Source organism: Prunus persica, chromosome G3 (assembly GCF_000346465.2).
Source record: "Prunus persica cultivar Lovell chromosome G3, Prunus_persica_NCBIv2, whole genome shotgun sequence".
NCBI lineage: Eukaryota > Viridiplantae > Streptophyta > Magnoliopsida > Rosales > Rosaceae > Prunus > Prunus persica.
In genome coordinates, this window is record NC_034011.1 from 21,573,266 (window position 1) to 21,641,765 (window position 68,500).

The following is a 68,500-nucleotide window of genomic DNA, read 5'->3' on the forward strand; positions in this document are numbered from 1 at the left end:
ATTTTGTGGTGTTTCATTTTTTAATTCTGAGAAAAATAAAGGACATTATTGGTTCATGTTCAGCCAGAAACGCGTTAAGACTTGACTATGGATGGGAAATACCTCGAGTTTTCATGCTTTCCAGGCAGGCAGCTCTATTTCTTCTGCGTCTCTGATTGATTGGCTGGTTAAAATTTAATTTTTTAAAAAACAGTAGTTTTGTATTAAAGCCAAGCTGACGACACATACGATATAACAATAAAGGCTCCAAAATCAAACTTATATAAAATCCAAGTTTCAGTAACATGGGCTCATTAAATTTGAGCCAAAAAGTTGGTATAGCTAGCTAGGCAGCCATGGACATGGAGAAGAAGGAAAAAGAACAAGCAGAGGTTGTACCAATGCTAGAGTGGTACTTTTGGTTGGCCAAGTGGCGGATACAACTTTTTGGGAGGCAATGGAACTTCTTCGATGTGGCCTCTGTGATTGTGGTTTCGGTTTTGCATTGCCTGGCTCTTTTAGCACCATTTTATTTCAATTGGGGTGCAGTTTGGGTGGCCATGGCACTCAATTCCATCTCAGGTGTTGGAATAACCTTATCTTACCATAGAAATCTTGCTCACAAAAGCTTTAAGCTCCCCAAATGGCTCGAGTACTTCTTTGCCTATTGCGCGGTTTTGGGACTTCAGGTTTGTGTCTATGTAGAATAAACTTTTAAAAGTTATACTAGCATCAGTTGCTTACACTGCATGAGTCGATTATGAGTCCTTGCTCGATGCATTGTGGCAACCACATGCATCAACGTAAAAAATGTTTTACAACTTTGTCTTTGATTTGTAGGGCAGTCCACTCGAATGGGTGAGCACACACAGAAATCACCATCAATTTACTGACACGTGGAGCGACCCTCATAGCCCCATTGCTAGGGGGTTATGGTTTAGTCATATTGGATGGGTCTTTGATTATCGTTCTCGTTTTGGAAGTGTACGTATACATACTCTCTCTCTCTCTCTCTCTCTCTCTCTCTCTCTCTCTCTCTCTATATATATATATATATATATATATCTCACACACGGCTAAAACTTTATTATAACGTCATCGCTGGTTTTTTTTCTTTATATCTTTCATCACGTAACTTAGCATGTGATGAGAGATACAAAAAGAAAGAGGTAAGGATCTTGTTACATGTAAGTTTTCTCATCCCTCACACACTTCCCTCGTGTAAATAGACATACCAATATTAAAATTTAGTTAAACTAATCATAAATCTCGAAATTTTGCAGTATGAAGGCCGACTAAATAATGTTGGAGATTTGAAAAAGCAACCCTATTACATATTTCTTCATTACACATACCCCTTTCACTCAGTGGCTCTTGGAGTTTTACTGTATGTCGTAGGAGGGCTACCGTTTTTAGTTTGGGGAATGGTAAGATTTGTCTTATTTACTAATACTGTCCTTTTGATCAAGTGAAGAAAGCACATAGAAATTAAATGCCTCCTTAATTAAGGAGCAAAATCTCTAATATCAATGGTCAAATAGAAAAATTTGCACGGTGTGGTGGCTTTGCCTTTTTGTTTTGTTAGTTTTTTTCAAGGACCTTTTTTATTAAGAGGGACGATAACGTGTTACATTCATACACACTATACATATGCTATGACTTGAATTCAAAACATTTCATGAGAGAGCAAATGCTCCAAACCACTATACTGTACTTTGCTCATTTTCATTTGTTGTCAATCATGGCGATCACTTTGATTAGTCTATGATGCTCTTTTCTTTTTGCAGGGTGTAAGAATGGTCTATATGTTCCACGTTACTTTCTCAATAAATTCGATTTGTCACACATGGGGAACGCAAGTATGGGACACTGGTGATTCATCCAGAAACAATTGGTATATTTTGTTGTAACCTTCTATATAGATATGTCTGTTGGATTTGGATGGAAGACAATAATCTCCAACATGGATTGGTATAATAGTAAATGTGTAATGAATTTTAATTTTGTTAATTAGGTTGTTTGGTTTGCTAGCACATGGAGAAGGTTGGCATAACAATCACCATGCATTTGACTACTCAGCTCGACAAGGTCTTGAATGGTGGCAAATTGATACGACTTGGTATTTGATACGATTTCTTCAAGCTCTTGGTTTGGCCACAGAGGTCAAACTTCCAACTGAGGCTCAGAAGAAACGAAAAGCTTTGTACAACAAAGTCATCAAGAACAAGGAGAAGCTTGGAACCGTAGGCAACAATGGAAAACTCCAAGCAGTGAAATAATGGAGACTCAACTTTTATGCTATCTACATTTTCGTTATTTGATTTGTAAGAAGACTTATGCACTATGAATTTGTGGAGAATGAGTTTTTGTGTATGAATCATTTTAATTGTGGTGTTTAATTTGTGTTTCTCATCAAAGTGTGTTATTTTTGTTTTTGGTAGACATAAACAATGTGGCCCATGTCATCATGGGCGGAGCCACACTAGGACCAGTGTGGTCCCGGCCCCCACTCAAGTTTTTATATATTTTAAAAGTAATATACTGTTATGTATTTCTATATATATATATTATTTCAAATACTTTACGTTTTGATATGTACCCACATGTTACTTTCATTTATTTTTATATTACTCTATTTACTTAAGTTTACAATGTAAATAAGGAAGTACCCCCTATTTGGATTCAAATAAAAATATTAGAAAATCAAATTTCCACCAAATCAAAATATGAAAAATCGATTTTAGTGCAAAATACGATTTATGCTAAAAATGATTGCTCATTAAGTCAATATATACTTTATACTAAAATCCCATAAAATCAAGTTTTCTTATTTGATGTGTAAGGAATAAAAGCCGCCAAAAATTATCTTGAGAAAATGATTATTTTGAAAAACCATTTTTCATAGTTAGTCAATATTTTTACATAAAATATTTTTTCATGTATGATATGAATGCATGAAGGGACTTAAGGTTTTTTTTAGTTTGTGAAATTTTGATTTTTTTTCTTTCTATTGGATTTCATGGGGGAAAAAGCTTTAAAGATACTTGCTAAATCGCTACTCTTTGTCTATCTCTTACAATTTTTCTTGCGTAAAATGTATTTGTCTATCCCTTTATCGAGGACAATTATAATTGCAACCAATAAACAATATAATTCTTGACATATGTGATATATATATATATATATATATATACTATATTTCGTATGTATTGTGAATTCAAACTTTTAATTCTTTATAATTTATAAGAGGCCTCCATACATATAAAATCCTAACTTCGCCACTGCATGTCATGGTGAAGGACCTATAACATTCTTGCAAGTTGTCTTTTGATCAAATGTTAATAGAGCAAAATTTATCAATGCGGTGCTACATAATGGCGTTCAACAGAGTGCAGACCGAATTGAAGTATCAATGAATGCAATATCAACCATGGCAGATGATTAATAATAAAAAATTGGGGACATATCTTAACATATATCTCATAAAATCCATTAAGTCAGTCAATATATAATATATACAGCTGACAAGAGCAAACTTGTTGGGATTTTGAACTTATTGAGATGGGCAATGGAGGAGCTGAAAAAATGAAGCAATAATCATGCATGGGCTATGCAGAGCCTCTGCATGCAGCCTGTAATATGATATCAATGTCATGATGAGGTTTCCACTCTTATTTTCTTTACTTACACTCATTTTTGTTTTTCAATATTTTTTTAATTAATATTGTTTTTTTTTAATTTTAAAATCTCTTTCCTATTATACTCTTATCCTACATTAAGATTTTGATAATTGAAATTAAGAAAAATTAACAAAAAACAAAAAACAAAAAACAAAAAACAAAAAAACAAAAAAATTTGGAAAATGAGTAGAAATGTGGTGTATTTGTATGTCAAATTCTTAGTTTTTTTTTTCAAGTATGTGAGTACTATTTATCTTTGATGTAGTTAATAGATAATAAATTTTTTTGCTAACATATAAATATGGTAGAAGAACCAAAGAATGCTACTAACAAAACTGTCATTAGGAGCTATGCAGAGAGCAAGGTATGTTTAATAGTCTCATATTTTTATTCTTTCATAATATTTATTGAATAGAATTGTAGGATAAGCGTAGAATAAGAAAGAGAAAGAACAAAAAAAAAAACAAAAGTGATTAAAAAGTATTAAAAAATAAAAAAGAATATAAATGGAGAAAAAATGAGTGGAAAAATAAACTCCCTAACATTATTGAAGACTTTACCATTCTTACATCAACATCATGCCGAGTTAAAATACAACTTCTTCACCAAAAACAAAGTGTAATAATATAAATGAGGTGAAAGTTATTAAATCCGACTAAAATACCCTTGCAACATTATTAAACTTAGCGAAACTTTGAATGAAGTTGCCAGTAGTGGGCAACGTGAAACACCAAACTTTGATCAATGGGCCAAGTAGATCAGCAATTAAGCCTATAAATTATAAAGCTGGTTTCAGACTCTGAAACCTATATAGAAGCAGAATTAATCACACATTACAATAATATCTGCTCTTTATTTTCTCCCAAAAACCAGAGATTTTAATGTGATGATGAGACAGCCCATGTGGGTAGGTAGAAAATGAGCTACCAAATGCACAGTTTTTCATCTCTGACTGAATGACTGCTCTCCCTCACCTCCTTACTTCTTAATGATGGCCGGATGATATTAAATATTGTTTGGTAAAAAGTCAGGCTGACATGGATACATGTAATTATGCACACAACAGTAATAATGGAGGCTTCAAATTGTATAAAACAAGCTTAGGTGAAATAAGTTTTCTCATTTTACAGTGGAGCCATAAGTTTCTATAGCTAGTTAATAGCCATGCAGAAGAAGCAGAAAGAGGAAGCAGAGGCAGCGGGGTACTATTGGTTGGTGAAGTGGAGGGTCCAACTTTTTGGGAGGCAATGGAACTTCATGGACATAGGCTCGGTGGTTGTCATTTTTGGGTTGCATTGCCTTGCTCTTTTAGCACCATTCCATTTCAATTTGAGTGCTGTTTGGTTGGCCATGGCTCTGTATGTTCTCACAGGTCTTGGTGTAACTCTGTCTTACCACAGAAACCTTTCTCACAAAAGTTTTAAGCTTCCCAAATGGCTTGAATACTTTTTTGCCTATTGCGGCACTCTGGCACTTCAGGTCTCTGTGAATTAAGTACATATGATTCTAATTAAGAAAACTTTTTGTAGAGGCTTTTCCTTGGAAAAATACCGCATGATTAGGTCGTGTTTCACGATGTTTATATTGTTAAACTATGAATCTGAACTATTTATAAACCTTACTTGACTTCGATAACAGGGAAGTCCACTTGAATGGGTGAGCACTCACAGATACCACCACCAATTTACCGACACATGGAACGATGCTCATAGCCCTATTAAGGGATTCTGGTTTAGTCATATTGGTTGGATCTTTGATTATGGTTCTAGGTTTGGAAGTGTAAGCTCTCTCTCTCTCTCTCTCTCTCTCTCTCTCTCTCAAACATTCTAATAGTAATTTTGTTGAAACTAATATATATGTACTTGTGAAATTTTGCAGACTGAAGGACGACTAAACAACGTTGGAGATTTAAGAAAGCAGCCCTACTATATATTTCTTCATTATACGTACCCTTTTCATTCGCTTGCACTAGGATTTCTACTATATGCCGTGGGAGGCCTGCCGTTTTTGGTTTGGGGCTTGGTAAAATTGCGCTTACTGTTTTCTTGTTGAACAAATGATCTTTTTCTTTTTGTTCTTACGATTAATCACTTGGTTTTTCATTCTTTCACAGGGTGTGAGGACAATACTTTATCTCCACGTTACTTTTGCAATAAATTCAATTTGCCACACATGGGGAAAGCAAGTTTGGGATACTGGTGATTTGTCCAGAAACAATTGGTATTTGCAGCTTCTTTGCACTCTAATATACGTATATTGGATGGAAAAGCAATTTCTAATTTCATTGGAATTAAGTAAATGTATATTGAATTCCAATTTTTCTGTTTTAGGTTGTTTGGATTGCTAGCACATGGAGAAGGTTGGCATAACAATCATCATGCTTTTGAGTACTCAGCTCGACAAGGCTTCGAATGGTGGCAAATCGATCTTACTTGGTATGTTATAAGAGTTCTTCAAGCTGTTGGTTTGGCAACAGACGTGAAACTCCCAACAGAGACTCAGAAGAAACGGAAGGCTTTGTACAACAAAAAATTCAGCAAGGACAGGCTTGAAACAATAGTCAGCGATGGAAAACTCTAATCTGAAAAATGAAATAATGGAGACTCTAATTTCAGCTATGAATATTTTTTCTATTGCTTTGTAAGATGCCTTTAGGTTTTTTATTTCTAATAAAAATATGCAAGAGGAACGTTTTGAGGGGTTGTTTTTATTTTTAGAGAATAAAAATGAGGCAAAAACACGTTCAGTGGCCCAAAAACAAAAAATATTGAGAATGTTTTCATAAAATGAAAACAAATTTATGTGTACTTGTAGAAAACAAAAAAAAATTGTTTTCATTCTCATGGGAAACGTTTTCATAAAATAACTCACATTATTATTTCAAATGGTACTACCATACACTTTTTCATTGTTTTTATTTTCTAAAAATATTTTCTAATTAATCTACCAAACGCATTTTCATGTGCTGAAAATGTAAATTCATTTTCTTGTTTTCATTCTCTAAAAATATTCTTGACATTGTTATTTGTTCACACAAGCAAGAAATGATACAGCTGGGCCTAGAGACACCAAGGAGGTTGTCAACTAATAAATTAAGAACCAGCTCATCAAACGGGGTGTGAAAAAAGTGGCAACCAATAGAGAGCCCAAGCCCAAGAGCAGCCAAGCAAGCTGGAAATTAGATGTGGTGTATCAAAACCTAGAAGGGACAATAAGGTGGCACAAGTTTTTTTTTGGGAAGATGTTGGCTAGATTCAAGTCTGGATCAAGACAGGGAAATGTCTTAGATGGTTTTTTTGCTTTGTGTAATTGGGAGGACAGTAGTACTTTTTTTTCTTGACTGAATTTTTAAATTTGAATACAGCAATGTTTTGACGATGTCATATTTTTGCCCTCCGGTCTTTCAAGTTTGTTTTGTTGTAGGGTTTCTCACAGTTGAATGAAGTTCTCCTTTGATTCAAAAAAAAAATGTATATTTAAAAATGACATCGTTCTTAAGTTAAAGTGTTTAGAGATAGGGAGGAGAGTGAGAGAGTGACAGCAGAGTAAGATGTTTCTCTCCATGAACACCGAGTTGTTATCGAATGAGAGAGTACGTCAGCATGTTACGTACGTCGTCTATAGCCATAAGCCATGTTGTGTCGTGGCCAAATCTTGGCTTTGTTTTCATGGCCAAGTATTATACTGCAAGTAAGTTCCGTTCTGGTTTTCTGAAAACAGTAATGAAGATTTGCTACTAGCTAGGTTACATTAACTTGCTTATTTGATTATGAATTCAACCTCTCAACTGAATGAAGTTGAGGTTCTATCCCAAAATCAATTGGCAATTGAGGGAGTATCTCAACTCCTTATAAGTCCTTGCTAGGTTTCTCAACTTTCCAAAATAAGAGACATTTCTTCACATTCTCACATCAACTACTGTGAATTCAAATCGGTCGATTTTGTACCTGGTTTGGTAGCTGCTGCCTCAACTTCTCTTATTTTGTGATCTTCTTCTTTTCTACACTGGTTACCATGGCAATTTTGGATTATAGAACAATCATAATCTAGGTGTGTATGAAATACACACTTATATGCATACATTAACGTTCATACAACATCAGCATATATAATGTTTGTTTTATTCACACAATCATAAGTTATAAAACATCCATATATATATATATATATATATATAAATTGACGAAAGTAAACTTAAGTAATCTTAAAAGCATGTAAACAGGCGCTGCATAGCGAAATAAGGTTCATAGCGTTTCCATCTCCAAACTTCAAAGCTTTCCATTGTTGATCACTTTTGTCTCAAGCTTTTCCTCGCTGATCTTGTAGTTGTTGCTTAAAGATTTTCGTTTCTTCTGAGTCTCAGTAGGGAGCTTTACGTCTGTTGCCAAACCAATAGCTTCAAGAAATCTTATGACATACCAAGTAACATCAACTTGCCACCATTCCAGGCCGTGCCGAGCTGATTGTTCAAAAGCATGGTGATTATTGTGCCAACCTTCTCCATGTGCCATCAATCCAATTAACCTAAAACACATTCAAATTCATTCATTATATTGACTGAGAGAACATCATATCTAAATTAATATAGAAGTCACTAGTCTATACATACCAGTTGTTTCTGGACAAATCACCAGTATCCCACACCACTTGTCCCCACGTGTGGCAAATTGAATTGATCCCAAATGTAGCGTGGAGAAAAACTACCGACCTCACACCCTACAAACATCAAATGTGTAAGCCTTTTGATAAATTAGTACGTGGAAGAAACCCATTATTTACAAGAATCATTATTTTACCAGTCCCCAAACCAAAAAGGGTAGTCCTCCCACAGCATACAGCACAACACCAAAACCAATTGCATGAAGGGGGTACGTATAGTGAAGAAATATGTAGAACGGTTCCCTTTTCAAATCTCCAACGTTCTTTAGTCTTGCATCATACTGCAAATTTTCAAAGTAGTATGTCAATATTTTATATGTTGTGTTAACCGGTTGTATACAACTGTGTGTTTTGATCATTTTAATCACATGATTAACAACATTAATATTGTGTACAACTGGTGAGAGATAAAGAATTTCATACACTTCCAAATCGAGAACGATAATCGAAGATCCAACCTATGTGACTATACCAAAATCCCCGAACGGGACTATGAGGGTCTTTCAATGTGTCTGTAAATTGGTGGTGAGATCGGTGTATGCTCACCCATTCAAGTGGACTTCTCTGCAAACAGATTCAACAGGAAGAATGAGTCTATATATATATATATATATATAAAGAAAGTTTTGTTATACTAAAATTACAAAGATAAATACACACCTGAAATGATAGAACAGCACAATAGGCAAACAAGTATTCAAGCCATTTGGGAAGCTTAAAACTCCGGTGAGAAAGCTGCCTATGGTAAGACAGATTCACACTAACACCTGTGACAAAGTAGAGAGCCACAGCCGCCCAAAATGCAGGCCAGTTGAAATGAAATGGAGCCAAAAGTGTAAGGCAATGCAGACCCAAAACCACAACCACTGAGCCTATGTCCACGACGTTCCACTCCCTCCCCAAAAACTCCACCCTCCACTGCGTCACCCAATCTCCCATTTGGAGACACAACCGATGCTGCTTCTGTTGCTTCTTCTTTGTGATGAGCAGCAACTTTTGGTTCCAGTACGGTTGTTATGACGAGATTGCATGGGAATGAATGAAGGTGTTTGCGTATTATATAGACTAGACGGTGCTCATAGTCTGATCTGAAGTTGGGTAGTTGGGCGTTGGTTTAGTACCTTTATCAAATCCTTTTTTTTCCCTTTCTATATCATGTCTTTGAATGCTAGAAAAATGAGATATTGCAAGGGATTTTGTCGCTTAATTGGTTAAAGGTATTCATATGGTTCGATTTTCCTTATTTTAATATCGCTTATATCAACCAAAAAAAAGTGAAAAATTAATAGGGAGATGGGACACAAAATCTTAATGGGCTACATACGTAAGAACGTACTAGTATTTTTTTTCTTTTTTTCTTTTTTTCTTTTTAATTTGATATGCAAAGGGGTGAGGGAAGTCTCGTGGGCCAGCCATCCCTAGCTTGGGCCCTATAACTCAGTTATAGCAAATTGCTTGCTTGCTGAATGAAAAGGACACTCAACTGCTGGAGGTTGAAAGCAAGCCATAAGGCCCGAGGGAAAACAAAGAAAAATTGGCCCCACATGAGAAAGAAAACAAGAACCAAAGGCAACTAAATTAATTAATGCCTACCCTTCACAGCCACAAGAAGCACCAAAAAAACTGACTTCCCAGATTTCCGAGTTACCAGTTCCCACAAGAACAAAACAATTTAAAATCTAAATCAACTAAGGCCGTCAATGCCTTTGACAAATGGTTTGTTCAAAACTCCCAACAAAATCATCCACTATTGTAGGCCAAATTTGACAAAAGTTTGATAAAAATAACAAGCTGCTGATGGAGATGACCCGCGTTATATCTTATGTTTGATTTTTCTCTTCTCTAATATAACTTGTATGAGAAAGAAAAAAAAAACACAATTAAACAAAAAGGAAAGGAAAACCGTTCAAAATTCAAGTGAGCCAATGAGTGAGAAAAATAATGAATCGTTGCATTATGCATGTATAGGTGGCCGGCCAAGTACCCGAACGTTATATTCGATCAAACCCTTTAAACCAACGCCCAACTAAGTCTAAAGCTCTGGTTTTTCTTCTTCAAGTGATCACAAAGTCAAAAGACGACTGTACATAGTTGTCATCCGCTATGCGAAGCCATTTTTATGGTGGCTCAGGCTGTTTAGTGTAAATATTATTTGATTATATATGGTAAATTTCCGATGTGGAACGTACATTCTTCAACAACGAGAGCTTAGCAGTAAATTGAGATGTAATACATTATATATATACACCTTCACATTTTAATCCTCTAACAATGAGCTAGCAGTAAAACAGAGCCCCAACCTTTTCTTTTTTGCCTAGTTTTTTCTAGTTTTGTTTCAAGCTCTCCTCATTGATCTTATTGCATAAAGCTCTTCGTTTTTTCTGAGTCTCAGTTGGAAGTTTGACATCCGTTGCCAAACCAACTGCTTGAAGAAATCTGATCAGATACCAAGTAATATCAATTTGCCACCATTCAAATCCGTGTTGAGCTGAGTACTCAAAAGCATGGTGGTTGTTGTGCCAACCCTCTCCGTGTGCCATCAATCCAATGAACCTAATTAAACAGTTGTTAAGTTCATTAATTGCAACAACTATTATCCACGTAAATAAAAATTATATATTTTAATTTCATTCATGCGATTAATATTGGAGAAGCTAAATACCAGTTGTTTTTCGACAAATCACCAGTATCCCATACTTGTTGTCCCCAGGTGTGGCAAATCGAATTTATTCCGAAAACAGCATGGAGAAGAAGTACTGTCCTCACACCCTAAATATTTTTTTTTATTTTTTAAAAAGGCCAATTAAATAAATGCAATAAAAATAAAAATAAAAATGGATTAACACTTGCAAATTAAGTTTACCATTCCCCAAACCAAAAAGGGCATGCCTCCTTTAGCATACAATAAAACTCCAAGAGCAACTGAGTGAAGAGGGTACGTATAATGAAGAAATCTATAGTATGCTTGGCTTTTTAAATCGGCAACGTTCTTTAATCTTGCTTCATACTGCAACATTTTAAAATTTTAATCAAGATCAACAAAACTAATTATTGATTTATTATAGTTTGAGAGAGGGAGAGAGCGAGAGAGGGTTTTATACACTTCCAAAACGAGTACGATAATCAAGGGCCCAACCAACGTGACTGAACCATAGTCCCCTTATTGGACTGTGGGGATCATTCCACGTGTCAGTATACTGGTGGTGGGCTCTATGTATGCTCACCCATTCAAGTGGACTTCTCTGCAAGCAAACCAATAAACATATATATGTATATTTGTCTGCTAAAACCATGAATTAAAAAACAATAATATAGAAATGTTAGATTTGAACAAATTAACACCTGAAATGAGAGAACCCCACAATAGGCAAACAAGTATTCAAGCCATTTTGGAAGCTTGAAACTCTTGTGTGAGAGGTTCCGGTGGAAAGATAGAGTCACACCAACGCCGGAGATATAATAAAGTGCCACGGCCGACCAAAACGCCGGCCAGGTGAAATAAAACGGCGCTAGAACAGCAAGGTAATGCAAATAGACGAGGCCAGCCAAGGTGGCTAAGTCCACAAAGTTCCATTGCCTCCCCAAAAACTCAACATGCCACTTCACCAACCAGCGATCCCAATCGATCATTATTCCCACACCAAATATTTCTTTTGCTTCTTCTTCTTCTTTTTCTTGTGCTTCAACTCGTAGCAAGTTTTGCTCCTCGTACGTAATGAGGATATATGCATGTATAAAGAGTGCTAAGAGAGTAGAGCTCGCAGATGACTGCACTCATTCTTTTCTTTATAATTACGTTAGATGTTGAACAACGGAAGAGTAGTCTTTGCCCCTAACAATATTACAAGAGCATTCACAAAAAGCATGAGTTTGAAAAGAAGTGGGAAACGGAAGTATTTGCCCTAGCTATAGCACCAACTAAAACGCAAGAGTATATTCATTCCAACTGCCGTATTTCACCTCATTACAAAAAATATAATAATAATAATAATAATAATAATAAATCATGTTAGAATGAGTCTTTTTTTTAATATATAAAATGTTAATTTTCAGAGAGACATGTCAGCAGCCCACTAATAGCAACATCGATATTATTTCCAACTTAACCACTTTTAAAGCTCAATAGGTATGGAGTTTTATCACAAAAAATCTCGATTCTATTAGTAATAGACAGTCCCGATCTCTTGGACCACAGGGTCCAAGAGATTTATGGTCACTCACCGTTGGATATAAATTCAACGGTTCACTCACTCTTGCACTCTTTTTAAGAAATTTTTTGAGCCGTTGGATGTTACATTCAACGGTGGGTGACCACAATCTCTTGGATCCAGGGCTATAGTAATAGAATCATTCATTATATTTTGTATTTTATTTAGTTAAGTTTTCGATATAGTAATATTTGGCTTATTTGCAGTCAGTCATTGTCTTGGAAGTACCAAGTTGTGGGAAATAATGTGTGTTTTTGGGCAAAATTAATAATGTTCTTTTCTGAATTATAAATTGTACCGTTCTTTTGTAGGTGAAGATAGTAATGTTTCGTTAATCACGTATAGCATAGGTTAGAGTGGAGTCCAAATCACCTTCGGCCTTAAGATGCGGGGAGCCATTTGTTTTCGTATTTGTTGATTGGGCCAGACTAACATAAATTCAACCACAAACCCCTAACAAAACAATTAACAAATCAAAGACCTCGTTGATGCAACTAGTAGACTAAGGCCCAACGCTCATTTTAAATATCGTGAGAAGATAAAATATCACCAAATAAATATGTACGTTGTCAAATGCTATACGTGATGAAAGTCAACATTTTAAAAAAAACAAAATCATAAAGTCAAGAACAACAAACGTACATGTCATAATAAATAAAAAACGGGAGGGGATGTTCCGAACCAAGCGACATTCAGATTCCAAATATTTATTTCAACCTTCCTCACTTATTATTATTATTTTTTCCAATACTGCATGAATTTACAAAAATGAAAATTCTGAAGAGGAAGAAGAACCTTTGCTGTAGTTTATATATATATATATATATATATATATATTTTAATGAAAGCTGCAGCAAAGACTGAGGCATGAATGCATATGCATGGCTAGATGGGCATAATTCATTCGACCATGAAACACATGGCCATAGATGACATCACATGACATGCTTGGCAAGTTGGCCAGAGAGATGACGTGACATGCCCTAATTTGCTAACAATTCTGAGTCTATATAATACGAAAGCTTTCTTTTTTCATTTCCATGCAATATTAATCTCATTTCCACATATGAAAAGAAATGGGAAGAAGTTAGGTGACGCAGTGGAGGGTAGAGTTTTTGGGGAGGGAATGGAACTTCGTGGACATAGGCTCAGTGGTTCTGGTTTTGGGTCTACATTGCCTTACACTTTTGGCTCCATTTCATTTCAACTGCCCCGCATTTTGGGCGGCTGTGGCTCTCTACTTTGTCACAGGTGTTAGTGTGAATCTGTCTTACAATAGGCAGCTTTCTCACCGGAGTTTTAAGCTTACAAAATGGCTTGAATACTTGTTTGCCTATTGTGCTGTTCTATCATTTCAGGTGTGTATTTATCTTTGTAATTTTAGTAGAACAAAAATTTCTTTATATATATAGACGCATTCTTCCTGTTGAATCTGTTTGCAGAGAAGTCCACTTGAATGGGTGAGCATACACCGATCTCACCACCAATTTACAGACACATTGAAAGACCCTCATAGTCCCGTTCGGGAATTTTGGTATAGTCACATAGGTTGGATCTTCGATTATCGTTCTCGATTTGGAAGTGTATGAAATTTTTTATCTTTCACCAGTTGTACACAATATTAATGTTCTTAATCATGTGATTAAAGTGATCAAAACACACAGTTGTATACAACCGGTTAACACAACATGGAAAATATTGACATACTACTTTGAAAATTTGCAGTGTGATGCACGACTAAAGAACGTTGGATATTTGAAAAGGGAACCGTTCTACATATTTCTTCACTATATGTATCCCCCCTTCGTCTAATTGGTTTGGCAACAGGCAGAAAGCTCCCTACTGAGACTCAGATGAAACGAAGAGTTTTAACCGTCAACAACATAATCAGTGAGGAAAAGGCTGAGGCAAAAGTGATCAACAATGGAAAGCTCGAATAAATTAAAAATATAATAGAAACTTAAATTTACTAAGCTATGAACATTTGAAGGGATGAAAATAAATAAATAAATATTGTCCTCTTATTGACGTAATTGTTGCTTCACTGCATATGGCTAGCACAGCTTAACATAACATTCCTTACCCACCACATGCTTGGTGAAATGCTTCACTCCACTAATGGCATGTTTGCTGATTTGTAATTAGATTACGAGGAATTGAATTGATGGTATGTTTACTAATCAGGAATTGGAATTCTCATCTGGAATTGAATTCCACCTATTGAGAATTCATGTGTTTACTTTACATTAAGGAATTGAAAAGTAAGTGGAGCCCACACAAAATTAGAAATTGAATTCAAGACCAAGCTCATATGGACTCAAGACAATTGGTCTTCTTCTTGGGAGTCCAGTAAGCCCAATCAATGCACTCAGAAAAAAGCCCAAACACATTGATATCAGAAGTGAGACCGCATGAGTCGTTCAAACTGCCCAAATCAAACCAATTCGAGCGATTCATATAATTAAAAAAAAGTGTAATCTTAAACCGCGAAATTAAACCAATCCGAGTCACATAGAAAGAATCTTAAACCGAGCTGAACTAAATAATAATTTATTTGATTTGGTTTGGTTTAGTTTGATTTAGGTATTTTTTGATCCGACATAACCCTAAATAATGTTGAGAGGAGGAAGAGGAGGAAGAGAGAAAGAGAATACAATGTACCGTAGCGGGTAGTGCGATGAAACGTGAAATTGGAGTAGGGTGGTCCCCTATATCACATGGGAGAACCAGAAGTTGCAAGAAAAATGGGGACACCTTTTGGGTAGTCGTGAAAGGCTTTCGTCGATTGGGCGTAAAATAAGAAAATTGTACCTACTTTTCAGTAAGATGCATCGTACAAATTTGTTGTCACTTGTCTCATAGCCAGCTACACACACAAAGCACCATCACCATATGTTTAGTTACTACTTACTCTACTCTTAATTTATTTTTACTTCTAATGTTTAGGGTGACGATGATGCCACTAATTTGAGTACTGCGCCGATATGCACATTGCCCCCCCCACTAATTTAATCTAATCTGATTTAAGCAAGGCATGTTCATAGTAACACCACGTGAAGGTGACACTCGAAAATGTGCAAGGATTTCAGAGAGTTGAGTTTGTGGCATTCCCTTCACTTATCCAACCAAAAATGTCCAATAAAACTCTCCTAGAAGACAAGGCTATACAGCGCATCCATGGATGACCCTCTCTTGGGTCTTGGCAGCAGCCCAATTGTTTTTCACGTGCCCAGTTGAGACGTAGAGTCTCCATCATCTTGTTTTGTCACCGTGCAAAACAATCATTGTCCCCTTCTCTTATCCAACCAACTCAAACTCATCAAATTATCTAAATACAATAAAAAATAACAGAGATTGATAATTAAGTATAAAGTTATTAACATAACAGTCAAAAGTTAAATAGTCTGAAACACAAAGTAAAGTAGCATACTAAACTACCCAACAATACATACAAAACGAAACCACCACAAAGAATTTCATTTTAAACTAATAAACCCTACTTCAGCAATTAGGCTAAAACCCCTTTGCCCCCAAAATTACTAAATAAAACCCTCCTCCTGCCTGCCTGCCTGCCTGCCTGCCTTCTTCAATATCCAGTGGGCAGCTCACATTTCCCATACTCTGCAACCAAAAACAGATATAAACAACATTATTATATTTTACCCCTAAACAGTATATCAATATAAAGCCAAATCAATGCCCTCGGTAACACCAATGTGTAAACAGTAAAAGGCAAACACAACCCCCAATAAATCATGATCACGTGACGTCATTTGACCTCGCGTGCCAACATCTCGTGGACCAAGAGTCAAATTTTCACACGGCAGCGCATTTTAGTATCATAACCATATTATTTCACTAACATGTACCACTGCGTAATGAGAAATTACTGTAAAGTACTTACTGGGTGGTTGAGAGACCACGTAGGCCGCCCCGCCAAAATAACACGTGCCGACCCCACGTGCCTTCTTTTGGTAATAACTGTTGAAAGCGTACGATGCGTGGGCCTCCAGTGTGTTAGGATCATAACACGCGGAGCCTGGCTGGATCTGATGGCAGTCTGCCCCGCCCTCACCGCAAGCGTAGTCTAGAGCCCTCTGCAGCTTCTCCTTTCCCGCCTCACCATTCGCCACGCACCACGTGTTCCCGGTCAAACTCTTCGACACGTCACCTCCCCCGTTGACCGGTGCGGTCATGTGTTGGTTTCCAGCGACAGGCGACCGGTGGTCGTGGTAGTTCTTCAACCCTTCAAAAGTAAACGGTATGTCGTAAACTTTGCGTTCGTTGGGGAAGAAGAGGCCGTAGTTTCTCTCCGATGTGGGCCCGTTTTTCCTGTCCTCGTTAAACAGAGCGAAGAGATAGACGGTCAAATCTGCCTTCGGCCTCAGGGGGGTCCCACCACCGGTCAAGATCCGGCGGACGAGGTTGCCGTTGTAAGCAGCTGCGTTCTCCAAGCTAGCACCTACCTCGTTCTCATCACCCTTGGAAGGCCAGCCGGTTTCGGATACGACCATGTTAATGTCGTCGTATTTTAAAGCCGACATGGCAGCAAAAACGGCGTCGATCTGAGCGTCGAAGAGGCTGAGGTAACGGAGACCGTTACCGGCGTCAACTACACCAGGGTTTTGACGGAAGAGAGCATAGTCTAGTGAGATGACGTCGGCGTTTGACTCGTAAGCGAAATAAGGGTAGGCGTTGACCATGAGGTAGGACCCGGTTTGACGGAGGAACTCGAGCATGGGCTTGAAAACGGTTTCAACGAGTTCGGGTCGGAACGACCCGGCTGATGCAGGATAGGAGTTTTGAAGGGCGCTCAGGGCAATGGGGGAGGAGACTTTGATGGCGGAGTGGATGTCGAAGTGGATGAGAGCCGTGTGGATGTTTTTCATGGCGGGGATGAGGAACTTAGTGGTGTTGTGGGTGTCGACGAAGACCTCGTTGCCGACCGCAATGGCTTCGATTTGAGTGTTGGGGTGGTAAGCGACGACGTTTCGCTGGACCCAGTTGGTGGCGAAGGACTGGGACTTGGCGACGGAGGAGAGGAGCTCGTTAGGGACGTCGACGGTGACCTTGATGTTGGATCCGGCAAGAGCTCGGAGCACGGCCGGGTCGGAGTCGAAGACCTTCACCCGCTCCAAGCCCTGGGACTTAAGAAGCTGCATCACCCTATACGCCGACGGAAGATTGTCGGCAATTCTGCCGTAGTTCACTCCTACAGAAGCTGCATCTGCAAAATGTAGCACAAAACGACAAAACATTAAAAAAGAAAAGAAAAACCCAAGCACTATTTCAAGATACTAGATAGTTTAATTTGTTCAGCATTTTAGTTACCTGCGTGAGATGATAAAACGGAGAGAAGGAGGAGAGATAGAGTGAGGAGGTGGCGGTCCATGCTCTGGTTTTTGGAGAAACAGAGCATTGCAGAGAGCTGCTGCTTCTTCTTCTTTCTTGCTTATGGTTTGTTTGCAGGTAATGGGGGAGTGAAGTGAGCGTGGGGAGTGAGGCAGAGGGAGAGGAGGGGGATGGTGCTTTTATGGGGTTAGAGGAATAACGTGGGGATCGAGATGGCGGGACCCACGTGCATGACAGGGACAGGAAAAAAAGACTCCCAACGGACCAGTCGACTATCTTCTTCTTTTCTCCACTAGGCCTTATGGGCCCGACCTCACGTTCCCCACAAAATCGACCGTTTTATTTTATGATTCACTTCACCTACAGAACATAACATGGATTAATAACACTGCGACGCTCCTAGGGTTCATCAAAATTGTGGTTTTATTTATTTATTTTAATTTTTATGGGTATTTGGGTTAATGAATATTCATTTTCTACTGTTGAGTGTTTGGCTTGGATTGCTTCCACCTGTCCAATCAAATGAGCTGGAAGAATGCAACGGATCTAATTAATTGTACAGTGATATTTGTGCATAGGATGCTATGGGGTCCATTGACTTTGGAGGTTTGGGGAATAATCATAAATTTAATTACACCATCATATTATATATATATAAATAAATAAATATCTGATGTTTTATTATTATTAATCATTTAACTGGTTTTCGAACGTTGGCCGCTACTACAAGCAATGGAAGTGCTTAGTCTTTAACGGGAAATCGACCAACCAAAAAAGTCTTCACGGGAAAGTCAAGTAACAATTGGAGATAATCATAGGGAGAGTTTCCTCATCACTTTTTTAAACACTTAACACATGTATTTACACATTATTATAAGAAAGTCAAGTAACAATCTAACATTTGAAGATAATGATATTCAAAATAATGCATGTTTAAGGGCTAATGGCATCATGAAAAATGTTTTTGAAGAGAAATCACTTAACTTTAGGCATTTGTTACGTCAAGTTTAGGACATTCGAGATCAGCAGTTACTCAAATGTTGAATCCAAACCTTTCCTTAAAATCTAGATCCTCCTGAGTCTTTTTTTCTTGTTAAAAAAAAAATATTTATAACAAAGATATTGGGGATTCACTCGAGCAACCAAACCCCTTGTAAAGCTCTATTTTTTATTATAAGCACATTGACATCTTTATATAAATAAAATAAAATAAAAATTCAGATGGTTTCTTGGAAAAGTACTTCCTAAAAAAGCACATAGATAGAAAGTGATAACATAATATCTTTAAGAAAAGAAATTCTTAAGAAGTCTTAGTATCTCTTCCTTGCTATCCATCAGGTCATAACACCACTACTGCACCCAAAAAGCCAACTTATGCATATATCTATAGAGAAGTTGCTTTCCCTCCCTTGGCTACATCCAAAAGCTTTTTTTGATCTTGTCCATGAGAGAGACATTACATGCATGTTAGCACATCTAACAAATTGTCATCAATCAATAAATAAAGCAAAAAAAAACAAATAGCCTTGGAATATAAATTTATAACATGAGGAGGACTTTCCTTTGTCTGTTTCTCGAAGCATTGATGAAAGAATACAACCCCTTGACGTTGACCCAAAAGCTTATCTTTGGGCCTAGAGGGACCTTGAGGCCCTATTTGTGTAATGGGCTTATTCTAATTTACCAACTTTTTTTAGTGGGTTTTTTTTGGGACGAAGCTTTCAGTGGGTTATATGACTTTTTGCACTTTAGCCCAGACCCATGATTTTACGAATGAGCGCCGTGGGGGTACAACCGAGAAAATAAAAAACAATAGGAGAGAGACAAGAGAACCCTAATTTCATTCGTTTTACAAAGACCATAGAGAGACCGAGAGAGACAGAGACAGAGACTCATAGCCAGAAGACGAAGATGTCGACTCCGCAGCAAGAAGAGGACAAGAAGCCCAACGATCAAGCTGCCCACATCAACCTCAAAGTGAAAGGCCAGGTCCTTATTTCTTATCTGAACTTCACCCATCTGTGTTCTTTGGTTGTTTTTTCTTTTTAATTTTTTTTAATTTTTTTTTTCCTTGTGTTGATTGTAATTTTGGCCTCTCATGAGTTCTTCAAGTTTTGAATTTTAAGAATTATTTGAAGTTAATATGTTGCATGTTCTTTTGGCCTTTTAGGGGTTTTTTTGGCAAAATGCCTGCTTATGTTTTTCTTTCCTTTTTTTATTCATAAAGACTATCAGTTTAATTTTAATATGATTCAGATTGTATGATTTCTGAGAAAGCTGACCGCGGGAAAGAAAATGCATAAGAGGGTTGTTGTTTTTCAATTCCGACAGCCTAGTTTTTGTTTGGCTTAAGGTATTTAGATTGATATAATGATTAGGCTGTGTTTGGTTGCGGTTTTATGCTTATATCCGTGGTCTATAATCTCTTGTAATTCCGGCTGTACTTCATTTACCCTTTTATTATTTTGTAATACTATTGTTTTTATTCTTGCCCATTATGATGATTTTGCTTCCTAAGTAATTGAATTGTGTGTGTTCTTATCTCCTTGAAGTATGTTTGTCATTGTTCTATATTGTCTTTTGTCATGATAATAAGATAGTGGGTGATTTGTTTGTTGAGTTGCATTTAGTTCCATTTATTTATGTCTCCATCCCATAACTTTACCGTCTCGTGTTCATTTAATTCCATTTTTGCAATAGAGTTTGAGATTTTCTTCTTGGTAATTCCAAAAGTATTGCATCATAATCTACGAATTTGTTTGTGAGTGTTATGCTCTGAAGATAGAGATTTTGTCGTGAAAACTTTGGTGAGCAGATGAATGATGATTTTGTATTTCATTTGCAGGATGGGAATGAAGTGTTTTTCAGGATCAAACGAAGCACTCAACTGAAGAAGCTTATGAACGCATATTGTGATCGCCAGTCTGTGGAGCTGAATTCAATTGCCTTCTTGTTTGATGGTCGCCGTCTACGAGCAGAGCAGACGCCTGATGAGGTCCCTCTCTCTTCTATCACATTTACATAATTTACATGTGTCTCCTCATACACACACGGCCATTCACTTGGAACCACACGTGTACACAGTCACTCATGTTTTCTGCAGGATGATGAATTGTTTGTATTGTTTCCTTGTTTCAGCTGGAAATGGAGGATGGTGATGAGATTGATGCAATGCTTCATCAAACTGGAGGAGCCGTACAGATTTGATACTATATGCTCTTATTGGAAGGAAGCTGTTGTTATGATGAAGACCACTGTGTTCTATGGATCTAGGGTTTCAAGCATTAGGTTTTTTGGTTTTGTACAAGAACTTTTGTAGTAGTATTTTGATTAAGTAAATTGATGTGGAACTTGGCATCTGAGTATGGTTTTCCTTTCAATTTCATAGTCTTGTGTGGCAAGGCTGTATTTTAATCCAATTAGAATTTGATGTATAATTTCTACTCATATAGTGTTTCCATTGTCATCCCTTTCGCTCTCCTGTTTTTTCATTCATCGTAAAAAATTTGACTGCTTAAACGATTACCAGAATTTAATGTAATCTTTTGTTACTATCAATGGATTGCAGTTGTTTAACATATGCATACAAATTGAAAGATTACTATGGACCTGAATCTAATCAGATTAATAAAAAATAAAAAAGAATGATGATTTGAATTTTATAGTCCAATTATGATGCAAATCAGATTCAGATAAGTATTTGTCATCTTTCTTTATTAACTGAAACGAACGGTCTGTTCTGAACTCGTCACTTACCAACTTTTTGAAAGAACAAAAAAAAAAAAAAAAAAAAAGTAGAAGAATTACGCTGAAGTTCCTTATGATACATTATGTACAAATGTAAAGATTGTCTGCCCCAACAATTAACAAGTGGAAACAAAACTGAAAAGAATGAAAGGAATAAAAAACGCAGCTCTTCCTGTGGTATTAACATGTCGCTGTCGCTACATCTCTTACATATTCTTCTTTGGCCAAATGCATCTCTTCTTAGATTGTTCAAGTCAAGGTTGTGTTTTTACACGGTGTCGCCAGCACTTCTCAAACAAAGTACTCTCTTGACTGTGTTCCTCAAAAAACTATCCAAACCCTACTCAAGGTTGATTTTCCTTCTTAATTCTGACTGCAAAGCCAAAACCAAAATATAATAGGTTTATGTTTAGGAGCATGCAGACTCAGGAATAAGAAAAGAAAAAGCGAAAACACGTGTTAACTTATGTTAATAGCAACCATGAAACACATATTGTGTGTGCAAAATGACTGTACATGTGCCTAGCAAGTGTATTTCTGTGCTGCAATCTTGTGCAGGGAAGTGAAATCCATAATCTAAAATTCACACATTAGACTGCTAACCAGATTCCGTGTCTCAACGGTCGGCTTGCTACGTCTTGAATCTTCACGCCGTGATCTCCGGGTTCGACCCAGTAATCTTTGGATAAACTCTTGTATATGATTATAAATGCTGTAACCATCGCATAAAATAACCATCAGCAAGGCAAAGGAATTTATTTGCATGCAGACTGAAAGAAATGGATTATTATTCGTCATGCTATAAGCAGGAAGCCAGCAATAGAAGTTCAAAACAATAAGTTTAAAAAGTACATGTATATATAATTAAAAAAAAGGTTAATAGTATCTTCCAAGGCCACCACTGACCACCATTTTTCCATTATAAGAGAAATCTCCCCTTATGATCTCCCAAGATTCTGCAGTTGCCCCAACACTACTGCACAAGTCAAAAACCCTTCAAATCTTACATATCTTCCAAAGCAAATGTCCAGCACAACCCCCACAATCAGGGAGGACAGCTACAATGAGGCTGTTCTAAGGTCTGACAAACCCAATTCTGAAAAAACTTTATTTATCCTTTTTCTTTTTCTTTTTAGTTGCTATTTTCAGATTTCCACTTTGGCCTAAATATCTAATTGAATATGTACATTATCAGAGTGGTATAGTGCAAGATATTACCATGAAACTTTGTAATGATGCCGAAATTAGCCATCAGCATATATTGTCCTAGCTATCAAATAAATTTTAACAATGGCTTAAGCAACCATGACAAACGTCTATGCATAAAAATAAAAATAAAAATAAAAAGCTAGAGAGCAGAAAAATGCAGATCACTAAACAAGATGTAAGTAGTGCTAAAGAAAAGAATAAGCATACCTAAGGCGATGCCTGTTACAAGCTATGAAGAATGCAACAAAACCATTTAAGATACTCCTGATCGCACGGAAAACCTGAAACCCAAAAAGAAAAGAATGGTGATCAATAAAACCATCTACCTGACATTGTCAAAAGGCATAACTGCAATTATATACTTTTATCTTCCAAACCTGAGAAAAGAGGTCATTCCAAAGTGAACGCCATATGGAAACTTCAACCGTTCTCACAGTTGCCTGAGAGGCTGAAGCAAACTGGAATATGCTGCTAGTAAACTGCCATATGTCTCGAAGCATGTCATATATACAGGCACAAATAAAAGCTAGGACATTGGCTACTGCAACGACCATGCGAACCGGAGCATAGACTATTTCCCATAGCATCCTCAACATAGGGTATACAATGGAAGTTCCTGCAACACAATGCAAACAAGACTACATGCAATTAATACAAGATTTTTTGTCAATTGTATGACGCCATTGATAATATAACTTAAGAAAAATGGGTGATCCAAAAAATTTGATGACCTACCAATGCTCCAGATGGCCGATAGGAGAAACCATATTGGAACTAGTAAAATCTGTACCAGGTTCCCCACTAGACTGCATGAAGATCCAACCAGAATCCAAATGATTGAACAGAGGCTTTCTATTACTTCAATAAGCACATTCCATACTGGAATGAGGAATCCAAAACACTCCAGAAGAGGTTCTGCCAATGGCTGAGCGAGAACTGAAATAAAGGATCGAGTGGTGCTTCTGATTGTCAGAAACCACTGAACAGCTTTCTGAGAGTTGTGTAGAAATAGCATTGTTCCCAAGTATTTGATCCTTGATATCATCGACCAGGTCTCTATCCAATCAAATAGAGGCCCACAAAGACGAGATGCAGTTACCTTGAGAACTGGAACATTTTTGTATAGGTCATAAAATCCTATTAGAACAGTGACAACTGAGATCAGCACATATAATGCTCTTGCAAGAGGGCACATCCACGGGCGATAGATATGGCAAAACCCTGGGTATGACTGAAGGAAGATAACCCAAGATGGAAGCCCAGCCTCAAGCAACGTCAGTAACCGAAGATCAGACATTATTATTTCTCTTAGTTTAAATGGGAGGTCGCGGTCATTGAACCTGAACAAAATAAGTACATCCCTGTACTGGGTAGCTTCAACAGCATCTACAGAGTCACTGGTATAGGTATCCACAGTTACTGGTATAGCATCTTCCCTGAACTGGGTAGCTTTAAAAGCATCATCACAGGTTGTCTTTACAGTCTCTGGTATAGCGTCTTCACAGTCGCTGGTAAAGGTCTCAGAGTTTAGCATTTCATCTTCACAGTCCCAGGTATAGACGTCAGAGTTTTGAATTTCATCTTCACAGTTACAGGAATAAGCCTCAGAGTTCTGCATTTCATCTTCACTGTAACAGGTATAGGTCTCAGAATCTTCAGAGTCACTGATATAGGTCTCAGGATTTTGCATTTCCTCAGAATAAGTATCTAGTTCAACTCCAGTGCTGATGGACGTGGTTATTTTCCGCCTCTTATAAGGCCCACTAGGTGGAGGTGGTGTATGTGCAACACTGGTCCCATTTTCACTGGTTTCCGGATGTACACTATAGTTGCTACTAAGGCAGTGGAGAGAGTTTTCCTCCATAGACAGATTATTATACGAGAGATTTTCTTCAACAACCGGCATAGTTTCTGGATATTCTTCGGCATCTGGATATTCTTTGGCATCAAAGAAGACCTCTCCTAGAAAAGTTTAAAAACAAAAGACCATTGCATACTCATTTTCATTGGTATTAGAGAAATACAGTAGTGTCAGCAGCCATCATGTAGCATAGTGGCACCTATGAAAATCTAACACTTTTTCCAGACAAAGAAATTCTCCAATTATATGTTTATCCAAATTTTCTAATAAACCAACAAAGGAGAATTTTTCAAAAGGAAATTCTCGTTCTGAGCTTCATGAATTTACCTTCTGAGTCCTGTGCAACAGAAACACCCTCGTGGAGACTACCTATGGCAGAATTCAGATACTCTTTCAACTGTAGCTGCTCAGAGATTGTTCCTGAGAACCATGAAGATATACAACTTGCAGCTTGAGCAATACTGTCAAATTCCCATCTTTGCATGAATTTAGCCTCTACAGCCAGCGATGTATCAGTCTGCACGTGACATCAAAACCATATAACACAACAACACTTACAAAGAACTGCAAACAACTATTGAAGGATATAGAAAGGGGGTGATACCTGAAGCTCATTGACGTAATTAATACCTCGAACATTGCTCCATGCAACTTCAAACACAATAAAACCATACAAGGTCCTATGCAACTCCTGGCTTAGAAGCAAAGAAGTCCTTAGTTTCTTTACAGGTAGCAATACCTTCTTCTGAGACTTAATCAACGAGAACCACCTAGCAAACTTCTTTGGTTTTGCAGTCTTGGGTAAGGAGCAAGCATCCTTTCCTTCTGTTCTCAACTTCCGTGCTTTAGAGTTGGCAAAAGGAGATAACCTTGACTGAAAATCAAACAAATATAAACTCTATTCCTCCGTAAAATTGAATTGGAAAAAAATAAAAAAAATAAAAATTCATAAGTTGGAACATTATGGGGGGTGTAGTGACTAGTGATTGACCTTGGTAACCATCAATTGCCACAAGTGTGCTGACCGTGAGCCTAGCCATGGCCGATTGTCAACCAAGATATAGAATTTCTTGCTTTCAGGGGCCAGGAAAAGGCTAAGATCCGAAAGGTAAGACTGCAAGTCTCTGCAATCAAATAGCACAAAACACATCACTTCATAATTTACACAAAAAAGAAAATAAGCAAAAACAGCAGCACATAATATGTTTCCAGAGGTGAAAAAGCACAAGGTTTTCTCTGCATTTAGCAATACTAAATCACTATCACAACAAAATACACATACATACACAAGAGCTGAAAATTAGAATCCAGCATCAACTTCACTTGTAAATTGACCTGGTTGCCAGTGTTAAGCAAATTAAAATTTATGACATAAAACTCAGAATCAAGGCTGCTAAACCACTTCTGGCACAGACTAAAACATGCTTGTTGCCTCAAAACGAGAATAAATTAAGCAAATTAATAACAAATATAATTAGAATTTAAGAAGTACAAATAAGAAATTTAAGATTGTTACCCAATTTGCAAACTGGTGAGGGGGAAAATACAGCGACCAGCGTCACATTTCCCCATCACAATCAAGCTTTGCGCCCAATTTGTCACCAATCACTGCTTCACAGAATTCACAAATGCAATTAATACAATACACAATCCAACATATGAATACATACTATGTGTATATCATGCATGCATATGTTGTATGTATGTATGCATTTACTAGAGAGAGAGAGAGACCTTGTTGATGAAGAAGAAGGAAATTCCATAGAAAGAAGAGAAAGCAATCACCGGCGAACTTCATAACAGAGACAAAGGCACGCCGAGAAAGAAAGAGAGACAGAGAGAATGGGGAGTCCACGTGGACGAATCAAGGGCGGGGATTGGAGGACGGCAGAGGAGGGAAGCGTTCACATTTCACAGCAACGCTTTCATCATCTTTTTTTTTTGGTCTTTTGTTTAATTAATTCTGAAAAATTCGGTATTTATGAATTGCTTTGCTTGGATTGGAAGGCGAGACGAGAGAGAGAGGTGTCGCGTCCGGAGGGAGACCCAGGGACACGTCTCTTGGGCATTTATGAGGAAGATTGAGGAAGGGGGAGGGGGGCAAAATGGTAAATTCGAATATCCGGATCTCATATGGTTCCTTCCCGCCACCACTAGATTGTCGTTTTGCGTTGCGTGGATGGATAATAAAGTCCGAAAATTCCATGCGGAAGGGGAAGACATGCCGGAAACCTCAACGAAACCGAAACCTGGGGAAATAACCGCGCCACTTGTGTGACCAATCTCCACAGGCTATCCCCTACGCTCGTCGGCACGCTCTTTACCGTATGATCCAATCGTCTACCGTTCTTTTTTTATATATTTTAATAATAAAAAAGGGGGTATTAATTACGAAATTGGGAGGCAATCGGTGGATAAAGTCAGGGTCACAGAGAAATAGGTGACCGGTGAATGATTAGGGATGGGAGGGGAGTAGAAGCGCGTAGAGTGGTCCTATATTTTGTCTAGAAAAAGAATCCACTAGACTAACCCAGAATATGCTTTAGGTTAGTTAATTACACTGACTCACTAATTATCAGAAAATACTAGATAAAGAAGCTTCTCACTTCCTACGATAAAAATTTCAACTAATTACTGTGAATTATATTCCGGTGTGGTACGAGCCCAAAACTTTTTTAGAATTTTATAAATGAAATTAGTTATAGTGATTACTATGCCTTGTTAGTTGATAATTGTATGGTGTGAAAGTTGTTTCTATATAAAACTTGAATTTTGTCCACTATTAAATTCACGTGATTTAATATCAAAAATTTTATAATCAATTTTGTCATTTGAAATTATTATCTGTATCCGTAGTTGATACGAATGCTAATCTCATAATTAATGAGATTTTTTGTTTGAGTCCACAACAAACAAGAATGAATTTTCAGGTTAAAAGAAACATATATATATACTAGCCTCTCTGCACGCGCTTCCGCGCATGCGAGAGGTTTTTAAAAAAAAAAAATTTTAATTTATTTTAGAATTAAAAAAGATAATGGATATTTGTGTTCCATAAAAATAGAATCCATTATTTGTGAATTTACCATATTATCCTTATTTAATTAATAATTTCAATTCTTAATGTTTACATTAACCAATGGCATTTTCTGGTATTTTAAATGTTTCACCATTCTCTGCCTTTTGCTTTATATATATAAATAAATATCTTTGGCTAATTAAAATCCTTTCACTTTTGTAATTTGTTAGACAATAATGTATTTTGGCTAGACATGCGGCGTCTGTTGTTAGCTACCCTATGGGTCGCCGCACCCAAACTCTACGCTCTCTCATGGTGCAAGGACCCACCACGATCAGGAATTACATGATTAACAGTGGGACCCGCGATGTCATTGGCCTCATCTGAGCCGAACAACCGATGATTTGGCGTGGGGCCCAGGGAGCTGTTGGAACGGAACCTTTTATTTAGCAAGGGGCTAAAACTAAAAGGCTGTCCATAAAAATAAGAGAAGAGGACAGTGGAGCAATGTATATACCACGATGTGCATCATGTTCATAATTTTGAGTTTACATCTGCCTCTCTGGAAAATAAAATACCCAAAAGGGCATGCATGATGCATGTTATTGGAGTTGGATGATAATTCATCTTTATTCTTGTAATTTGCAACCTCATCTGTCACTGTGGGGCCCAGTAAAATACGCTTTGAATTTTTCATCGTTATCAGGATATATAGGCTCGTAAGAAAATACTACATTTATGTATTTGCGTAAATGATTGACAGTCGTTGATTAAAAAAGTTGAACTAATTAATTGAGGGTCAATTTGTCTGGCTCCTCATGTTGCCAAAAAGATGTTATGTTACAATAGAAAAATGACATGAATCATTAATAACATTGAACAGCAATTGAAACATATCCCACAATTTTTAGGCATTATAGGGACTCTAAGCAAAGTTTGATGATGTTTTTAGAAATTTTGAATGGTATTATAAATGTAAATTTCCTTTCTATGGGCATGACAGGCTGTTTCGATTGTAATTTGTAGTAAACTTGGTTATTATTAGGATGTTAGGTAGTTCGTTCCTTAGCCGATAAGGTAACATAACATTGATTGATGGTTTGATGTTGAAATAAAGATGTTTTTATTATATATTTTAAAATTGATGTATTTTATTTTCATCTGGAGGTTGACTTTTGAGATCATAACTGCAGCTTGAATTGGTTTGGTGAATTCTTTGATTGTCTTACCTCCTCTCTCCTTGTTTGACAACGTATCGTGTGTATGAGAGAGACTTTTATGCAACTGAAACATCATTTTTTGCTATTCCCGATCAATAAAGTAATAACAAGCAGAATAACTTTTCTACATGTCATAGCATTATTGGCCAGAATAACAAAATAGTGTATCCCCGATACAAGAAAATGTTTCTGCATATGTACACCTTTTAAGGCTCATAGATTTGAAAGGTGCATGGAAATTTACAAGTGGTTTCCCAGAGAGAGCATATTGAGATGGGTGCATAAGCATATGACCTTTCATTTTCACATTGAAGCTCTATGCATACACACCACTATGCAGCTCCTCCTCTCCCTTCAATGCAACTCAAGGCCCACTTGAAAATAGTTGAAATCAAAAAGGAAAAATTGTTGCAATGATATTAGGTGTGGTAAGATAACAATCAATTATCAGACGACAAATGTTTATATTGTCAGATTCGGAAGTTATACAATAACGAATAAATTGGTCCAAAAAGTGAAAAAATTGACTACCATCAACATTTGACCCCAAAAAAACTAAGCAGAAGCTGCTGGTGTCTTCTTGAAGTCCTATAGTAAAAGGCCGAAAGCATAACAACATCTGGTCGTGATGGGAAAATCCCATCAAATCCACTTCCATCGAAGACTCGATAAAACCAAGCATGAGCTGCCTTATCTTTTTTTTGTTATAAGCATGAACTGCCTTATCATTCAAGCACACATTTCAAACTGATGTACCAAGCCCAGCAGTTATCCGACGTACAGGCCCAGAAAGATTAAAATGGGAGAAGTCAGATGGCATCACTTAAACATTTCGACATAATAGAATACATGTATACTGCACAAACTAATGAGTGTCTCAATGTGTATAATTGTATTGGATTTTTTTTGCATACTTCTACTATTACAATGACTATTTCACACAAAAACATACATTGAGTAACAACGCAACGAAATTCAGCAAATTGACTAAACACCACTCTTTTTAACTGAAGGAGGCCATGATAATCTCCTGTGGCTAGTTCCATCCCCCTCACTGTTTTCATCGTCTGCTTCTCGGTGCTCGACTTCTGGCCTCCTTGAGCTTCTGATAGCTAAGTCATCAAAGCTTGGTTCAGTTCTCCAAGGCGGTGGAGTTACACATTCGGAATCCCCTGGTACTCTTCGGGAGGAATCCTTGCCTGGTGTTATCGGTGAAGATGCGTCACTATGACCGACTCTGAGATGCTGAAGTGTTGAAAATGATTCCCTCATAGCAGACATTGCTTCAAAGAACCGAGTGCATGATGCTAAGGCAACAGGAATTGGGCGAAGCATTTCCTGCATCAGTTAAACAAAATGAGGATCATATCATGCAGTAGCAGCTTCCCATGCAATGTAACAAATTTCTTGAATCAACGAGACACTGGGAATTTTATTGGGATGAAATTATTTGACCTATACCATGCCATGAAACTAAAAGTTCTACAACATTAATGAGTTGGCAGGGCAATACTTCATGGGAGATCATATAATCTCATGAACCCGTTAATGAGATCTTTGATATTTGGCTTCTGTATCTTCATGGAAAGAAATTTTATAAGACGAATAATTCCTTTAATGCTATTATCAGCAAATTGCAAAAGTAACATACTCATGCAGTTGCCAACAATCAAATGTGGTCTAAACCAAACAACATCATGCAACTGGAAAACATAGAAGAACCAAATGTGCGACATGCATGGTCAGTTAATTTGGAAACAAATGAAAAGCTTTGGCATGCATACCCCCCAAACTGAAGGAGGTTCCTTAAATGTCTGACTCCACTGGAAATCTGCAACTGATGCTGTCAAGGCCCCATAATCACTAGCAGCCTTCATCAGTAATTCAGAGAATTGTTTCTGCACAGGCCCAAGCAAAAGATACCATAAGCATTAAGAAAACAGTCTTCACTTGATGAGATATCCAATCCTTAAGTTTGTCAAAACAGTTCTTTGATGAATCTACACTCTTACAATTCAACAATATGACTTGGATTTAGTTAAAAACACTCTTTAGACTTGTCAAAATAAGATGGCTCTGATATAATCTTAGCCTAGAATCTTTAATACAAGTCACCTAAACAAATTCTCAAATTTTGAATAAGAATAAAAATTAGACAGGGATTTTACACTGCTGAACACAAGGTCAACCGACCTGATATTCTGCTTCCACTGGAATGCAATCGAGTGAATATGGTTGTTGAAGACGGGCTATGATGCGATCCTGCCAGTGATTACAAAAAAAATTATAAATGAGGAGGTATTATTGAGAGACAGAGATACATGTGAATGAATTCATTTATTTATGCCATAACATACACATACGTAAGTGGTACCAAAGAGGAAACCCAGTGTGTAAATTTGTTCTTCTATGTCCACTAGAATTCAATTTTCAAAGAGCATGATAACCAATGCATCAGTTCACTATATTACTAGCCTTGACATATCTTCTAGAGCATAATCTTGAAAAGAAACACAGCAACTGTTTTTTCTCCTAACTGGTGTGTTATGTGCCAAAGGGACAGCGAGACTGTGGATCATCTGTTTTTGCTTTGTCCTGTTGCCTCTTCCTTGTGGGCAAACTTGTTTCAGGTGACAGGACTAACGTGGGGTAGCTTCGCATTGTGTAGTGCGGTGCTTGAAGGTAGATTGAACTTCTTTGGTGGCAAGAGGAAGGGTTCAGTGTTGGGAAATTGTGCCATGATGGCAATTTTTTGGGTAATTTGGGGGGGGAAAGGAATAGGATAATTTTTGAGGATGTGGTAGGGGATGAGGCAGAGCAGCTTTAGGATCGTATCCGATTCTGGGCATCGCTATGGGCATCTGTTTCAGCAGAATTTAGGGAGATTAACTTTCAGTTCATCCATCTAGATTGGAAAGCCGTAGTTTTGAAATGCAGAGTTTTTTTAGCCTTTCTGTTTTATGTGGCGGCCTTCTTGGCCACCTCTTGTTCCGTTGGTGCCTTGTTCTTTTCTGAAATAAAATTGTCTCTTTCCCAAAAAAAAAGAAAAAAAAGAAGAAGAAACGAAGCAACCGCTTCAAAAGAGATGTTATAGTCCATTTCATTATTCTCCAGGATGACTTTGTTAGGAACTATTACAGATATCGAAGAATGCACAACGTACGGAATATGCAAATGATACTTAATGTTAAATCATTGTATGGTTCGACAAAGACAATGGAAATCTAACATACAGAATAAGAGACTTCAGCATATCCATTTCAAGAACGCAACAACATACCACATACAATTTACCTTATTCTGAATCACATCTTTCAATATGGTTGTAATCCTCGCTAAAGTTTCACACTTCTTTTCCATTTCACTCGCATGTGTCAAATGTGCTACGTTTTTATCATCCTAAGGATAATATAATTACCAAGTCAGTTCAACATATAAGATAACGCAGTAAACTGAAAACAGGAAAGAAGAGACTACAATAGCTCACTTTTCTCCCTTGAAGTTCAACTTGCAGATCTGCTATTTTTCTTTGTACAGAGGTAAGTTCCCTCAGAACCTTTATCAAGTCATCACCCTTCTCACCAGTAGTAGTGGATAGGTTCTGAAGCTCTTCCTACATCAAAAATATGATTGAGCTTTTGTGAAATTCGGAGCATGAAGTGTCCACATTGTAATTGACCAAATGATCAGCTTTGCTCCGGCACAAACATTTGACAAAATAATTCATCCATACCCTCTACTGGCTCCAATAAGAGCTTTAGACAAATTCATTTCCACCTGCATATGCCCATACCAACACCACCCTACTAGGTTCTTTCATTGTATTTCAATAGGTGTCTAAAATTAAGCTTAAATATCAAAAGAAGTAGGAAAAGCTAAACTGGGTGGAGCTGATTATAAGCCAAAGTGAGCAAAAAAAAGAAATTGGACATGGAAGACATAGAGACAGAGAGAAAGGAGACTGAGGCTTTACCTGGGTAGGAGGAGCGGCAACAGAAAAGCCAAGATCCGAAGCAATGGATAGAGCATCGGACATGCCTCCGATGCGTCTCAGAGGCTTCTTCCCAACCCAAGTGCTGTCACTCCCCATCGACATTCCCACACACCCAACCACGCACTTCAAGCTACACCAGCAATTGCTCTGCCCTTCCAACCACCACTTTCTTCTTCTTGCTTTCAGAGACGGCAATGCGCTGAAAAAATTCAAACCTTTGCAAGGTGAGCTCTGGCCGGCCGAGTGGACCGAGCTGTAAGACCCGTTCTTAAGGCCCGAATTACGAGGCCTATTATATTGAGCCAAATTATGGCCCAAAACACAAACAAAGCCCATATTCGGAATTAGGGTTTTCAAAAGATCATTACTTTTCCTATATAAAGCCTCCTCTCATTGTATCTTCCATGAATTGGCGACTCCTAGCTCTATTGGTTAAACTTGTTGCAGCCGCTGGTCTCTATTCTCAATTTGGGGTTTCAGGGCTTTATGCTTATAGTGTTTTAGTGTTAGGGTTTTTGTAGTTGCAGCCTGATTGATACCAATGAGGAAGAATGCCCAAAGTGATAGGAAGTGCCGTATGACACTTTAAACAGCGGCGGCTACACGGAAAGAGCCGCTGCGTTCCCATCCGCCGATGATTGGTTCATTGGTCGGGAACAGGTGGCTCCGGTGTACCGCCGTGTGTGTGATTTGGAACGGGATTCTGAGGGTCGAAATTATTTTTCTTGAAATTATTAATTTCCAATTTTTTCTTCTTTTCCCGATAATTTGAAGGTTCGATGCCACGTCGCCGGTAGCTGAAATAGCCTTGACCGACGATGCTACATTGAACCAACAGCGATCCCTTTCGCATTCTGATAGGAACCTGTGGATCCTAATACACTCTGGTCCACGGAGCCGATTTACTGCGATTACATTTTATTTTTAATTTTGTTGGTCTTTTATTTTTGTTTATTGAGTAATTGAAGCCAATGAGGATTTATGTTTTAGTTGGAATTACCGACTGAATATTCTTTGATGAAAAACGACTGGCTTTCTGAGGCTTCAGAAAATTTAATTTTACTATTTTCATTTTTCAAAACGAAAATGTTGCTTTGATTTTTTACAAAAAGAAATTTTGTTGATTTTGGGGTGATTTATTTTGCCATTTTCACAAGGTTTGTACAGAAATGGCTTTTTTGGCTAAAAACTTACCACGCACATCCAAGAATTGATATAATCATTTAATACGTTCTTATAAAAAATTAATCTTTTAAAATGTAAAATTGGATTAACTACATTTTACTCTCCGAAATTAGAATCGTTATCAAAATGGACCTTGAGGTTTTAATTTTATTAATGTAAAATTTAATGTTTAATATGGCCAAATTATGCCCTACGTCAATGAATTAGTTAAATTGATTGGCATCGTGAAATATAATGGCAAGGTGAATTCAAAATTTACCTTTCACCAGTAAGTGCAAACTAGTTGTGATGATGGCAGATCAGAAGTTTTAGCTTCCTCAAATAACAGTTATAAATTAATGTCCAAAAAAATTGTATATTGATTAACAGTTCCGATTTCTTGGACCACAGGAATCTAAGAGATTTGTGGTCACTCATCGTTGGATATAAACTCAATCTTGTACTCATTTTAAGAAATTTTTTTGAACTATTGGATTATTATTTAACGGTCGGTGACCATAATTTCTTAGATTCCTGTGGTTCAAGAGATCAGGACTGTATTGATTAATAACCAAATAACAGTAATATATCAATATTCCTCTGAATCATACTAATTTTGCATTGTTGTGCTGTGAAAATAATCGATGTCAGATTTGCTGTGAGAGAAAGTAGTTTGGCGTTTGGTAAACTTTTTGTTAAAAGTGTTGTTAGTACTAATTCCCACATAATTAGAAAATGATTACTGCATTATCATTAAACCCAGCGCCTCTTTGAAACTGATTCCTGTATAATTAGAAAATGAAAGCACTTCATTAGCGGCTTTCCTTTATAGCCTTCTCTCATAACAATTTTTAATAAGTAATTTTCTTATAGCTTACCAAACAGACTGTGCTTCTCAAAATTTTTAAATAATCACTTATCACCCCAAACAAACAATGTCAAACTAACACTAAATCAATTTCACTTGGGACAAAAAGCAAATGTAAAATCATTTGATGATCAAGCTATGGTGTCTCTAAAATGCCACTGCAAAACTATTTCCAAACCCCATAGGTGCTTATAGTTTTTTTTTAATATACTAAATTCACGCACACTACATCGAATATTAGGATTTAAACCCAACTTGAGGGAACAATTGCTCCAAACGACATAATACTTCCTTGGCTAATTTTCAAAACTTTGGTTAGAGAAAGAAAGAAATTATATTCCTTCATTATTTTGGGCTACAAGAAAGAAGACATGGAAATGCTCTACAATCTCCTATTCTGGACCTAATGACAGAGGCCCACTAAAAAATAGTGAAGCAGAAGAAAAATTAGCATTTGCTAAGATAATCCTTGGATTGGATATGCTACTACTACACTAATGGAGATGGATAATCATTGTTAGAATATTGGAATTGGGCTTGGCTCAAGTGTCGGTCTCAACTTTCATCCAAATCCTGCCTGCTACGTAGGTGGGAAGAATCTGTTGAGATTAAATGGCAAAGTGTAGAACTCTTCATTTCTGTTGTCTCCTCTGAATGTTCTGAACTTAACCCACCATGGCATCCCTCTATCTTTCTTTGATTTTTCCACCTCTAAGGTGTTGTCGAGAAACACCGCCACGATCAACCCCACCGTCGGAGGAGAGGAGAATATGGTATTCAAAAATGCATTGAACTGCAAAGACACAAGATTATAATATCAATGGCCAAAGAGTTGCAAAAGCCATTCTGTGAATGTCCCATAGCTTATTTTAGTTCAAGCAAGATGAACATTTGCTTCATTTACAGATATCTAGTTATATCCTAGACCTTAACCGGAATGAATACTAGAGTTTTGTCAGGATATAACTCACCCATCCAGCGTTGGTATGGACGAGACCATGGTGCGAAGGATTCCAATATTCGTTGAAGAACCGAGGGACAGATATCCCAAGGAACAGGGAAAGCCCAGTGATAATGAGGTTTCTCATAGAGTTCATGTTTGTGAACTGAAGAAATGACAATCCTACTGAACCTGCAAATAGGCACGGAATATTTGTGAAGAGAGTGAAAGAAGAAAATAATAAGTAATCTTACTTAAGCTTGCGTTGTGACATACCCACGAGGCCGAAGACAACACAGTATAGTGCTGCATATATTGGGAAGGGTATAGATGCAAATACAGCCCCAAATTTACCTGCAAAAGGATTAGAGAGGGAAATGAATCATGGACAATCTTTTGAATCCCAAATGAGAAACCATTAAGGCTGACTACTATATGTAACTTTAGCTTTATTAAAATCCTACACTTGAATACTATAGCTAAAATCGAAAGGGAAGAGAAAATGCAATGGCAAAGACTTGATTTCTCTTCAGACCCTCAATTTTTGAATGGAAACGAACATGACATTCTTTTAGATTTCTTTCAAGACCAAGCCATTAGATGTGGAAGTTCCATATAAAAGGATATCCGTTGAGCAGCTAAGAATTGCATTGCTCCCAATTAGGACCTGAACTTCCTTGAGTCTCATAAAGTTAATAATACTGACCTAAGATTGAGAAGAATATCATGAATCCAGCAGAAATTTGAACAACTCTACGACTTCCAACTCGGGTCAGTCCAAGAAGTCCTACATTTTCCCTGGTACAGATGATCAAGATCTTAGTAAAAAAAAACTTTAAATGGGAGAAGACCCCAGAACAAGCTTTGCAGAAATCTATTGTGGTGTCTTACACAGAAACAGTAGAACCAGTGCCTGTACCAAAAAGTCCATCAAGCAAAATGCCAATTCCCTGAAAATGATATATATAAAAAACCATTCAGCTTTTAAGCAATGCACATAGTGATTTAGAAGTCAACATATTAGAATCACCATTAGATCCCCAGAAAAAAAATTGTTATAATGAGAGTTGCCTAAACAATATTCTATATCTTCAATCTTTGTATTATATTCATGATACTAGCCTGATGTATGCCACAAAAGTCACAAGTGTTTTGAGACTAGTTCACCTGCCAGCCAATACCCCGGCTCAATACATAAGCAGGAGGAGGAGTGGCAATCGCCAATCTTGATGCTGCCTTGTATGCACCTGTTGACTGCAATATATAAGTAACTGTCAGGACTCACAAAGTGCTTTTGATGAGGCAGTCAGTCCTATTACAGAGACATGTAAAAAGAGGCAGCTGACATATTCCCAACTCTTAAGCCACATAACAAAGATGGCAGACTAAGGCTTGTCGTTGATTAGTGAAGCAATGTAGCAAATCATAAATATAATAAAGAACAATAATAAATACCTCAACCATTGAAACAAGAACAGCTGACATCATTGCGAATGAGTGACCAGCTGAAAATGTAGGAGGACCCCACTGCAGAGGATATGGGAACTTGAACCTGATATGGCATAATAAGAAAAGATCTCAAAACCAGAAAATATTCAGAAGGCACATTATGAGAAGGCAAATTCTTCATTGGCATACCATGGGGCAGTAGATATGAGATTTTCCCTGTCTGTACGGCAGCTGATTTGAGTTCTAACAGGTTTGTCACGGTAAGCCCCACCGGCCGTTAAGATAAGGGAATAGATCCAAATGATTGCGACACAAAACAATACTGGAAACCGCTCAAAAATAGGGACGCCTCTAAATGGTCTCACATGCTTCAGATACTGAGAATAAACAAACCAAAACTCTCATGAAGGAAGAAATGATTAATACAAGTGTCAATAAAATGATAGTGCAAAATGCAAAAGCACTTACTTGGGACAAACCAATGACCAACAACAGCATTGGAATTCCAATTTCCACACAATTTCCCAACTGAAACAAATATTGAAATTATATACTAGCATAATTTCCAAAGAGAAGGAACTACAAAACTTGCAAAAGTGGAATGTAAGGTATCCATCAGATATATATATGGTAAAAAGAACAAACTACATGAAGTATGCTTATCTACAAAGTCACAATGTTCAGTTCTCATTAGGTTTTAATAATTCGGTCGAAAATAAAAATACTACGTAGGGATTCTGCAGGAAAAACTGGGATGTTCAAATTTTCATTGAAAAATTCATTGAGAGGGTAAATACTCTATGGAAAAAGGTGAAAATTTTATACGCTGAAATCCTCAGATTGGCCCTCTTGAAGTTAGCTTCTGGAATTGTACAATATTCTAGAACAAATCGATGGTGATTGTCCAGAAAAAGAAATGCTGCTCCTAAAGAGGCACTAACCACATGACATGGAAGCTCATTTGGGGTCAACTGAATGGAACAATACATTGTCATAGAAAAACTCACCGCAGGAAACCCCCGCTCAAACAATCCCAAGCCAACCAATCCAACTACAGGTGCCATGCCAAGTGGACTGAAAAACCTGCAAAATAATCCATATGATGCTGTCAATCTTTTATGAATTAGAAGCTTAAACTTTTCACTATATCTTCTACTATTAGCATACCGTGAGAAGAGACCCCAAACTTGGCTGTAACCCAGAATGATTTGTATGCTTGAAGCTACAATTAGAGCTCCTTGGATAGCACGCATTGTTTGAATAAATCTCTGCAAACCAATGACATGGGAAGATCTCTTTCAATACCCTACCAAATCAGAAAGGTGCTTAAGTACAATTGCTGAATAGGAAATAAATGCAGAAATATCTGATGGGATTGAGGTTTACATTTTACATGAATTGTAATATCAGGTCACAAAAATTATGAATCAAATGAACTTATCTGACCTCCTATTCAGTCTTGCAATGACTGATATACATGTAAAAAGAAAAAAGAAAGGCCAACGGCTTATGCAAAGATTCCTGAACCAATGTTAAGCTCCTTGATATGATGCATTTTAAATGATTTCACCAATTCTGGAAGTTATCACATTTAGACGGGTAAGCTTGCAATTAAGCTTCCTTTCTGCATATTCCTCTCAAAGGCAGGTCCTTCCCAGCAGTGAAACCATGGGTCCGCCTCTAAGAAGAGGTTGATACTAAAGGTACTAATCCTTCCGAAGCCAGCTAATGGTAAATTAGTATATGAATTCTTCTTTCTTAATTGGTGCATTAAAATGCCATGGTATTGTTGATGCATATATTTATTTCCACAAGGTTCCCAGACACACTTCCAAGGGGGTGAAGGGGAGTTCTAGGAGAGTTACTTACTTCATGGGGTTCAATAATCCGTTGCAGTTTGGAGTCGCTTACAATATAAGCTATGGGAATGACATAAGAAAAGGAGCCTCCAACTACAGTAGGCAACCTGGTTCCAAAAAGTGCTTGGAGAAGTGTGTTAATTCCAGCTACAAAGAGGAGTGTTTGTATGACTCGTGCCTTATCACCCTGGTTGAGAACGAGAAAATCGTTTAAGATAACAGAAAGAAGAAAATTTTATCAAAGTGACTAAACATGATTGCGAGAGTAAAGTTGTTAGTTTGCAAGAAGACGGGCTTACATCGCTTCCACCCATTGCAGGGACAAGGGCTGAAGGAATCATTACACTTGTACCCAGCATCATGATGTAGTTTTGAAATGCTAGAACTATGGTTTCAACTGCAAAACAGAATTTAAAAATTATACATATAAGCAACTTGCATACTTTCTCAATACCCCTAATAATCTATCCTACAGGGCAAACATTTCTTTTCTTTTTTCATTTTGCCAATTGGTCTTGAGTACTAAACCTCAAGAATGCACATATTTATCATTAGATGCCATGTCTAAAGCATGATTATTAACACGTGCGTGCCAGTCACAATTCCAACATCATCCTTCTTGCCACTAATGATGCACAATAACATAAGTATTAATCAGCAGCAGTTCCACAAGCAATGGAGAAGCTTTTCCCTGATGGGCAAATTGGTAACTACAGTCCACACATTACTAAATTCTTAACGTAAAGTCTTACCCTGATGACTACCAAACTTCTGTTTGGTAACCAAGAAATGAGAAGACACACTCATTACACCATCAGTAGCACTTTAAGCTACAGCTTCAACTTGAGAATTTCCTAATATGTTGCTGCATTTCACAACGCAAGTCCTTTAACTTGTAATGATGCCACATTAACCTTTTTATTTTCGGTCAAGCACGATGTGACATCAACTTACACCAACCAATTACAAATTTAATATTCCCAGCAACCAAACAAAGCATATAAAATAATCTGTTCCAAGTTCTAAATAATGAAACCGCATGACCCACCAGTCTGATAGCGATACACGTTCAAATTCCAAGATTTTCTCATTACTTATAGAAATACACGCAAAGAAACAACGTTTTCTTGAAAAGAAATGTTTCTCATACTCACAATGTGAAGCTAAAATGCCACATTGCTTCAAATTATAGTCGATGAAGAAATATCAAATACCAGCAACTACAATCTCAGTAAGCACTAAAGCTTCAAACTTGACAACAAAAACTTAAAAACCCACAATCCCATATCTCTAAAACAATGTTCTTTGGCACTAAAACCCCATGACCAGATTACAAAAAATGGAGGCAGATATAGTCGCAGAGAGAGAGAGAGAGAGAGAGAGAGAGAGAGAGAGAAAGAAGAGATAGCTACTGGAACAACACGCCCATTTGTTATTCAGATACTTAGTGTAGAGAAAGTGAAAACAAGAGACAGAGAGAGAGCATACCCCAAGGAGGGTTGGAATCTATGCAATACTCAAGGTCTTGGAGCTGTTCCATGGGAAGGTGGGTAATGTCAGCCATTGTGAAGCAGATGAGCTGAGAGTGCTTTCCACACAACCCAGGAATCAAAAGAAGAAGAAGAAGAAGAAGAAGGAATAACAAAGTAAAGTGCAGATATAAAGTGAGCACACAATAAAAGCAAGTGAGCTAAAAATAAATAAAGGCACAGAGAAAAGAAAGAAGGAACAACATGCAAAGCAAAACACAAAGCCTCTCTGTGACGCTCTCTCTGCTGTCGTCGGCTAGCCTGCTCCTTTAAACAGTTTCAGATTACACATTTACCCTTCCCTTTCGGGCCATTGCTCCTTCCAACAATTTTCTGATGGAATAACTCCCAAAAAGACGCTTTTATCCCTATTTTTTGTTGTACGGCAAATCTTTTGATAAGGTTTTTGGGGGCCCAAGGAAAGGATTTTCTATCACTCTATGACTGTTGAGTACATCCATAACATCACCCTCCAATGTTTTTTTTTTCCAATAAGTATTCATCACTCTACCAATTATGACTTTGCAAGCATTGGGTTACATATATATTTTCATTTCTTGTCCCACAACTTTCTTTTGAACAAGTTGAAAATCATAATTGTCACGCGTACGCAAATAATTTGGGACTTTCAATAGAGGTAAGATTCATCAATCAAAAGTTAATAAGTGTAATTATTAAATGAAAATTGCTAATTATATATAGTCGTCACGTGTATATTTGAGTTTTACATCAATGAATGATTGACAATTATCTAAATGTCAATTGTAACTAACAAAATAGTTAACAAAACCAACTAGAACTCTCTATTTGAACTTCATTAAGAGAAGGTCATTATTGGTAATACAGAGAGTGAGTGATGGTTGTAGGTAGGTAAAGCAAGTTGTTGAGCTGCATTATGGCTCATTTTCAGGTGAATGATTTACCATTGAAGTTGAAAGGCATTTAATGACATTAATTGTGTCTTGATTTTGAATTTGGATTTTTCCCTTCTATTTCGTTTGCGATTAAAAAAAGAAAAAGGAAAAAAGTGAGAGAATATATGTGCTGGGCCTGCTAAAGAAGGGCAATGGAGGTAAATATGTGGCGGGAGGGGGACCAAATTTATAAAGGGTCAGCATAAAGTCAAAGAAGGAAGGGTGGCGGGGTTTGCACGTGCGGGTGAGTGAGCTTTGGGCTAAGAAGACTTGCCTCTTCTCTCTCTTTGCTTCCCTTTTATATTCCCACTTCCCAGTTTCCCACCATGAGCATGACATTCCATTCCCCACAAAACTCCGATTCCCGTGGAGGAATTTGAAAAACAAAAAAAACAAACACAACCCATTTCTAACCAAAACCATATCTGAGCTTTTCTTTCGTTTTCAAATTACAAGATAAGAATCTCTAAAAAAAAAAGCCCCTCTTTCTCTCTCTATCTTCCTCTATCGTGGACTTGGCTTAGTTTGGATGCATTGCCAGCCTAAAATATAGGGGGCCTTCAGCTTTGGAACTTTTTCAAATAAAAAAACAAAAGGAGGAAAATATTTCCTTCCTTCTTCCTGTAATTAGGAACTTCTACATTCCTACTAATAGCAGTATAACATGTGTATATAAATTTTTCTTATTATGTTTTTGATGAATTAGTTTTGCACATATATCAAACCGTAATTAAAAACAAGTTGTACATGGGACAAACCGTAATCTGCGAAAAATATGAGCATCTCCTTCCAGTGAAGGAAGCAAGCAGTAAAAAAAAAAAAATAGATAGGCCCGATATTTTGGGTATTTGTAAGTCCTTTTATTGGTAACAAAAGTTTGCATGAGGCCAACCTGAATTGAGGTTTACGAACAGATAGGACAGATTGTATACTGTATGATTGCTTGTACTTACCAATGAGAAGAGGGGCACCTCCACCACCGGTTAAAATGGTCCTGCCATCGTAAGAGACTATTGAAAATTACATTGCTATGCAAGTGTTGGATGGTATATTGTGCATACATCATACATGCATGTTATTATGGAGAGATTATAAAATAGTACGATTTACGGTCACCTGCTATAAGATTGTTATTTTTAACATATGAGGTGTTATTATTAGTAAGGTAAGGACGTCTTATTTTCTTTCTTAAATTTTTTTTTTTTTTTTGGGGTTTTTTTTTAATCCAAAATTTTGAGGCACAATCAGGAGAGTAATGTAATGGCTTGTCTTCCTTAGTCATTTATGGCAACAACTATCATCAATTATGTGCCAGAGAGAGAAAATATCAGCATATCAAAAAGAGAATAAAGTCGGCTCAGCTGCTCAGGATTTCAACTTTCTCCAACTGAGTTGTCACTCTCCGGTCTTCCCAATCAATTAATCCAGCAAGGACATCTCTGCCTCTGGGCAATAGTGCTCTCTTTGATTTTTAAGTTTGTTCTCCAAATTCTAAACTTCAGTTATGCACTTGATTAACTCTTCTTCCTATACGAAGAAATATTTTTGAGTTGTGCTTGGATCAGTTGACCACATGGGAGTGGTCGATTCCTAGTCATTAATGCATACAAGGCTCACATGCATCAACGACTAGAAATTGTCCACTGTTGGTGACTATGCTCCCAGATACCTGTAATTGTGATCCATTTGCCAGAAATGAATGTTTGCATCTATATGGATAAGCTTGTCAATCAGTTGTTGCAAGATTAGAGAGGTGGTAAAAAGAATCAAAGGTGAATCAAGAAACGAAGCCTCTATATTTGCTTGCTATCTTGCATTGTATACAATTTTAAGAACTCTACAAATGAACAGGTTGAGTACAACAAATGAGGTGCCCAACTTTTAACGAATCAGAAGAAATTGTATCTTTCATTCCATTTCTTTATCAGGTCCAATATACATGGTGCAACAAACAGAAACGAAAATAAGCAGACATCCGAAAATTCGACCAAACGATGGAGCAATCCTTGAGGAACCAATGCCCCATAATTGTGACAGGGCAGCCTGAAACAAAGAAAAACAAGAATAAACTGGGTAGCATTTTCTGTGGTTAAAAGGTTCTCCAGAGTGTTGATGAATCGTGGCTAACATTTTAACCAAAATTTCTTCTCATGTTCATTATGCATTTTCTTTTGTTTCTTTATCTGATTTAATATAGTAATTATTGCCACTTTCTAGATTTTCCAATTGTGTTCTGTTTCCTCATACCAAATAGCCCATACTTTTACAAGATCTCATTCCCATCACATTTTACATGCACTTTCCAATCCCAATTAAGAATCAAAATCATGCGAGTGATAATTAAATTCAAACAGGAAAGTTACCTCCATGTATATTACATTTGCAACTTTGCTGGTTTTCTCAAGCTGCAGTCCACGAGCTAAAAATACCTGAAATTGACCACACAAGTTGAGAAGTCCATAACTGCTGGAGCATTATCGGAGAAAAAGAAGTCTATAGTTGAGTGCATGCTTCATTGCATCACAATTCTGTGTGTGACAGAAAAAGATAGGGAAAAGAAAAGTTCAGAACAGCACCTCTGCAAAGAAGGCCAGAACACCAAGTACAAGCATAACTGAAAATGAATAAACATCCGGGAAAACAAACTCCTGAAAGAAAAGAAAAAAAAGTAAATATTTAGCACACCTAAAAATTGCATATAACACCAAAAGAACAATAACCGGAAAGCATTGAAGCTAAATGTATGACTCACAGCCATTACGAAGTCAAAGCGTTCAACTCAAAAAATCGCAAAAGAAACTAATAACAATAATCTAGAGGAGATATCTGTCTAGACTCTGCCAAGGTTTCAACAAATTATACTAGATAACACTGGAAATGCACCAGAAACAAGCCCTCTCCAGCTAGCCCACTTGTTTGTAAGAAAAAGATATCATAATCAGCATCAATGCATAACCATAAATTCAACAAGAAATTAATAGCCGCCATAATAATCCTTCATTTGTCATAAAAGTCAGCATCTGTTAATCATTTATAATCAGATAGATCTCTATGAATTGGTAACAGAAAATAAATCTGGATAACATCATACTGGCAAGATTTTGAATCTCCCCTCCCCCTCCCTTGAATAAAATAAAGATAAAAGATTAAAAAAAGAGGTAAATGAGGGTTTTAAGTTGCTAGGCAATCAGTGATATATTAAACAAGGAGTGTGGCAGACTCGAAATAACAACTTTATAAAGCACAGCGTTGCAACCATGACATCAACTTACCTCAAGGGCAAAAAGACAAATTCCTGAAGCAGGACTAGCCAGTATACCAAATGAAAAGACTGTCAACCTGAAAATTGAACAGAGAATTTATCTAGGTAGTTTTACTACATAAAAATAATTTTTCTGAAATTTTCAAGATAGCACTTGGATGCAATAGAATGTTGTGTTTACCCCCCTGTATGATGTACATTTTAGAAATGCAACATAATATCATATAATCTCTTACATGCTTTTAATATTTTCTTGCCTTGATAATCATGGAACTGAAACAGTTATAGACATCTTAATTAAAGGTTATGCTCTTTGTATAAACCCCATCTGAAACTGAAAAAGAATTAAGCTACATAAACGGTCTTGAACATAATGGGATAGTATGGCAATGTTCCAGTGTTAATGGTTTTGAAGATAAAAAGAAATAGCACATTATCATCAATTTCATATTTGCTTAAAGTTTATAGCATTAATCAAGTGAAACATAATTGAAAAGCGCAGAGAAAACTTATTAACCATTTTCATGCAGGACTTAAATTTACAAACAAGCAATCAGCTATCTTACAGTGGCTGATCAGATGCTTTTGCTCCAGCCCTTGTAAGACAGTAGCTGATTCCGCCGGTTATTGATGAAAATATACCAGCTAAGATTGCATATATATGGCTGCTTCCCTTGACACTTGTATTCTTTCCTCCATTTTTATCTAATCCTCATGCATAATTCCAGAGTTAGTATTCCAGAGTTCGAGGAATAGTGGTAGAAAACACCCAAATGTTACATTATTTCATGCGTCTTCTACATGCCCATTTCTCTTACAAGCATTAATCTGCTCAAGGTTAATAGGCAATAATGAACTAGTTTCACAGAATTTACTGAAATATGATCCATGCACATGTATTACTAACCGTCACTCATACATACAAATGTAAACCTTTTTTTTGTCAAGAATCTTATGCGTAGCGTTCTCTCAAAAGGCATATAGAGGGAGTGAGACACATATACGCTTTCTTCCTCATTTGTAATAAAGTATACATGTACTTATTGGACTACTGTCTCAGAGTTGTTTCCTTGCAGAAAGTGAAAAGGCAAGATAAGCCTTGCAACAGGATGCATGCATGTGTCACACCTAAAATTATCTATACACTTTTATACATATCGAAAGCATCCACATCTAGTGTATAATATAGATTATGTTAACTCACTTCTGTACCTTGCGTAGTAAGCATTTGTCGAAAAATGAAGAGCACACCAAAGAAACTGCACGCAAGACCTGGAGAATGAACGACAATTGACATTGGAATCACTTCCTGACTATTATAGTTAAAAGAAATTCTTCCAAATTCTAACAACTTCATAAAGGACTCAAATATGCAACATTATCTTCAACCTAGAGTAAGAATAAATAATTATAAACATTATATATTACATACCTCCAACATCTGCAATTTTATACTTCTCATGTAGAATGACTCTGGCCACAATTGAAGCCATAATTGGAGTGGTAAAGCTCAATACAATAGCCTGAGACAAAGGTAACCTTTGAATGCTGAAATGAAAAATGAACCAATTCCAGTTATTTCTGTGGTGTTTACACATTACAGAAACAAGTTTTAAAGCGCCAAGCTCAGAAGCTGTCTGAAAATCATTTCAAACATACTGTAGCGGACATGAAGAACATCAGACAGATAAACAAACTTAGAAATATAAGTTAGCCAAATACTTGGAATGCTCTAAAACAATAGCGGTTCCATTAGCCAATGGATGCATTAGTATTTCATCTCTTCAGATCCTACAGTATCCTAATTTTCTGCTCTTCATTATAAGATAACATATATTTTTTTGAAACATAGCCTCATTTTGATCAGCTCGTACACAGTTTACAAAACTACATTTACAAGCCTATGGGTAAATAAACTGTAATTTGCATATTGGTAGAATACAGTACACAAAATGCTTCTATCCACGTGGTAAGTATCATGACATGAATGCATTAACACCAGAGAGAGTCAATCCTCCTACCAAACAAACAGGCAAAAACATACTCACCAATAAATGAAACTTATCAATGAGAGATATCCCATAAGGGCTCTTGAGATCAAAAGATTTTTCACATTTGCAAGCCCAGATATTGGCTGTCCGCTTTTTCTCAACCACACAAATGACAATACCAAGATAATCATACATCTTGCAAACGCAGCCTCAAGCAAAGGAATGGGCTGAGCTGCCATAATAAAACAGTGTGAAATATAATGAAAGAATAATATATATGTGTATATATATATATATATATATATATATAGAGAGAGAGAGAGAGAGAGAGAGAGAGAGCGAACACAAGGCTGAAACAAGTTATGTGCATCATATGCCATGAGACTTGCAATTGAGTCATAAATAGAATGCACAACTTACTAACCAGAAAGAACTTCGGAAAAAACTTCCATGACGAAGTAGATGGTAGATGAGATGGCCATACACATTAGACCAGAGTATCTCGATCCACTCCATACCCACGAAATAAAATGAGCTAGTGGGGATGTCTCTGCTTCAAGTGGTTTCCTTACCTGATCCTATAAACAAATATACAACATCAATGTAATCAACAACAAAATAACCTTGCAGACTTCAATCGTTGATTTACTTTTCCTTCTACATTTCCCTCCAAAATGACAAAGCAATCACTAGACTTAATTGAGACGGAACCAAAACTGAACAATCACTCTCCGGCACTAAGGCATTAAACTATTTAATCATGACCAGTATTTTCAATTTTTTCACTGCTTTGGTTACTAAACTAAATTTTAGCTCCTTTGGCATTTGGAGTACTAGAAAACTGAAAGTGCAAAATTTAAAAATGAGATTTCTTCAATTTTCACAGCAACCAAAAGGGCAAAACACACCACACTATCAAAAGCTAGATAACTAAAACCCTAGCAATATTATCATCAATATACAATTCAAATTCGTCGTGAACAATAACAAATTGAAAAAAAAAGGAAAAAAAAAAGTAAATATTAGATTAAATTAAAGTGAGGGAATCTTACCCTAGGTGCTTTTCGAGGATATGAGACGGTGAATATGTTGATTTTGGGCTTCTCAGGCGGCGTTAAGAGAGGGACTATCTCGTCCGTGGCGGCCAGGCTGCCATCATCGGAACCTGATGCGTCGCGCACGATCAGCTCCAGCTCGTTCTCTCCGTCGCTGGTCTCTGCGGACGAAGCCATTCGCGCGCATCCAAATTCTCCAGAAACCCTAGAAAAGCTTTGGCTGCTTCGGAAGGAACAGCTGAAAATTCAATCTCCCGGAGGAGAAGAAATGCCAAATGCTAGTCTTATGCAGTGTGCGTGCGTTGGTTCGTTGGAAAGCAACACGTAAACGGTCAACTTGGTGGCACTGTCCACGTGGAGCGACCGCAGTGGGAAGCTGAACTCTTTGTCCAGCTGAGTTGGACATAATCGACAGTTGTAATTTCCCGGGCAATATTGAGTTTTCGCCCGCCATCAGCTTTTTAATTAATTACGAGAAATTTGCTTCTTCTTCTTTTCTTTTTCTTTTTTTTTTTCTTTTTTTTAAAGAGACGAGAGAGCTTTGCTTCTAGAAAAATGCCAATCCGAAATTTTAACCCAATACTTTCTTATTTCATATAAATACCCAAAAACTTGGAAATCCAAATTTTATATGTTCTTCATTTGATTTCAATTTCTTTTGTCATCGCAATACAAACAATTTCTTACGATAAAATAACACTCAGCTACTTTAATATACAGAAAAAGAAATTAAACTTGGACCATGCTGCGCTAGAGGTCCAAAACCGAGGGAATGTGCCTCTTGCCCTGGCTCAAGGCCCTACGACGAAGATGCTCTAAGTAGCCTAACTCACACTTGCGGACCAAACCATATCTTAGGGCCATATAAATAGTGACAATTCATAATTTGATGCTACTTTAATAGACACAAGGGACAACCAATTGGTGCAAATCATGGCTCATGTTTTATAAGTTGGTATATGCTTTCAGCCTTAAGAGGTCGACATTTTAACTCATGGGAATCCGATGCCTTCTTATGTTTGGAAAGCAAATTTAAGAATAATTAAGAAAGTGACTTTCCCCCCCCCCCTAAACTTTATGTCCTACTCTGCTAGTTATATCGCACCAGAGCTGGAAACGTTGCTGGTTGTCCGCAGAGAGTGACATGCGTATGCACATCCCATGTAATTTTAAACTTTAATGTGAAACCATGAAAACTGACCTTCAAGGAACATTTGCAGAATGCCGAACAAGAATGATACCGAGCGAAATGGCATCCTTTATTGGCCTGGATGTGAAATTCCTATATGTTATGAGTATCCCATGCAGCCTGGAGAGTGGGGACTGAAACATCAAGAGTCACTCTAGAAAATCTCCACCATAGAAGACTAACGAAAGCTATGATTATCAGGACACTTCAATCCTCTGTAATCTTGATATAGCAGGCGTCAGACATACAGTCACTTGTCTCTAGACATGAAATCATATTCTTTTTTAATTTTTGTTAAAGAAATCGTAGTTTTCCAAATTATTTAAAATTAGTACAGTTGGGTGGCTTTACTGTTTTGACACATGGCACCTAAGCGTTAGGTGCGTCCTTTTATATATATATATATATAAATAGTATAGCCGGCCGGCTATAGTTTTTTAAAAAAAAAATTTAATCCGGCATAGACTTGTGCCGACTAACTTTCGTTGGGACAAGTTTTTTTAAATTTTTAATTTTAAAAATATATAATTAGTTTCTTTACTTTTGTTTTTTGCCTACTTATTTAATTTAATATATGCAATTAAGTAATATCTTAGCCTTTTTGAATTACTTTAATTAGTAATTATATTTTAATTATTATTTAATATATAAAAAAATTAAAGAAAATGACCACAAAATAATTAATTTCTATTTGTTAAGGCTTTTGTGAAATCGTTTGGTGTCTTAATTAAATTTCTCCATAGCCCAAGAGCCTTATCCATTACTATTAGGCCATTATTCGAGTATGTATTGTACCTTTTTTATTTTTTATTTTCCCAGAGTTATTACCCGTATAAAGATTTTAGCACTTTTAAGTTTAATAATGTATTATACACGTACGCAAGTACTTTTCATGTTTAATACACGTACTGTTTTTACAAAAAGTTCAATAAGACACAAAATTCAAGTATTATACACATAATTCTCACATATTATTGAATAAAAATAATATATATTTTTTAAAATGGTATAGCCGATCGGCTATACTCAGTTTTGCCTAAAAATAGTATAGTCGTGCGGCCAGACTTCTTTTTCCTAAATTTTTTTTAAAAAATAATACAGCGGGTTGGCAGTACCTTTTTGACATGTGGCGCATAGGCGCTGGGCGGGTATACGTATATAGTATAGCCGGCCGGCTATACTAGATTCTTTTTTAATTTTTTTAAAAGAAATAGTATAGCCATACGGCCATACCCGTTTTTCCAAATTATTTAAAAATAGTACAGCCGACCAGCTTCACTGTTTTGACACGTGGCACCTAGGCGCTGGTTGCGTCTTTTTTTAATATATAAATAGTATAGCAGCCCGGCTATACGGTTTTATTTATTTTAATTTTAAAAATATAAATTAGTTTCTTTACTTTTTTTGTTTGGCCTACTTCTTTAATTTAATATATGTAATTAAGTAATATCTTAGCCTTTTAAAATTACTTTAATTTATAATTATATTTTAATTATAATTTAATATATAAAAAATTAAAGAAAATGTCCACAAAATAATTCATTTCTATTTATTAAGGCTTTTGTGAAATCGGTTGAGTGTCTTAATTAAATTTTCCTATAGCTCAAGAGCCTTATCCATTACTATTAGGCCATTACTCGAGTATGTATTGTACCTTTTTATTTTTTACTTTTCCAGATTTATTATCCGTATAAAGATTTTAACACTTTCACATTTAATAATGTATTATACACATATGCACATATTTTTCATGTTTAATACATGTATTTTTTTACAAAAAATTCAATAAAAGACACAAAATTCACGTATTATACACATAATTCTTACATATTATTGAATAAAAATAATATATATTTAAAAATGGTACAGCCGCCCTGCTTTACTGTTTTGAGATGTTGCAGCTAGACGCTGGGTGCGATAGTCTAGCCGCATAGGTATACTGTTTTTAAAATTTTTCATTTTAAAAATATATAATTTGTTTCTTTACTTTTTTGTTTGGCCTACTTCTTTAATTTAATATAAGTAATTAAGTAATATCTTAGCTTTTTTGAATTACTTTAACTAGTAATTATATGTTAATTGTGATTTAATATATAAAAAGTGCACAAAATAATTAATTTCTATTTATTAAGTCTTCTGGGAAATCATTTGGGTGTCTTAATTAAATTTCTCTATAGCCCAAGAGCCGTATCCAGTTCTATTAGGCATTACTCGAGTATCTATTGTCCCTTTTTTATTTTTTATTTTTTCAGAATTATTACCCGTATAAACATTCTAGTACTTTCACGTTTAATAATGTATTTTACATGTACGCATGTATTTCTCATGTTTAATGTGCCTATTATATTTTTTTGACAAAACTTTCAATACGACACAACATAATTCTCACATATTATTGAATAAAAATAATATATATTTGGCTATACTCAATTTCTCCTTATTGCCTTCAAAAAATAGTATCGTCGTGTGGCTATCTAGTTTTTTCTTACTTGTTTTTAAAAATAGTATAGCTGCCCGGCTGTACATGTTTGACACGGGACGCATAGGAGCTGGGCGGGTCTTTGTACACATATATAAATAGTATAGCCGCCCGGCTATACTAGATTCTTTTTGAAATTTTTAAGTATAGCCGTGCGGCTATACTGTTTTGACAAAAAATGCTCTAGGCTCGTCATTTTTTAATATATAAATAGTATAGCCGCCCGGTTGTACTGTTTAAAGAGAAAATTTAATCATTCGCTGGCATAGACCTGAGATTAATATAATTGTTATTAGGGAGCTTTAGTAATATACCCAAAATAGGACATGAAATTATAAAAAAACCCTATATGGAATAGACTTTAGAAACACACCCAAAAATCATTTACTATCTAAAAAATGAGTCTTGAAGTTCCTATAAATTACATCTCTACCATTTATTAACTTAAAACAAGCCCAATACAAAAAACTCAAAAAAAACCCAAAATAAGCCCAGCAAGCCCGAAGTACATTGTTAATACCATGTCATAGAAGTGTATTGTTAATACCATGTTATAGAAATACATTGTTAATATCATGTCATAGAAGTACAATGTTAATATCATTTCATAGAAAAACATTGTTAATACCATTTCATACAAAAAACTCAAAAAAAACCCAAAAAAGGCCAACAAGATATCCGATATCCTTTACAAAAACCACCTTCAATTGTCCATAGTTTTACCAAAAGCGATCGCAAAGGCCCTCTACAAGAAGGGAAAAAAAAAGTACACTGTTAATACTGTGTCATAAAACTACATTCCTAGTGAAAATCACATTATGCATATCATAAACTTCAAGTGCACAACTATATGAGCAAAATATAGAGCATGCTTTGTTACTGAAAAATCTGTTAATACTATGTCATGGAAGTACACTGTCAATACTATGTCATAGAAATCAACTCAATTGCAGGGTATGAACAGTTTAACAACTGTTTATACCACTTACTGAAAGCTAACAACTATATTTCATTTGCATAATACGTACGATAAAAATGTACAACTGCAAAAACCCCATGTTCATAAACCAGCAACCTTGAAAAACATAACGGAAAACACAACCTTTTGGAACAAACCTAGGAACCCAGAGCCAAAAAAAAAAAAAAACACTGTTAATACTATGTCGTAGAACTATCTTTCTAGTAAAAATCACATTCTGCATATCATAAACTTTAAGTGCACAGCTATATATATAGAGCAAAATATAGAGCATGCTTTGTTACTGAAAATCTGTTAATACTATGTCATAGAAGTACACTGTTAATACCATATCATAGAAATCAATTCAGTTGCAAGGTATGAACAGTTGTTATACTATTCATACCAGTTACTGAAAGTTAACAACTACATCATTTCATTCGCATAATCGGTACGATAAAAGTGTACAACTCCATACCACTCAAAATCAATTACATCATTTTATTTGCATAAATAATTGATCCTTTATCACTCCACATACCATAAACATTGAAGAATCTGAAATATGACACTTAGAATAAGATAATATGCTATATAACAGCAAATTCTTATATTGGGGACCCGACGTGGCTAGATAAGTTGTCACCCTCATCTATCATGCTCATGGCACAAGAAGTCTCTGTTGTACCATATCCTTCAATTACTTAGTCAAAGCACTTGCGATTTTCGTTACATGCAACAAAAATTTCATTGGTCTTAACACTTGAGAAATTTTTTTATTTTATTAAATTGCGTTCTATAAGATAGCCAACGTACACTCTAAGGAAGTCCATGACATCAGGGGACAAGGGTGAAGCACCAGATCCCATAAAATGAACTCGTCCTCCAAGCTTTTCCTTTATTTTGTTGAACACCAATCTGTCCCATATTGGTGATCCATTCGAACCTAAAATAATTGTTTAACATAGAGAAATTTAACGACAGAATGACTTCAGTAATATGCTATGAGAAGGTGAAGTTATTAGTGTATATTACCACTCATTAGACCATTCAAATCAAATCAAATCAAATCAGACCATTCTTCATGTTCAGCCCAGGCTAGTTCACTTTGAAGAGCCACCTAATCTTTTTCAAGTTCATCAATTTCAGTATCTGCCTTTGTTATTAGTATCTTCAACACTAATATGCAACATTTCTCATTTATTGCATCTTCTTCTATCAGATCTATAACCATAAGAAAAGACCAGTGTGGCTATTAAAGCACAAACAGGGAAAACAAGGAATGACACCAATGAAATAGAAAGAAACATATTATACCACGACCACAACCAAAGTAGAAGTTGTACTCCCATCCAGATTCTGTGCCATAAGTGCTCCCAGGTGCAACTGATAAGCAAGCATTCAGTTCAGCTAACATTAGTACAAACTCTACAGCCACATGTACCTAAGATAAGATCTACAACAATGTATTTCTTCGATATGAAAACTAGCCAGCATGGTGCAAGAGAGGTTAAGGAAACTTTGATGATTTGGTGAATCCCGTAGATCCCAAGAGTCATATGGCAAACTCCATAGATCCCAAGCCATGAATTTCAAAGGTATATATATATATGTAGATCCCAAGAGTCATATGGCAAACTCCATAGATCCCAAGCCATGAATTTCAAAGGTATATATATATATATATATATATATATATATATATATATAAAATATCCTGAAATGCAAATATGACGAAGTCATGATTCTATGACCAAGACATTAGAGCACAAAGATAGTTAAGTTCATTCATTTGATATAGAAGTTTGAAGAAAATGCTATAACTTGAAAGATGGCTCAACCTTAGGCTCAGAATATCATGTCAACCAAGTCCAATTATCCAGCAACTTAGTTTATGAAAATGGAACCCAAATCGTAATCAGCAGTACACCACTAGAAGTTTAATGAATAATGCAAGTCTCAGTGTTACGATCGTAGAGGTTCTGGTCGTTCATGCCTTCGATTGCGTCTTTCATGGCCTTCTCGTTGCTGAAGGTGACGAAGCTAAAGCCAAAGCCCCTGGACATCCTGATCTCACAGTCGTTGATGATCTGGAAATACAAAAAGAAACCAAATCAAATCAGATCCGTCCATCAAAACCAAAATGTCAGAGTATAATCAAACAAATACAAATAATAAACAAAAAGAAAAGGAATCGATCGATCTTCAATCTTTGGGAGAGAAAGATCAAGTAACATAGAGAAACAGAAGATCAAGCAGCAGAGAGAGAACATGCGTCAAATGGCCCTTCGATTTGATGATCTCACCGAACGGAGAAAAGGCCCTCTCCAATGCATCATTAGAATGATGAGGTTGAACAAAAACTGAAAATTTGGGTTGAAGATGAAGATGAGAGACTGGAGGTCGTGAAATGAAATTTGATATAGTGTTGATTAGAATTCCAATTTTATGTTAAAAGGGTAATAAAGGTATTTCGTCTTAATAATTAAAATAAAAAATACACAGCTGTCTGTTTTTGGGTTTATTTTGGGTGTGTTTATATACATTAAATAGTATAGGGTATTTTTATAGTTTTATGTCTAGGAATGGGTATTTAACTAATTCTGTAAAATAAATGAAAGTCAAATTCATAGCCTAGCCTATAGCCAAGCCCATTGGCCCAACTCTCCAATGTTAATCACACTTATCAAAGCATCATGGTGCTTTGTTTTTTCTTTTTTTTTGGACGAAATCATGGTGCTTTGTTTATAAACACTTCTATAGGAGTGTAGATTTTCAATGTGGGATTTTCACATAGGGCACCTCAAAAGATAGGCCTTCAGAGAAATCTATATTTTTATTGTTGGTGCAATATGAAATTATATTTAAAGCCCTTCAAAATCTCCGTGATACATCTATAAATGCCCTGCAAAGTCTCAGTGAGAAATTATAGTATGGAGGGCAGAGTTACGGTTTTGATGTTGACTTCCATTCTTATTAAATATAGGAACCAAATGAAAAAGATACCGCACAAATTTTACCTTTCCTTAATAACGACCGGATGAGCTGGAAGGTTTACACCCCATGCCAATGGGCTGGTACAAACCAATACCTATAATTTTCCACGACGGGCTCTTGATGGTAATCCGATGCCTTCTTATGTTTTGAAAGCATATTTAAGAACAATTAAGAAAGTGACATCCCCCCCCCCCCCCCCCCAGTTATATCGCACCAGAGCTGATAACGTTGCTGGTGGTACGCAGAGAGTGACAAGCGTATGCACATCCCATGCAATTTTAAACGTTAATGTGAAACCATGAAATCTGACCTTCAATCAACACCAAAACAAATCATTTCTATTGAATAATTAATTATAATATAAGTCTTAACACTGCCGTACAACATTTGCAGAATGCCGAACAAGAACGATACAGAGCGAAATGGCATCCTTTAATGGCCTGGATGTGAAATTCCTATATGTTATGACTATCCCATGCAGCCTGGACTCCTGGCGAGTGGAGAATGAAACCCCAAGAGTCACTCTAGAAAATCTACACTGTAGAAACTTCAATGAGAGCAATGATTATCAGGACACTTCAATCCTCTGTAATCTTGATACAGCAGGCGTCAAGACATACAATCACTTGTCTCTAGACATGAAATCAGAGCTTAGTGACATTTCAATTTCCTCAAGGGAGCGGCCTTTAGTTTCAACTATGAAGTAGGTAGCAAATATTGCCGCCAACAAGGAGACTGCACCGAAGGTACCATAAACTGGAGCAACTCCAAATTTCTCCACTAAGTCGAGGAAAAATAGACCCACTAAGAAGTTGCAAACCTGAATTAAAAGTTACACATAAATATAACAAATAGCACCAAATGCAAACTATCATACAAAAAATACGTGTGGAAATAATTGGGTAGCTCTCAGCCATGACGACATATCAATTGAAAATTGGAAATATAGCAACTATTGTACTTAATCAATCACAGAACAAAAAGATAAAATAACAGTTATTTTAAATAATTAACCAAGGAAAAAAACTCAAGGGCTTACCCAATGAGCAGAAAAACTGAATCCCATAATCTTCCCACGTGACCGGTTGCTGCTAAGTTCGGGTATGATAAGACCAGTAACTGGGCCAGCACCTATTGCAAAGGTGAATATGTACCTACGAAATCATGTGAGGAGAAAGAACATCAACAGAATAAGCACAATATGTGTCTGCTTAACAGAAAGCATAAATAGAGAATTCGAACATCAGCAAATCTTTATGGTATTTGGTGGTGTTAGCCGTCCTGATAATGAAAAGCATTACCCTCCATCCCAAAAGAAAGAGTAAGAACAAATGACATTTTTTTGTTAAAGAGGGGCTACCGGTTTATTGCAACTGTAATATGTGAAATCTTACATGCTGCAGAGAGAACAAATGCTTACATGACAGTTCCCAGTATTGATAAGTTGTCACTTAGTTGCTCATCTAATGGAAAACTGATAGCACATACCACAAGAAACATTGAAACTGCCTGCACATAGACAGAATTTCTTAGTCGGACATGTCCTTGCTAAATAAAATATATGCATTAATAAATACATTTGATTGATATTTTCCATGTTTGCATTTTCAAACTCATGAACAGAGAGTTGCCCTCCTTTGTTCAATGTATGCAACAGCGACATCACGCTCACAAAGACACCAGCACTATATGCATAGTAATGTTCTATTCGTCTCCAAGAATTAATTCCTAGTACAGCTCACCATTCCTAAGTAACTTCCAATCAAGAGCTTCAGCCTCCCTTGCTTATCAATCAAGTACAAAGCACAAAGTGCCCCTGAATGATCACAATTGATGTGAATGAGAGGTTGATCAAGAAACATTTTTCATTTTACAAACATAGACTATCTCAAACCTGCAAAGTTGGTAACTCCAATAAGCAAGCTTGCCAAAGCACTATTTGTGATTCCGACATCTTGAAAAGTCAATGATGAAAAGTAAAGAACTCCATTTATACCCGCAAACTGTTGAAGTACAAAAAGGGAACCACCAATGAATGCGACTGCAACCATGAAAAAATCATTTCAGTCCACAAGTAAGAATTCCCAAGTTTGTGAAAATTGATTAAAAAAATACCTGCATATAATTAAGAGAGGCATATAACATCGACCAATCAAAGGAGTTCCTTATAATTTTTTTCATATTATTAATCACTCTTTGATTAAGATAAGGCAAGGTTTTCAAATTTAGTTCTGATGATTTTTCATGTGCAAAAGGCGACACTAAATGGCAACTGCTGCAAGTCTTATACAATGTTCAACACAAAGATGCCATTACATGCTAGCATCCTAAGTCCACCACCTTGATACAACCTCTAGAGTTTGGCTCCTTCAAAAGTTCCAACCAGCTGCTGTCCAAATCACTACCATCATTCTTGATAACTGACTGAAATTCTTCAATTGCCTTTTCAACCTCAGATGCTCCCCACACATTTTTTATAACTGCTTTAGCATCGTTCAATCTCCCCACCTGCACAAACAACATATTAAAGCTTCAGGAACAACACATTTGAAAATAAAACGCCATAATTTCTACCATAAAAGATAAAAATCTTACCTTGCATAGCCAACGGGGGCTATCTACAGCAAACTGCATTCCAAGAGCGAGGATAAAACCAGGGATACTTGCAATATAAAGCATCGTCCTCCACCTAAACAAGATATGCCAAAATATTAGTCGACACTTGACAGGTTCAGAGATTAAATTTATGCTTGATACACTAAATGTTCCAATAATTGCAAGAAATAATAATTTGTTCTTCAAAAATCCGTACATAAGCAAATTCCATATGTATCACTCTTTGTGGAAGGAAGCAGAATTGTGTACACTCTCTTGAAACCCAACTATTTCTGGCTCCTTTATCCCAGTATCTCTCAGAAACTTTGTTCATTGTTTTGAAGGCTATTAATGTCTGATATATAGTGACTCTCTCTCTCTCTCTCTCTCTCTCTCTCTCTCTCTCTCTCTCTGTTACTTGTCATTCAAGTCATAGACACAAACCAGAAAAAATAAGTCAACAGAATCTTACCAGTGTGGATCACTTTCAGAGGGAATGCCAAGAAACAGTGATGAAATAATCCCGAGACATGTGCCAATTTGACACAAAGTTCCCAATGAACCCCTATATTTTGTTGGAGCAATCTGCAAGGTATACAATAGGAATAGATGAGTAAACTTCTCTTCAGATACATAGTGGATATAATGCAGAGGAAAAGTATGACATAGCATAACCTTCAATATCTCAATCTCAAACAGAGGGCATGAAATCCAAGTTAACCGGTCAAACAAGTTATGAATCTAGTGCGTACTAATTTGGGACTGTATTGGTGGCTTGGTGGTAAAGCTCAATGAGCACTTACTGAAGGTTCAGCAAAGTCTATATGCTAGTAGTGCGAATTACCAGAATGAAGTAGTTTGGTCAACTTACATAACTTTCTCCCAGAATTCTACATATGTCATACTTGATCATCATCCATATCGACCAGAACCAATGGTTTGCAAATACAATTTGACAACAAGTTAACTATCCCACCCGCCCCTCTTATCTAATAGCCTCTACAAATGGAAGATCAACAATGGCAGTAGCAGAATACTTGGTTTTAGCTACATAGCATTATTGTATTGGAAATTTGCATGACCATTGTACGAAGTATGCAAAGACAACCCATACCTCTGAGATATAGATTGGAACAAGAACAGTATTAACACCTATGCCAAGGCCAACAAGAAATCTGCCCAAAATTACTTCATCCAAGGAATGAGCTTGTGCACTGTCACAAAATGAAAGGAACCCATCATCAAAAAACCGTAAGTGAACAACACCAATACAATACATTGTTGTGTACCAACAAGGACACAATGTTGAACATGGAAAACTGCCAAAGTCCTAATTCGAATGGTAAAGTTAAAATTACCTTATCAATGCACCCAGAATCAGAGGAATTGTAGCAATTTGAAAGGTCCTCCTACAGCCAAGTTTATCAACTATAAAACCGCAGCCTACGCTTCCGAGGAAGGCACCAACAATGAATATGCTCACTACAAGTCCCTCAAGAATCGAGTTTCCTTCAAAACCCAGTTCGCGGGCAATTGAAACAATAGGACCATTCATCACTCTGCCGAAAAAAAAAAAAAAACCACACCAACTCAAAACTAATCAGAAAGCTGAATGCTTTGCTTGTAATTGCAAGTTACAGAGACAGAGACTCACCCAATGTGATAACCAAAGAGAAAATTGGACATGAAAGCTATAAACACGTGAGGAAAAGCAGGTAACCATCCCAAATCAAAACCTTCACCTTTCTCTTGTCCTACCCTTAATTTCTCACTATCTGCAATATTTTATATCATTAATTCCAAAAACTATAATAATTACTGTGAATATTCTAATTATCATAATATGAATTGCATGAGTTGAGAATAGATTACCTGGTTTCTGAGTCTCTAACTCGGGGAGCTGCTTCTTCACCGCCGACACTTTGTGATTGTTCAGGCGAAGCCGGATACCGAAAGCTCCGAAACGAAACGATTTCGGTTTCGTAAGATACTGACACACGAGTTTCGGGTTTGGACGGGCGGTAAAGATCATCGGAACCGGGCCGGCCGGTGGGGGTACTGTAGCCACCCACATCGGTTCACTGTGAGCAGGTTGAGACGAAGTTCATTTCTCGAGGAACGCGATCATCGAGATGATTTCAGAAGAAATATTTTGTTAATGCCACATGCACAGCATGTGATCCACAGGAGGAATAAGCGCGGGGGCGGGACCCACAACAGAAATTTGCTTCGTCAGCCAGCAAGTGCCATGTGTCCCCTCAGCTTCGGAGGGATAAATACAGGGGCCCATCAATCAACCCATTTTATTGATTGAATGAATTGACTTACTGATTTTTTTTTCCCGTCTGGGCTTTGTATTTGTATTTTAATTGGGTCCTGATTAGCATAGTAACCCAAGCTCAGCCCATTAATCAACTAAATAAGTTGAGCCACACTCGGCCTCAACTGAATTTTGTCTAGCGAGTCCCATTTTATATGAATTGTAAAATGTGCCATGATGATAAATTCTTGTACAAATGGTTACTCAGACACTCTGTGGTGTGTTCAATTTTCCATTATGGCAATATATCTGACCAAATACATGTACCAATTTGCCTATCAAATTCAGCGTGCCTACAAAATGGAATGGACAATGGTTTACTAACTTACTAGGTTATATTTCATGGACTACTAAGAGTCCGTTTGATAACCATTTTAATTTTTATAAATTGAAAACTTGTTTGATAACTCATTTTATTTTATTTATAAATAAAAAAACTAAAAACTGAACAAAAGTTGTTTGGTAACTTATTTAAGTTTTCAGTTTTATGTGAAATTTGGATTTTTTTTTTTGTGTGGTCAAATTGTGAATTTGAGATTATAAAATGAAAGTGTATGTTACAAAGAGTTTGTAGTAATTTTCTGAGATTATTTTGGAATTAGGATGATTTTTCAATGAATTTTGGATATGGAGTTCCCGAGACTTGAATTGGGTATGTGGCCAAACGCAAGAATCGAGTAGGCAAGTCCAAGTCAGGAGGTCCCAAATATCAAGTTTTGGTAAATGGAGTGCATTTTATGTGTGGTGATGTAAAATTAAAGAATGAAATAGAAGCCACCCAAAAAAAAAATGAAAACAAAAACTGAAAAATACATTCAAGTTTTAAAAAAATAAGGGTCATGCTAGGGAGACCAACTTTAGATACCAACTTGTGTATCAACTCTCTAATAGAGGTGGAGCCCACCAATACAATGGGTCTCATACTCTATTAGAGAGTTGGTACACAAGTTGGTATCTAAAGTTGGTCTCCCTAGCATTTTTCGTGATTTTGAAAACTATATTTAACTTCTTTGAAAACTGAAAAATGAAATATGTTACCAAACATTTTTTCAAAAAAAAAAATTGAAAATGAAAATGAAATAGTTATCAAATAACCCGTAAGCTTTTGGAGTGAATCACATTACATATAGTGTATTTTAATTTTCAAAAAAGGCTACCTGGGCTACAACCCATGACATCGTTTTGCTAGTTCCCCCCTTGATTTTGCCAAATTTAACCTTGAACTCTCGTTCGAAATGCATAATTGATTAAACTATTACAATTAAATTGAATGATAGTCTAATACTTCAATTATAATTTATAAACGAAATATTTTTGCTCCCTACTTCAACCCAAGAGTATGCTCGCAACCCTTGTTAATACTTGACACATGTCCATAGACATAACCATAATTAACTTTTTACTTTGATTTATGTAACCATGATTATATTTATAGACACATGTCAAGTGTTGAGAAAGGTTGTGAACATACACCTTGAGTTAAAGTTGTGAATAAAAATGCCCCCAATTATATAACCTAACAAATTAGTTGAACAAACAAATGCAATTAAATTGAATAACGATGGATAACTACTTGAATCAACTTATCATAAGTGCTTAGCTCAAGATAACAAAAGTAAATATTTTAATTTTAGTCAATATAAATAGTCAAACAAGATACTATATGAAAGTAAATTAAAGTCAACTTATTTTAGCATAGTTGCGCCGGGAGGGGAGGGGAGGGAAGGGAAGGGGAGTCAAATAGAGTCATCACATCAGTGAAGAGAGTCTGACCAGTCATGAAAATGTACATTTCGAAAGAAACACAAAGGGTAAAAGTTATTGACTTTTCTTTCCAATGTTTTTTCTTTTAAAGACACGTTTCAATTGTTTTGGTGGGAAGTTTCGCATTTTTTGTGTTGAAGTTGAAATCAAATTTGTTCCGTCGCTCACTGTTTCCGTAATTTTCCCGCGTTGTCGGCGAGGAAACATGGCCAGGTCCACTGCGAGTCGGTGCTTCCATTTGACCGGCTCAGCCGGTTTCGCTGTCGACACTCCACCAGTTCCACCGCAAAAAGAGGAGCCTGACCTGGGCACTGCACTCCCGTACGGTCCAACTTCTTACACGTGGAGGTTGCACCGACAACTAATCTACGGAGTCAAAACGCGGCCGTATCGCACATTATCCCACGAGAGCTAATGATCAAATTAGCAATTTAAGCACTACCAGATTTCCGGAATTGCTCTGCTTTTTAGGAACACGCCCCTCCAGCCTGCCAGTTTATGGTTTCTGACGATAGCTTTCTTGTAAATAGTAATCACTTTCCTTAATTTTGCTATTATTTGCAAGCTTTGCTACTAAACACCATGATTATGACATGATATGATACCATACAAAGACCACCACCATCATTCTTTATTGATTGCTGTAATCAATAACAAAATCCATGTTCCTGCCTTTGTAGAAATATGTTTTTTTTCTTAATGAAATGATTCGATTTGTTATGTTGTCAAATTATTAATCCGAACTCGAAATCAAATTGTGACCCGGTAAATTATTATCAACCTATGTGATGATGAAGATATAGTTATTTACAAGACAACATTGAGAAACCGGCCCAAAGCATTTATGAAGACAACTTGGCACCTCCCCTCCTCCTAGAGACCAAGATGTCCAGAACCCAGAATTATATACTTGGAAAGAAACTTCTAAGCTATACCCCATGGTCCTGCATCACCAGTATTTTACACCAAACAATTTATGCATGAATGTATGGATCTTACACAATCTAATCCTCTGATCCAAGCCATCTTTAGAAAATTCATTGGCCTTTAAACCACCCTAACATACTTTTATGAGTATTCAATCATGTGTTGGGCTACTTAACCCAATGGTTCTCTACCTCTCTGTCAAAATTCCACTACAATAATATGCCAATTTGGAGTAATTGTTCATGAATTTGTTGTCTATTAGCTCGATTTTTAGTTTATGTAGTCCTTCAAAATAAAATTTAAGGGAAAAAAAAAAACATTACCCTGGTACATTGGATGTACCATATATAGTTATACTTAGAATGAAATCATATATTTTTAAAGAAAAAAAAAGTTACATATTCAGACAACAGAAGAATGAAATTAAATACGAATAAATAAAATATTATCACATCAATTTTGATCTAAAAAGTTAAGATAATAATGTAATTACTTCAAATGAAATACTGTCACATCAATCGAGATCTAACAAATTTTGATAATAAGTTGATGGCTTGAGTGCTATTACTCATTACATAAAGCCTTCCACAATCCATGCCCCTCTTCTTTGTATTTTGTATGCAGTACAAAAAGAGTGTCAAACCGTTGCAAAAATCACGCTTTGTGTTGTGCTGGACTAAAAAAGCCACTCTCATCTCATGTGAAAGTCCACATGCACAGGACACCTATCACGCAATTTTAGTACACAAACAAAGTAGTTCTGGAAGAGAGAGAGAGAGAGAGAGAGAGAGAGAGAGAGCTTTTCCCATTTCCCTTTCACTCTTTCACAACAAAAGGGTCTTTAGGAGAGGAGAGGGAGAGAGAGAGAGAGAGAGAGAGAGATACAATGGAGAAGAAGACGAAGCCGCACCATTGTGGAGCTTCAAACAAATCAAACACTTTTGTGGTACAATTGTATCTTCTTCTACTACTCATCACCCTCAACATTTCCACCACCTCCCAAGCCTTCAATTACACAGATGCCCTCACAAAGAGCCTCCTCTACTTCGAATCACAGCGCTCCGGCCGCCTGCCCTACAACCAGAGGGTCACCTGGCGTGACCATTCCGGCCTCACAGATGGCCTAGAGCAAGGGGTATGCATGCCCAAAATTGTCATTTCAACCGTTCATTAACTTCCTACTTAAAAAATTAAGTATGAATGAGGGTAGAGGGTAAGTGTTAATTTATGGCTGGTTAATTATATGTATTTTGTGTAGGTGGACTTGGTAGGAGGGTATTATGATGCAGGTGACCACGTCAAGTTTGGGCTGCCAATGGCATTTACAGTGACGATACTCTCTTGGAGTGTCATTGAATTCCGGCAACAAATTGCCGCCGCCGGTGAGTTGGAGCATGCAATGGAGGCAATCAAGTGGGGCACCGATTACTTCATCAAGGCTCACACCAGTCCCAATGTGTTATGGGCTGAGGTACATCTAATTATTAATTTTTGCTACTTTGCTTTAATTAGCTAGCAGCAACACACATTAAATTAATTCATTTAATTAGCCCTGAACTTTTGTTTGGGCACACGCAATTAATTATTCAATTGTTGTGACATGCCTAGGTGGGGGATGGCGACACTGATCATTACTGTTGGCAACGGCCGGAGGACATGACAACATCAAGGCAAGCCTACAAGATTGACGAGACTCATCCCGGGTCGGATCTTGCCGGGGAGACTGCGGCGGCTATGGCGGCAGCAGCCCTAGTGTTCAAGAAGACTAACCCGCATTATGCCCACCTACTCCTACACCATGCCCAACAGGTACTCTAATTTAAATCTTTGAGCTAGCCAGTTGGTCCAATTAATTAGGTTAAAATAATAGTGTGCTAAGTGAGGTTTTAAATGCTTAAGTAGATATTTTTTTTGTTTTGTTTGGTGTTGTGTAGCTGTTTGAGTTTGGGGACAAGTATAGGGACAAGTATGATGGGAGCTTGGGAGTAGTGAAGAGTTACTACGCGTCGGTGAGTGGGTTCCAGGACGAGTTGTTGTGGGCAGCTTTGTGGCTATACAAGGCCACCGACAATGAGAGGTATTTGAAGTATGTTATTAGCAAGGCTCATAGCTTTGGTGGCATTGGCTGGGCAATTACAGAGTTCAGTTGGGACGTTAAGTACGCTGGTCTTCAACTCGTTGCCTCTAAGGTAAGTAAAGTTTCTCGTTCTGTATCATATTTACGAATCATATTTTTATTTTTATTTTAAAATCAATGAAAATGAAGTCTATTTTAATTTTTCACAAACTTAGTACGGCGTTTATTGTTTTTGGTGGGTCTCACGTTTGTTTTTTTGAGAGCTTACACATTAGATATATTTGAAAATTCGAGAATAATGTGATAAACAATGTGATCAGTAACTATAACTTATATCTAGTGTTAGAATTGATCCCAGTTGCTTGCCATTTTTTATTTTTTTGGCTTTTCAAATTTTCAATTTGAGTGTTGTTGTCTAGATCATAGGTGCCTCAATTTTACCCTCTCAAATCGTTTTGGGATTTGGCTTTTCCACCATTCAAACATGAAATAATAAAAGAAGCTTTACATCACGCTTTTACTTTATAAAGTTCGTCCATGGAGTCAGCCCGAATTAAGGCACATAGCGAGGATTTAACAAGAACAAAATTAAAGGAAATAATCTTCTGCCACAAAGCCATGTGCAAAAAATGATGCTTTGCATGGAAGTTCTGTGGAAAGGCGTGCCACGTGGCAAAGCCTAAGCGGTTACAGAACATACATAGGTCATCCCACGATCCCCGAGTAGAGACGACACCCTGCATTTAGATTAGTAGATGTCATCATGGTAGTAAAGATCGCTGATCTAATCAGTTTTTGTCTTCAATCTTCCTCAAATGGGGCCCAAATCGTTGCATGTGGCTGGCCCACTTTTGAAACTGAGTGGATACAGTTCTTTCATTTAAGGTGTGCCTCTCCAGTTTGATTATCAAAAGACCCACATCATATTTTAAAAAACCCAAATTAGAGATAAAACAGTGATTTCGTATGCTTGAATCCCTCTCTTTGCAGTTGGAGATAGTTCTAAACAGTTAATGGCTGAAAAATAATGTAACACATGGCTCACATGCAATGGTCTAGAACCATGATTCAAATGGGTTACATCATACATGCATATTTTGTCCCTGGGACCCTTTTAAACGCACATCATTAATTTTGGATTTTCATAGTAATTGACCCTAATCATGCTTTTTTCCCTTAAGCAAGTTCAATGTTTCATATGCAGTTGCTGATTGAAGAAAAACACAAGCAACACTCTCACATTCTAGAGCTATACAGATCAAAAGCAGAGCACTACATCTGCTCATGCCTAAACAAAAACAATGACACCAAAAATGTGGAGCGCACGCCAGCAGGCCTGTTGTACATAAGGCAATGGAACAACATGCAGTATGTTTCAACAGCTGCTTTCCTCCTAACAGTGTACTCTGATTTCCTCAAGAGCTCAAACCAGAAGCTCAGCTGCCATGGAGGAATGGTGGGCCATGAGGAAGTTCTTGATTTTGCAAAATCACAAATTGATTACATTTTGGGTTCCAACCCAATGAACATGAGCTACTTGGTGGGGTATGGTCCAAAATACCCTCAAAGGGTGCACCACAGAGGAGCCTCTGTTGAGTCATATAGAGAGAACAAGGGGTTCATTGGGTGCACCCAAGGGTATGACAATTGGTATGGCAGGGAAGAGCCTAACCCAAATGTTCTGGTTGGGGCTTTGGTTGGAGGGCCTGATTGTCAAGATAATTTTGTGGATCAAAGGGACAATTATATGCAGACTGAGGCCTGTACATATAATACAGCTCCATTGGTTGGAGTTTTTGCTAAGTTTTCAGAGGTAGAGGTCCAAAAGATGGATCAAAGTATGGGTTTGGTTGCTTCTTATTAGATATACAATATGGTTTGGGAAAACAGAGTGATGGGTTTATTTGTTATAAGCCCTTTCTTTTGGCTTTGTGATGGTGGCTGAACTGAGGTGTTCTAGCCCATTTTGTACCCTTCATTGTTGCAAGTGTTTATAGTATAACCTTTTAAAGGCTAGTTTGGCATTGATGTACTGTGAAAATAATCGACGTCAGATTTGTTGTGAGAGAAAGCAGTTTAGCGTTTAGTAAACTTTTTGTTAAAAGTGTTGTTGGTACTGATTTCCGCATAATCAGAAAATGAATCCATCTCTTTCACCATGACCTCCACTTCATCACCACCACTACCATCACATGATTAGTACATAACACTTTCAATATCATGTATATTTTAGTCATTATTCACAGTTACAACATTTTTATATTAAAATTTACCAAACAGTTTAACACTACTTTTTGTATTAACAACACTTTAAAAATATTGTTTACCAAATATGGAGTTGCTTTACTTTATAGCTAATTATTTTCAAAGCACAGCAGAAACAACTTTTTAAAAAAGTGACAGCAATCTCAAATTGGGCCAAAGTGAAATAAGTGTGAGGTTTTATCACAAAAGACCTCAATGATATTAATAGTGAAACCATTTATAATATGTAATATTTTATTTAGTCAAGTTTCTTATATGAGACTTATATTCTTCAATAAGTAAGACTGTAAACTGTAAACGGGAATGGAAATATAAAATTCAAATTCCCAAGTTCGAATTGTTTGAATTCCCAATTTCGTAAATTAGAGTAATTTAGAATGGTGGAGAATGTCGCTTATATATTAAAAACAAAAACAAAAAAACAGACATGACGGAATTCGTCTTCCAGTTGTCTCTATCTAACCTCTTCATTGATTATGAAATTGAAGTGGGCCAAAGTTATTTTATAGCTAATTATTTTCAAAGCACAATATAAGCAATTTTTTTTAAAAGTGACAACAATCTCAAACTGGACCAAAGCCTAATAGGTATGAGGTTTTATTACAAAAGACCTCAGTAATATTAATAGTGAAACCATTTATTATATGTAATATTTTATTCAGTCAAGTTTCTTATATGAGACTTATATTCTTCAATAAGTAAGACAGTAAATTGTAAACGGGAATGGAAATATAAAATTCAAATTCCCAAGTTCGAATTCCTTGAAAGTAAATTTAGGTTTTAGTAAAAAAAAAAAAACTTTCACTTTTGAAAAAGGCCAAAGTTTTTTCTAAAAAGACAAAAAAATCTCTTAACTTTCAAATCAAAGACATGCAAATGTAAAGGATTTTTTAGGAAATCTAAAAATAAATAAGGGCAATTTTGTCCATTTTAGCTTCTTTTAAATTTTTTTTCTCTCCTTTAGATTTTT

At 36.6% G+C, this 68,500-nt stretch overlaps 11 protein-coding genes and 2 pseudogenes across 12 annotated transcripts; 5 read left to right on the forward strand and 8 right to left on the reverse strand.

Annotated features, from left to right (window-relative positions):
* LOC18781603 (palmitoyl-monogalactosyldiacylglycerol delta-7 desaturase, chloroplastic) lies at window positions 336-2,290 on the forward strand. Its single transcript, XM_020560072.1, has 5 exons — window positions 336-668; window positions 820-963; window positions 1,263-1,406; window positions 1,767-1,873; window positions 1,994-2,290. The coding sequence occupies exons 1-5, from the start codon at window positions 336-338 to the stop codon at window positions 2,256-2,258; spliced, it is 993 nt and encodes a 330-aa protein (XP_020415661.1). The 3' UTR covers window positions 2,259-2,290.
* On the forward strand, window positions 4,807-6,349 carry LOC18783085 (palmitoyl-monogalactosyldiacylglycerol delta-7 desaturase, chloroplastic). Its single transcript, XM_007216439.2, has 5 exons — window positions 4,807-5,138; window positions 5,298-5,438; window positions 5,538-5,681; window positions 5,773-5,879; window positions 5,990-6,349. Exons 1-5 carry the CDS (start codon window positions 4,824-4,826, stop codon window positions 6,237-6,239), a joined length of 957 nt encoding a protein of 318 aa, XP_007216501.1. The 5' UTR covers window positions 4,807-4,823; the 3' UTR covers window positions 6,240-6,349.
* On the reverse strand, window positions 7,691-9,339 carry LOC18783148 (palmitoyl-monogalactosyldiacylglycerol delta-7 desaturase, chloroplastic). The gene is made up of 5 exons (XM_007215667.2): window positions 8,979-9,339; window positions 8,742-8,882; window positions 8,456-8,599; window positions 8,269-8,375; window positions 7,691-8,183 (listed from the first exon to the last, which is right to left on the reverse strand). The coding sequence occupies exons 1-5, from the start codon at window positions 9,255-9,257 to the stop codon at window positions 7,928-7,930; spliced, it is 927 nt and encodes a 308-aa protein (XP_007215729.1). The 5' UTR covers window positions 9,258-9,339; the 3' UTR covers window positions 7,691-7,927.
* LOC18782400 lies at window positions 10,473-11,999 on the reverse strand (annotated as a pseudogene).
* On the forward strand, window positions 13,603-14,338 carry LOC109948134 (annotated as a pseudogene).
* Window positions 15,860-18,050, reverse strand: LOC18784435 (glucan endo-1,3-beta-glucosidase 12). Its single transcript, XM_007215265.2, has 3 exons — window positions 17,858-18,050; window positions 16,431-17,753; window positions 15,860-16,147 (listed from the first exon to the last, which is right to left on the reverse strand). Exons 1-3 carry the CDS (start codon window positions 17,943-17,945, stop codon window positions 16,113-16,115), a joined length of 1,446 nt encoding a protein of 481 aa, XP_007215327.2. The 5' UTR covers window positions 17,946-18,050; the 3' UTR covers window positions 15,860-16,112.
* On the forward strand, window positions 19,686-21,348 carry LOC18782031 (small ubiquitin-related modifier 1). Its single transcript, XM_020559466.1, has 3 exons — window positions 19,686-19,867; window positions 20,724-20,873; window positions 21,017-21,348. Exons 1-3 carry the CDS (start codon window positions 19,790-19,792, stop codon window positions 21,083-21,085), a joined length of 297 nt encoding a protein of 98 aa, XP_020415055.1. The 5' UTR covers window positions 19,686-19,789; the 3' UTR covers window positions 21,086-21,348.
* Window positions 21,566-26,989, reverse strand: LOC18783818. 2 transcript variants are annotated; one of them, XM_020559464.1, is made up of 10 exons: window positions 26,430-26,980; window positions 26,212-26,303; window positions 25,687-25,819; window positions 25,300-25,569; window positions 25,023-25,212; window positions 23,570-24,796; window positions 23,212-23,450; window positions 23,042-23,115; window positions 22,229-22,337; window positions 21,566-21,998 (listed from the first exon to the last, which is right to left on the reverse strand). In XM_020559464.1, exons 2-10 carry the CDS (start codon window positions 26,265-26,267, stop codon window positions 21,966-21,968), a joined length of 2,331 nt encoding a protein of 776 aa, XP_020415053.1. In that variant the 5' UTR covers window positions 26,268-26,303; window positions 26,430-26,980; the 3' UTR covers window positions 21,566-21,965. The 2 variants fall into 2 exon arrangements, with proteins under 2 accessions (XP_020415053.1, XP_020415054.1); XM_020559465.1 differs by lacking the exon at window positions 21,566-21,998 and adding an exon at window positions 22,532-22,601 and having other exon boundaries at window positions 26,430-26,989.
* LOC18781705 (AUGMIN subunit 2) lies at window positions 29,630-34,135 on the reverse strand. Its single transcript, XM_007215493.2, has 6 exons — window positions 32,908-34,135; window positions 32,422-32,547; window positions 32,229-32,333; window positions 31,128-31,196; window positions 30,719-30,832; window positions 29,630-30,272 (listed from the first exon to the last, which is right to left on the reverse strand). The coding sequence occupies exons 1-6, from the start codon at window positions 33,262-33,264 to the stop codon at window positions 29,922-29,924; spliced, it is 1,122 nt and encodes a 373-aa protein (XP_007215555.1). The 5' UTR covers window positions 33,265-34,135; the 3' UTR covers window positions 29,630-29,921.
* Window positions 35,541-40,872, reverse strand: LOC18782241 (nucleobase-ascorbate transporter 1). The gene is made up of 14 exons (XM_020558852.1): window positions 40,697-40,872; window positions 39,508-39,605; window positions 39,219-39,395; window positions 38,517-38,617; window positions 38,357-38,432; window positions 37,818-37,877; window positions 37,539-37,726; window positions 37,356-37,452; window positions 37,068-37,154; window positions 36,792-36,850; window positions 36,607-36,698; window positions 36,177-36,254; window positions 35,932-36,092; window positions 35,541-35,753 (listed from the first exon to the last, which is right to left on the reverse strand). Exons 1-14 carry the CDS (start codon window positions 40,770-40,772, stop codon window positions 35,541-35,543), a joined length of 1,563 nt encoding a protein of 520 aa, XP_020414441.1. The 5' UTR covers window positions 40,773-40,872.
* LOC18782170 lies at window positions 43,425-48,425 on the reverse strand. The gene is made up of 10 exons (XM_020560964.1): window positions 47,957-48,425; window positions 47,329-47,482; window positions 46,962-47,136; window positions 46,346-46,461; window positions 46,126-46,185; window positions 45,480-45,618; window positions 44,924-44,990; window positions 44,228-44,299; window positions 44,015-44,080; window positions 43,425-43,694 (listed from the first exon to the last, which is right to left on the reverse strand). The coding sequence occupies exons 1-10, from the start codon at window positions 48,134-48,136 to the stop codon at window positions 43,560-43,562; spliced, it is 1,164 nt and encodes a 387-aa protein (XP_020416553.1). The 5' UTR covers window positions 48,137-48,425; the 3' UTR covers window positions 43,425-43,559.
* On the reverse strand, window positions 55,889-60,334 carry LOC18782976 (probable plastidic glucose transporter 1). Its single transcript, XM_007217823.2, has 12 exons — window positions 60,050-60,334; window positions 59,832-59,952; window positions 59,536-59,736; window positions 59,292-59,391; window positions 58,650-58,762; window positions 58,178-58,271; window positions 57,934-58,090; window positions 57,477-57,623; window positions 57,325-57,398; window positions 57,003-57,091; window positions 56,622-56,736; window positions 55,889-56,402 (listed from the first exon to the last, which is right to left on the reverse strand). The coding sequence occupies exons 1-12, from the start codon at window positions 60,249-60,251 to the stop codon at window positions 56,205-56,207; spliced, it is 1,611 nt and encodes a 536-aa protein (XP_007217885.1). The 5' UTR covers window positions 60,252-60,334; the 3' UTR covers window positions 55,889-56,204.
* Window positions 63,830-67,281, forward strand: LOC18784512 (endoglucanase 11). The gene is made up of 5 exons (XM_007215846.2): window positions 63,830-64,323; window positions 64,447-64,659; window positions 64,797-64,997; window positions 65,123-65,377; window positions 66,470-67,281. The coding sequence occupies exons 1-5, from the start codon at window positions 64,075-64,077 to the stop codon at window positions 67,127-67,129; spliced, it is 1,578 nt and encodes a 525-aa protein (XP_007215908.1). The 5' UTR covers window positions 63,830-64,074; the 3' UTR covers window positions 67,130-67,281.

Coding starts and splice junctions, on each gene's coding strand:
- LOC18781603 (XM_020560072.1), top strand. CDS start 336: ATGGACATGGAGAAGAAGGAAAAAGAACAAGCAGAGGTTGTACCAATG. Junction 964..1,262: donor ATCGTTCTCGTTTTGGAAGT/GTACGTATACAT, acceptor GAAATTTTGCAG/TATGAAGGCCGACTAAATAA. Junction 1,407..1,766: donor CGTTTTTAGTTTGGGGAATG/GTAAGATTTGTC, acceptor TTCTTTTTGCAG/GGTGTAAGAATGGTCTATAT.
- LOC18783085 (XM_007216439.2), top strand. CDS start 4,824: ATGCAGAAGAAGCAGAAAGAGGAAGCAGAGGCAGCGGGGTACTATTGG. Junction 5,139..5,297: donor GCGGCACTCTGGCACTTCAG/GTCTCTGTGAAT, acceptor CTTCGATAACAG/GGAAGTCCACTTGAATGGGT. Junction 5,682..5,772: donor CGTTTTTGGTTTGGGGCTTG/GTAAAATTGCGC, acceptor ATTCTTTCACAG/GGTGTGAGGACAATACTTTA.
- LOC18783148 (XM_007215667.2), bottom strand. CDS start 9,257: ATGGGAGATTGGGTGACGCAGTGGAGGGTGGAGTTTTTGGGGAGGGAG. Junction 8,600..8,741: donor ATCGTTCTCGATTTGGAAGT/GTATGAAATTCT, acceptor GAAAATTTGCAG/TATGATGCAAGACTAAAGAA. Junction 8,376..8,455: donor CCTTTTTGGTTTGGGGACTG/GTAAAATAATGA, acceptor TGATGTTTGTAG/GGTGTGAGGTCGGTAGTTTT.
- LOC18784435 (XM_007215265.2), bottom strand. CDS start 17,945: ATGCTCTGTTTCTCCAAAAACCAGAGCATGGACCGCCACCTCCTCACT. Junction 17,754..17,857: donor CGTTTTATCATCTCACGCAG/GTAACTAAAATG, acceptor TACATTTTGCAG/ATGCAGCTTCTGTAGGAGTG. Junction 16,148..16,430: donor CGTGGTCTCTCAACCACCCA/GTAAGTACTTTA, acceptor TTTTGGTTGCAG/AGTATGGGAAATGTGAGCTG.
- LOC18782031 (XM_020559466.1), top strand. CDS start 19,790: ATGTCGACTCCGCAGCAAGAAGAGGACAAGAAGCCCAACGATCAAGCT. Junction 19,868..20,723: donor ACCTCAAAGTGAAAGGCCAG/GTCCTTATTTCT, acceptor TTTCATTTGCAG/GATGGGAATGAAGTGTTTTT. Junction 20,874..21,016: donor CAGAGCAGACGCCTGATGAG/GTCCCTCTCTCT, acceptor TCCTTGTTTCAG/CTGGAAATGGAGGATGGTGA.
- LOC18783818 (XM_020559464.1), bottom strand. CDS start 26,267: ATGGGGAAATGTGACGCTGGTCGCTGTATTTTCCCCCTCACCAGTTTG. Junction 25,820..26,211: donor CTCACCAGTTTGCAAATTGG/GTAACAATCTTA, acceptor ATTTGATTGCAG/AGACTTGCAGTCTTACCTTT. Junction 21,999..22,228: donor CCGTTGAGACACGGAATCTG/GTTAGCAGTCTA, acceptor TTGGCTTTGCAG/TCAGAATTAAGAAGGAAAAT.
- LOC18781705 (XM_007215493.2), bottom strand. CDS start 33,264: ATGGGCTTTGTTTGTGTTTTGGGCCATAATTTGGCTCAATATAATAGG. Junction 32,548..32,907: donor TTGCCGCTCCTCCTACCCAG/GTAAAGCCTCAG, acceptor TTTTTGATGTAG/GAAGAGCTTCAGAACCTATC. Junction 30,833..31,127: donor CAGTGGAAGCAGAATATCAG/GTCGGTTGACCT, acceptor GGGCCTGTGCAG/AAACAATTCTCTGAATTACT.
- LOC18782241 (XM_020558852.1), bottom strand. CDS start 40,772: ATGGCTGACATTACCCACCTTCCCATGGAACAGCTCCAAGACCTTGAG. Junction 38,618..39,218: donor GGATTATTGAACCCCATGAA/GTAAGTAACTCT, acceptor ATTGGTTTGCAG/AGATTTATTCAAACAATGCG. Junction 37,453..37,538: donor CTCATATCTACTGCCCCATG/GTATGCCAATGA, acceptor ATGCCATATCAG/GTTCAAGTTCCCATATCCTC.
- LOC18782170 (XM_020560964.1), bottom strand. CDS start 48,136: ATGGCTTCGTCCGCAGAGACCAGCGACGGAGAGAACGAGCTGGAGCTG. Junction 47,137..47,328: donor TTTTTCCGAAGTTCTTTCTG/GTTAGTAAGTTG, acceptor TTATTATGGCAG/CTCAGCCCATTCCTTTGCTT. Junction 43,695..44,014: donor CAAATGTAATATACATGGAG/GTAACTTTCCTG, acceptor TCTTTGTTTCAG/GCTGCCCTGTCACAATTATG.
- LOC18782976 (XM_007217823.2), bottom strand. CDS start 60,251: ATGTGGGTGGCTACAGTACCCCCACCGGCCGGCCCGGTTCCGATGATC. Junction 57,399..57,476: donor TGGAGTTACCAACTTTGCAG/GTTTGAGATAGT, acceptor GTGATCATTCAG/GGGCACTTTGTGCTTTGTAC. Junction 57,092..57,324: donor TTGGAAGTTACTTAGGAATG/GTGAGCTGTACT, acceptor GTCTATGTGCAG/GCAGTTTCAATGTTTCTTGT.
- LOC18784512 (XM_007215846.2), top strand. CDS start 64,075: ATGGAGAAGAAGACGAAGCCGCACCATTGTGGAGCTTCAAACAAATCA. Junction 64,998..65,122: donor TCCTACACCATGCCCAACAG/GTACTCTAATTT, acceptor GGTGTTGTGTAG/CTGTTTGAGTTTGGGGACAA. Junction 65,378..66,469: donor TTCAACTCGTTGCCTCTAAG/GTAAGTAAAGTT, acceptor TTTCATATGCAG/TTGCTGATTGAAGAAAAACA.